At 41.1% G+C, this 72,089-nt stretch overlaps 4 protein-coding genes across 5 annotated transcripts; all 4 read right to left on the bottom strand.

The window, feature by feature from the left end:
• Positions 1-6,030: 6,030 nt before the first annotated feature.
• LOC146714522 (basement membrane-specific heparan sulfate proteoglycan core protein-like) lies at positions 6,031-46,009 on the bottom strand. The gene is made up of 22 exons (XM_085440136.1): positions 45,875-46,009; positions 44,577-44,843; positions 43,815-44,093; positions 43,474-43,705; positions 34,617-34,635; positions 25,806-25,827; positions 22,120-22,386; positions 21,719-21,997; positions 20,222-20,494; positions 18,653-18,919; positions 17,577-17,849; positions 17,207-17,467; positions 15,929-16,201; positions 14,748-15,023; positions 14,246-14,545; positions 13,817-14,074; positions 13,324-13,572; positions 13,038-13,157; positions 6,968-7,030; positions 6,801-6,860; positions 6,409-6,471; positions 6,031-6,194 (listed from the first exon to the last, which is right to left on the bottom strand). The coding sequence occupies exons 1-22, from the start codon at positions 45,999-46,001 to the stop codon at positions 6,070-6,072; spliced, it is 4,353 nt and encodes a 1,450-aa protein (XP_085296262.1). The 5' UTR covers positions 46,002-46,009; the 3' UTR covers positions 6,031-6,069.
• Positions 38,960-43,239, bottom strand: LOC146714523 (uncharacterized). Of its 2 annotated transcripts, none has more exons than XM_085450917.1 (8): positions 42,922-43,239; positions 42,438-42,695; positions 41,950-42,198; positions 41,667-41,786; positions 40,319-40,381; positions 40,153-40,212; positions 39,761-39,823; positions 38,960-39,542 (listed from the first exon to the last, which is right to left on the bottom strand). In XM_085450917.1, exons 2-8 carry the CDS (start codon positions 42,544-42,546, stop codon positions 39,418-39,420), a joined length of 789 nt encoding a protein of 262 aa, XP_085307043.1. In that variant the 5' UTR covers positions 42,547-42,695; positions 42,922-43,239; the 3' UTR covers positions 38,960-39,417. The 2 variants fall into 2 exon arrangements, with proteins under 2 accessions (XP_085307043.1, XP_085307044.1); XM_085450918.1 differs by having other exon boundaries at positions 41,667-41,774; positions 42,922-43,221.
• A 1,123-nt stretch (positions 46,010-47,132) lies between the features above and the next one.
• Positions 47,133-51,207, bottom strand: LOC146714524 (Fc receptor-like protein 5). The gene is made up of 4 exons (XM_085440148.1): positions 51,189-51,207; positions 50,418-50,684; positions 47,560-47,832; positions 47,133-47,425 (listed from the first exon to the last, which is right to left on the bottom strand). The coding sequence occupies exons 1-4, from the start codon at positions 51,205-51,207 to the stop codon at positions 47,133-47,135; spliced, it is 852 nt and encodes a 283-aa protein (XP_085296274.1).
• A 1,457-nt stretch (positions 51,208-52,664) lies between these two features.
• On the bottom strand, positions 52,665-56,251 carry LOC146714525 (putative high affinity immunoglobulin gamma Fc receptor IC). Its single transcript, XM_085440158.1, has 5 exons — positions 56,192-56,251; positions 55,774-55,806; positions 53,717-53,989; positions 53,341-53,601; positions 52,665-52,948 (listed from the first exon to the last, which is right to left on the bottom strand). Exons 1-5 carry the CDS (start codon positions 56,226-56,228, stop codon positions 52,665-52,667), a joined length of 888 nt encoding a protein of 295 aa, XP_085296284.1. The 5' UTR covers positions 56,229-56,251.
• Positions 56,252-72,089: the final 15,838 nt, after the last annotated feature.

Consider the following 72,089-nt stretch of genomic DNA (forward strand, 5'->3'; position numbering starts at 1 on the left):
GGAGAGCCCACGCAAACATGGGGAAAACATGCAAACTCCACACAGAAAGACCCCGGCCTGATGGTGGAATTGAAGTCAGGATCTTCTTACTGTGAGGCAACAGTGCTAACCACCGTGCTGCCATATGCCCACATACATGACATACATAGACATACATAACATATTACATATTTAGCAAGATGCTTTTAACATAACTGAGAGAGGAAAGAGGAAGTGGATAATCAATAAAAATTCATTCCTACAAGAGATGACAACCAGCAAAGACAAAAAACTGAGTTTTTAAAACTTTGCATCTTGCTCTCTCTGCTGCCAGCTGTCAGAGATAAAACATGTTTTCTGGAAGGCAACACACATATTTAGCTTAAATTGTTCTTCCTCATTTTAATTCTGCAGCAGAAGAAAAAGATAGTTAAGTCATCATTGTGTTACTGAAGCGAGCTCGGCAGCTCAGTGCTGACTCACAGTGACAGATATAACACCTCTGTGAAAGCCAGCAGGCAAACATTATTTTACCATCACATTGTATCGAAACAAACAGAGAATCTCTCTCAGCTCTGCCACACATGCTTCACACCACTGATGCTGACAAACATGTTATTTTCATACATGTTTTACAAATAAACTACTGTATTCTGAGTTACCACCTTGTCGGCTCCAGTAATTCCCAAAGTGTGGGCCAGGGCCCCCTCGTGGGCCATGAAGGTAACACAGGTGGGCTGAAATTCAGTTTGAAAATACAAGTATCACAAGTTTGGTGAAACAGAGCTGATTCCACTTTGAAATATTGTGCTTCTAGGACCAGAAGAGAAAACAGAATAAAACAGGAAAGTTTTATCATCTAAAGCTTAAAATGAGACAAACTTCACACTGGTCCAGCCTTCAAAAGTTCAGTCAGAGCAAATATTCATGAAACATTTTTTTAATGAACTTCATGATGATAGAACCCAACCAAGCCCAGGAACCACATAAGCCTCTACGTAGTTGGCAGCAATGGATACTGATCAGTGGCAGAGTTCCCAAAAGGATGTCAACAGGTGGAACTCACAGAGCAGCACATGATTGAATCTCTGCAGTCTCTGCCATCAGCACAGGTGGAACAGGAAAGGTTTTTTTTTTACACATTTCCTGTTTCAAAAAACCATCATTATTTCCACACTGTGGAAATGGGCACATGGACAGCAGAACTGTCATGGTCCCTGTGCCTCACCAGCTGATACGTATTAGGCAACATGTGTTTTTGTTGTTTTGCTCTTTCTCTCGCTCTCTCTCTCCTACCAGAGGGGGTGCACATTACAGGCTCCCGCCCCTGGTCCACGCACCTGCCATTTCCACACCTGCTGCCTATCTTCGTAATCCCGAGTCCTACTTAAATAGGCAGCACTGTGCTACTCGTCGCTGGATCGTTGAGCTATCAGCGTCAGTTGCTCAGTAGGCTGAAAATCTGAATCAGTGAGTTGTTTCTGTCAGTTCATCTCTTACTGAAGATTTTTTGTGCAGCTCTTTCCCGGACCTCTCCCTTCCCTGGTCTGAGCCTGAGTCCGTTAACTAATCGTGACAACAACGTTTAAATCCCTGGAATACGAGACAGCTTTTTAGTCTGGTTGACACATGTGACGTGTTGTAATGTTACCAGATACATCTTTCTTCAGTCAAGGCCAGAGGAAATAGTTCTGAATATAACTGTAAGCCTTATGAACACCCAAATGCTCTGATTGTGGGATGTCTTCAAAACTTTGTGATGAAATCTACTTGGCACAACCACGGTAAGCTGTATCAGAAAGAAAATAAAGCAAAACAAAAATAAATAAATAAATATTGTTTTTTTTAAGTACTTAGATGAGGAAGCCAGTTTTTTGTTGCTAGTTCACTGTGAGAAATGTCTAGAAGCAAGTCAGGTGTAGATACAGCCCTATTCTCTGGTCCACCTCACTCGACTTGAGCTTTAAGTGCCTCCCTTGTGTAATGACACATGGTGGGTTGACTTCAAGAATACATGAAGCTGATGCATCATTACCCCAGAGCTAAACAGGTAACAGCTGACAGCAAAAATCAGCACCAGACCAGTTTTTGCTTTTTGCCACATGTCCATAATGTGAGAATCATCTCACCTTCTGCATCAGCTGAACCTGTGTGATGTTTTGTTATTAGACTAATGTGCTAATCACAGTTTGACCATAATGAACACCAACGTTGAACCTCAGGAGCGCATGTCACCAGGACACCCTAGATCGAAGGATGATCACTTTTGTAATCATATAATCAGATCTGCAGCCCTATGTTCTGGACTCTCAGATGAAGCAAGAAGCTGAGATGATCGCCACCTGGTTGTCAGTTGGATCAGGATTCTGAAGGAGGCTGGGGATCTGACTGCATCGTGTTCTTCTTCTCTATTACTGAGGCAGCTGCACAGAGCTGCTGCTGCAAGGTTGTTGGTGCCTGTCGTGGTGGTATTCCAGATGGTAGACTTGACAGGTAAAGACAGCCATCAAGTTGAAGACGTCAAACTCTCAGGCTTTATTAGCTTGTGGCACCTTGGAGGAGGCTAACAGGTACAGGCAGGCCAAGCATACTGCAACCCTGGCTGCAGCTGAAACTAAAACTCAGTTGTGGTAGGAGAGTAAAAAGTTTATAGTACACCTGGAGCACTGTTGATGTCAACCAAGGATATTGTAAGCAGTAGAAGGAATACTTCAAAGATCTGATTGAAAAGCCTTCCATAGAGGATTCAGAGTCTGGGGATGAGTGGGCTCCATTAATAGGAGTAATGGTGGTGATGTAGTGAACTTATTAACAGTTATTAACATTCACAGGGTAGACGTGATACTTTGAGATGAACCTAAAAATACCAAAAACCTGGAGCAAAAGTTTTGAAACGCCTGTTTTGTGGTGACAGTTGAAGGCAGCTGTATGAAGACAGTGTGAGAAATTTATTTTCATGGTTTCACAGCACGTCATTTTTTCCCTTTAGTTTAGTATGTGTCATCACTGCAGTGACACCATTTTTAATCTGCTGTCACACACTGTCATCCATACTTAAATGTACCAGAGAAAATTATTACTGTTATTCGGGTACAGGGAGCAAATATAAACATGTGTCATGCACACAGAGAACAAAGTGAAATTCCCACTGTGACCTTTGTGTGAATTCCCTGTTAATTCTCTGCTATGAGCTGATAACATAAAACAGCATATCTGTAACACAGAAGACTTCAGGCTGAAACCACAGGCTGCATTTCCCCTTTTCTAGGTGGTCACAAACCACGAGGCCTTTCAGTGGATAAAAAAAAGCCTCTGAGAGGATAGAAAGTAACCACCAACAGTCATTTACACACATGTAGGTGTAAAAAGAGATACAGAAGACTAGAGCAGCTTAAAGGGGTGGCAGTAAAGGCATACAGAGCAGTAGTTAATAAAATTCTATTTATTTACAGTTAATTCCTGTATTTTAAAGCCAACTAAAAGATGAACTCTTCCTAAATAAAACAATAAAAACAAGCCATGCAATGAAAAATAAAATCACACAAAGCAAACTAGCAATGAAAGAGAATACTATGCATGAAGTGACAACAGCCGTAAAATAAATCAGAATAATATGGTAAAGATATACTCTGTCGTCTATCAGTTGTATATCACCTGTTACTGGGTCTGGCTCCTCCTCCAGGTCTGACACTGGTTCCAAAGAAACAGCTCCACGGCCTCCTGCCACGACTTCCTTTATGTCCTCTTTGCTCTAAGTTTAAGTTTACCTCATTGCGTTCAGAGGATGAGGTTAGGAAGTAACAAAACTACTTTTCAAAATAAAAGCATACAAACAAAATACATATGTTGCAAAAGTGTACTAACTAACACAGAGTGTGATACTAAAATCATTTCCACCAAGTGACAAAAGCACTGAAGGCTGCTCAGAAGAAATAATTCATCCTCTTTAACTTTTAAGGCTCATCACACTTTGTTTTTTATAGACACAGAAAACTGTGTGTATTGTATTTATTTATTGCAACATGACATGGCAAATAATAGACTCTGAAGTCAAAGTCTTCAACTTTTATCTTCTAATATTTAACATCCAGCCAAGCAGATGAAGTCATAATAAAATGACTCCCTCTGTTGGCAACCAACTCCAAACACAACCCAGTGATTATATTTTGTACTAAAGTACTACACAAAACGTCCTTAAACGATGACTTAATGTATTTTTGATAATGAATACTTGCAATAAATAACTTAAAATATTGTAGTAACACATCAGGTAGCAAACAAACTGAACACAGAAGCACTAAATGAGCAAATCACAAATCAACAATCAGGAAAACAGCTGCTTATGAAATTCCCACGGTGCTCTTTGAATTCCTTGTTTCCTCTGCTGTGTGAAGTTTGCTGAAAACATCAAACCTGCTGAACAGAAGATTTGTGGCTCAACCCACAGGCACAGCCAGAAATCATGAGATGTTTCAGTTTCCTCTGATAAAAAGACAAACAGCAGAATAAACAGTTTGTTACACACGTGTAAGGACGACAGACCGCTCAGAAGAACAAAGAGGTTGTTCTCTATCGTCATGTTTCCAGTTTTAAAATACACCCATCAAAAAATATACACAATTCTTGTTTTATGACTTCAGACTAAGGCTGCCACAAATGCTTATTTTGATAGTTGACTAATCAGATCATGCATCCATTGGATCGTAAAACGTGCAGCTTATTGCACCAGCAGCATCTGCTCTTATATAACTATCACTAGCTTACAGCATTAAGTGTTTAAGATATGTGCTAACTAAAAATAAAGACTAGATGATAGTTTATTAAACTTTAATGAAATTTGCAGATTGTCTCAGTAAAGTTTAATAATAAACTCAGCCGTCTGCTCCTTGCTATCTAAAATATAACAGGACACTGGAGTAAATTCTACCATCTCACTCTTTTTAATCAGTTTTGTGTGATGTTTATTCAGCTGTGTAAAAACTATAACTTTAATCTCAGCCAAACCGATTTACTCAGGAACAAATAAAACACTGAGAAAAGCCAAAAATATATATATTTTTAAGTCATCTAAGTGACTTAGATCATGTTTAACCTGAGTAGCCAAAGACCGGAGGGATCTGAAAATGATGTGCCGGGGAGTTCAGTGTTCTCGCCGGCTCTTGTGAGCCTTGAAACCCCGGCTAGCTATCGAGCTGGTGGGTAACAAAAAGGAGCACTTTTGCCAATATGTGATGTCTTGATAAACAGAGCAGATATTTGAAGTGCACACAGCTACATTCTCAGCTGAAAATATCTTAAAAGTTTATTTTGTAACCCAGAAAGAGTAATAAGAGTAATATTAAAACTAAGTAGCTGCCGCCATTCTTGGAAACTGGAATTGGCTGGGCCGCGCTATGAATTTTGGGATAGGTTGGGCCACGAAGGATACACCCGACCCATCCTTCAAATCTGTTTTAAATGTTAAAAATATAGTTCAGTTTTAGAAGCTTTTATTCAAGTTGAGCAATTCAGATTCAATCTAACTATAAATGCATGAAAATGAATAAAAATGTTTAAGATAAAGCAAAAACCCCCAAAACAAAACAAAAAAGAAAAGAAATCAAGAAATACATTCATTACATTCAAATTCACACAGTACTGATCAGATCATTTATTTAAATAATGTAGATTTTTAAACAAATACAGTAAAAGTATGTGTTGCTGCCCATAACAGTACTTTTTAATGTAACACTGCTGACTTAAAGTCGTGCTATCAGCTACTAAAGATCACATATTTCACACTTTGTTCTCACTGATGTTGAAACGGGAAACATTCAGTTAAGTTTTATATACAGAAAGCTTTAAGAATATAAAAACAGCTGACTATATAGAACACAGTATGCTTTATGCTATAAGAGAGTACTAACTCTATATGATATTATGATGTAATATTGTAACTGCACATAAAGCTGAGCATGTCTGATATTTGGGCAGCAGAGGAGCAAGAGTGGCTTCATAAAAAGCTTCTTCTTGGCTTTGCTGCTACAGCTCTCCTCACTGACCTGTAAGACAAGCACAAAAAGACAAAGTGATTTCCAACATGTAAAGATATTATGAGCTGAAGACATTTAATAATGTGAAGAATAAATCAGCCTGCATGGCAGCAGAATTACTGAGAGAGCTTCCTGATGTGACTTCAGAATAAACTGCTGCATCAGCTGCAGGACTTGATTTTCCTGTGAATGACGAGAAGATCATTGAAAACAATAATATCATTAACCAGGAGGAAACTGGACGTCTCCACTAATGCAAAGATAAAATAGTAGATTTTTAAAAGCTGATGGATTGTGAATACATAAATATAAATATTAAAATAAACAGATTTACATTGTAAGAGCAGATAAACATGATGAACAATATTCAGTGGAGATGATGGCAGACTTTGCTCACCTTTGTTTTTCTTGGCTTTTTCTTTTTTGGGCTGTTTGACCTCAGCATACATCAGACTGTCCTCTAAAAGAGACGTCAGAGCTCAGGACACATTTGTTCAGCACAGATATGATACAAACATGTTGAATACATATGGACTTTAAACTTTTTACAACTACAGTGAAAGAAATCTAAGTAAAAATCATTTGTTGCCTGTGACACTTCAGCTTTGCATGTGTGTGTTTTGTGATTGAGGTCTGGGTCAGAATCTGTGGATGCTGTGATTCAGTAAAGCTGAAACACTGATTAGTAAGTGAATAACTAAACTCCATGTTGACCTATAATTACCTGCAATATAATGATGTGATGACACGTTCAAGTACAAACACTGAATGAGACTGTTGTGACTGTACCTGCAGCTCCCGTCTTCACCTCAGAGTAAACAGCACTCTGCTCTGGTTTATGATGCTTCCCTGTGAAGATGATCGAATCCACAAAAGAAAAACATTTAATATATTTTTAAACTTTTCAAAAACTTTCCAGGCTTTTCTTCTACATTGTATATGTTTTGTATACTCACACTTATTTCCAAAGTTTTCCAGTTCAATATTAGAGTAAATGACATCTGGGGGTTTATCTGCACCTGAAATGTTCATATTTTAGTTACACAATTGTAAACCAATGACATGGTGCCAGTTTCCTTAAATTAAAAGACTGTTTCATATCTAGCTGCTCTGTGCTTTTCACATGATGTACTGCACCAGTGTTTCAGTGGCTCACACATGAAAACCAACATGACAGATTTTTCAAAGATAAATGAAAAAACAGAAAAACCTTTTACAGAGTTTCATTAGTTGTGTTTAAATCAACAACAGGACTATCAGATATTTTCAGAGCATGAACCCATCATGGTGTTACTGTTTGTGTTGTTCTGATATGAAACAATAACATTTGTGGATTCTTTCAGTCGAGTTAAAGATACAATCAGTTTATAAAATCCTGTTTGTTTCTGATCTTTTGTGCATGTAGTCAGTTGGTTATTTAGATGTTTGTGCAACTAGATTTTAATAAAAACTGAGCACAAACTGAATCTAAGACATGTGAAAGTTAATGGAGATCTGGAAAGACCAGCTGTGGGGAAGACAAGCGTCCTAGGGTCAGCTGCAGGGACAGTAGGGAGACCTCCACCCATTGCTCCACCACCACAAGATGTTCCATGATTAATGGAGCAAAACATCAATGAAGGGTGGCTCCCAGCTGATGACCCTTCAGCTACCATGATGTAACTGTTGGAGGTACACAGTGTTGGGGAGTAATGGAATACATGTACCGCCGTTACGTATTTAAAATACAAAATATGAGTAACTGTATTCCGTTACAGTTACCGTTTAAAAAGGTGGTATTTAGAATACAGTTACTTTGTTGAAATAAATGGATTACACTGCGGTACTTTCCTGTTTCATTTTGTCGCGGGTCAGGACTGATTGGGTTTTGTTTGACAGCTACGTTCTGTTGTTCCAGGCGGCAGCGTTACGGTTGCCATGGTTACAGGGCGACGCTCTCTCTCTCTCTCTCTCTCTGCGACTGTGTGTTTCCTGGGCGATCCCACAACTTAGACATTCACATTACTCACACCCTCATTACACATACATATAGGATCTTGGGGGTGGGCACAATACACGGAGTCCAAGTTACCATCAGGGTGTACACCTCACCCCAAGAATCATTGCCCACCTCTCAATTTTAAATACACGTAGACAGGGCTGGACTGGGACAAAAAATCGGCCCGGGCATTTTGACTAGAGACCGGCCCACCAAAAATGTGACGTCATTCAGAAACCGCAAAGGATTCTGGGAACTTGTGGCAAACAGGTACTAGCGCATGCAGGCTTTCAATTGAACTCAGTTACACAGCTATAAAAAGAAACACAAAAAATGGCAAGAAGCTGTTGTATTATTAACTGCAATAGCCGGTGTTGTGCCAAAAAGTGATTTCCGGTATTTGCCAAAAATTGATTGCTCGTATTTAAATTGCTATGAGTAACTTGTTGGGCTATAATATGTGAAACATATGTCAAATGCATCCCTCATGGATGACATAAAGTCATCTCTCCATCTCTCTCTGCTGCTCTTCTGTCTCCTGTCACGGACTTCTCCACTTTTGATGATAAATCAGCCTGGTGCAACATGTAAGGATTGGCACAATTTGTTAAGATTGTGAGGAGTTTGAGAAACTAACCTTAAGCATAAAATACAATTTACTATCAGTAACTTCATAGCACCCGCCCAGCAGTATATAAACGCCGTCATGCTAGCTAGTACGCAGTACCAGTTATTCTAAGCGACTGTAAAAAGTCAGCACAACGAAAACAAACTCCAACTAAACTTGGTTTATATCTGACACAGATAGACAGCAGGTCATAACCTCTTACCTAAAGTTCAGTTCACTTGCCACTATGACCGGCGGCCACCTCGGTCTCTCTTCCTCCTGCCTCCCCTTTCCCTTATCCACCTGCTGGCCTCCGCCACTTGCTGATGTTGCTAAATCTGTGGAAGCTCTGTCATAGCCACCGCCAAACAATTCAGTTATTTTTACACATTTGGCAGCGTCTGCCTGAAGGGCTTGTTTCTTTTTGGCCCTAATTTTTTCTGCACCTCCTTTCCTTTTTTGTTCTCCATTTTCTTTAGTTCGTCTATAAGATTGCTAAACAAGGGGGCGGGTGCATCCGACCTCCTCGGCTGTAATTGGTCCAGCCCAGAGTCGATCATGACCAATTGGCCAATCCAACACCTTTCATTATTTATACCCTTCCAAAAAAAAAAAATCGATCGGCCCATAAAAACAAAAAATCGCCAGCGGCCCACCGGGCAAATGCCCGGTATGCCCGATGGCCAGTCCAGCTATGCACGTAGACATTGAGGGCTAGCAGGAGGAACTATGCGCTTACCTGCTGCTCCTTGGCAGGTAGCTCCATGCCCTCCTGGGTTTTAATTGCACCTTAGAACACACATGCATCAACACTACTATGAGCGGGTGGAGGGAGGTTTGGAGTCTTCTCTCACCCCCATTCTCTGCGGCCTGCTGGAGCGGGGGGGCTAGGAGGAGTTGGCCGTCCGGCTGCGGTCTGGGGTGTGGGGCCTCCCTGCTGCTGCGGAGTCGGGGCGGTTTGCCTCTCCCCACCGCAGGGAAAAGGGTAACACCACCTGGGTCTGGGTGCGGTTCCCCCCTCCAGGGGCAAGGGTACCTAGACCCGGTTTGTAGAGTACGCTTGGGGAGTGTGATCGTGTATACAGCGTCTCTTTATGTCTGTCTCCACGTCGGTTGAGTGTGAAGTGCATATGAGAGCATGAGGGTGGGAATGGATGTGTGTGCCTGTATGTTTGTGTCTATATGTCAGGTTGGGTATCAGACGCCACCTCTCTGGGGACATCTCGGGCCCTCCAAGGTTTGGAGGCCTATCTCCACCCACCACCACTTCCCCTACCGGTGGCGGACTCCCTCAGGTGTCGGTGCGTTGGTTGTTCTTTGTATCTGGGGGTGGGCGTCCGGGTACACACCGGCTCACTCCTTGGCGGCCGCTTATTGGGGCTCGCTCGGGCCATTTCGGAGGTGGGGTGCCCCCGGCCTCTCGGCCTGGGGCTCGGTCACTCAGGCACAGCTGACTGCCGGCGGAGCTCATGGGCGCGTCACTGCAACTCCCCCTGGCTTCTGCTCCGCGGCTGCTGAATGAGCCCTCATCTGGGACTCTCCTTAGCTCTTACTGGGACAGTGGCGCAGCTGCCCCTCTGTGGGTCTTCCTTGGTCTCTTGTGTTCTGGGGGCCTCTGGATGTCTGGAGTTTTGATCTCCTCCATACCTGCTTGATACCATAAAGGACAGGGCTGTGGATCCCCACACTCCCTAGCAGATCATTACATGGAGAAACCTTTGGAATGCAAGCATGCTGATCCACACAGGTATGCACACAGGTGTACACATGGGTATTCACAGACGCGGACTACAGCTTTCTTGGCTGCTGCCTCAAAGCACACTGTGCGCTGTCTATCTTGCGTGTTGCACAATATCGTTTATTATTTAGTAACTATTGATACCAATGGCTGGCTAGTTTATTGTGATGGTGCTGTTTTTTTTTCTATTATTATGTTGCTCTTTGTTGTTTGCTGTCTCCTCTGTTTTTTTTCTCCATACAGGTGACCCAGGAGTTTTTTTTTTTTTTTTTTTTTTTTGTTTGTTTGTTTTTTTCTCTCTTCCCCCCCTTCTCACCGTCTCTTCTCCCCTTTGGTTTTCTTTCTTTCTCTCCCCCTCTTTCTTTCATTCTTTCCCCCTGTCCTATCCCCCAGTCATGTCTGTCCCGTTTGCAACTAAAAATAAAATAAATTCATAATTATAATAAAGGTCAATCAAATGGACCAATATGGCAAGGCCATGATGATCCACTTGGTAAAATAAATCCGCTTGGCATCTTTCTTGGCCTCAAGATAACAATTCTGATGGCTATAGATCCAAACGGGACAAAAAAAGAAAAGAAAAAAAAAAAAAAGAGAGAGAGAGCGCCTTTTCGTTGTTGTTGTTGTGCTAAGCTAACAGGCAGAATGCTACAAGCATAGCTCTAAAGAATGTAGCATCATGGGCAGTGTAGTCCGTGTTGCAGGGAGAATGGACTGCCATACACGTTATGTGTCTGTGAGCGCGAGGAGGGAGAAAAAGGGGAGTAGAAAGGTACAAGTTGTCATCGAGGAAAAACGGGAGCTGGAAGCATGTAAATATAATAATAACCACTTCAGCCAAGAAGAGTGCCTGACGAGCCCAGTTGTAAGTAAGCTATTAAGACTCGACTGTACACCGTGTTCGTGTTTTCCTCCGAAAACAATAAGTTCCGTTGGAGCAGCCTTTCAACGCCTCTTTCTGTCTCTCGCAAGAAAAGTTGACCCAGACAACAAAGTAAAGCTATTTTTTGGCTACGAGCCGACAGGGACCCCGCCGTATTAGTCAGAGGTCCCTTTACTACAGTTCGGAGTCGCGCACCTTCAGTAATAGTAATAAATCACACAGCAATAGTACATTCACGTTGTTGTAAAAAGCATGATAATATATTAAGTAATCCAAAGTATTCAGAATACGTTACTGTCATTGAGTAACGTAACGGAATACGTTACAGAATACATTTTGGGGCATGTATTCTGTATTCTGTAATGGAATACATTTTAAAAGTAACCTTCCCAACACTGGAGGTGCAACAGGTAACAATGTGTAGCAGGTAACTTCCTGCCTGTGCTTCCTTCAAGGTCCCTGAATGGTTGACCCGGGGTTTGATGTTTTGGTTTCTCTGGTTTTCTATTTTTGATCATTCTTAGTTTCATAGTTCTGTATTTTGTATTGTTGACATTCTCGTTTTCTCGTATGATGTTATGTTTACATTACAGTTATCTGTCTATTTGGTTAATGAGAGGTTGTTTATCCCCTTGTGTTCTCACTCTGTTCTTTCTCTCTGGTCTCCATGTTTTGTTTACTGTCTGCGTCAAGCTCGTGTGTCTTACTCCAGGTCTCAGTGTCACTCATTTCCTGTTTTATTTTGGACTCTGTTCTCGTCTGTATCGTGGGTCTAGTTTTACATCCTCCATAGTCATTCTGTTAACCTCTTTTCCATTAGTAACTACTCAGGTCAGGTCACCATGGTTTTCAGGGTTTTCCATCAGGTCATAGTTCCTGTTACCAGGTACTTTTTCAGTATTTACTCAGCCGGAGTTCCAGGCGATCCGAGGCGATCCCAAAATGTGACGTCATCAGCCTGCATCCCACTGATTGACTGCTCAGTGGCGTCACTCAATGACTTATGAGAGTATTACATTGATGAAAATCAAAACAGCCATTTTTGAAACCCAACAATGAGGAAAACAGCTACAAAAGCAACACCGTGGTCCCAGAGTGTGACGAAAATTCACAGACTGAGCAGCAGGTATATCATCGCCTCAACGTCCACCTTCATTGTAGTGTGTTTGACGCATCCTAATTACGTCACAGGATGCTCAGCCACGTTGCTATTAGGACGACCACACACATTAGGTGGTACTTGACTGTAATAGAAAACCAGTCAATACGATTCGAATAGTTTTGAGTTGATCCAAGTAGGTACTAATGCAGGGGTGGCAATTCCAGGCCCCGAGGGCCGGTGTCCTGCAGGTTTTAGATCTCACCTTGGGTCAACACACCTGAATCACATTATTAGTTTGTTACCTCTGGAGAACTTCAGGACATGTTGAGGACCTAATTTTTAAATCAGCTGTGTTGGTTCAAGGACACATCTAAAACCTGCAGGGACACCGGTCCTCGAAGCCTGGAGTTGTCCACCAATGTACTAATGGAAAAGGGGCATTAGTTATCACTGTGTTCGCACCTGTTTCCCATCATCTCATTATATTGTGTTTTATAGACTGTCTCAATCTTCCTTTACTGTCACATCCTTCATCAAAGTTTGTTTTAATAAGATTTGTAGAAATTTGTTTTCCTAGTTTTTTTTATTTGGATAATTTTCTAAGTTCTGTGATAAAGTTGTGTTTTAGTTTACTAACCGTGACAGATACTCAATGAAATGTCAATATCAATACTAATACTAATAATAACAATAATAATAACAGAAAAGAGGCTCTTACACTTGGACTGTCTGCAGCGATACAACAAGAGCAGGAGAATAATAATGAGAGAGACTCCACAAACCAGTCCAACAATCAACCACACAGGAGACGAAGAGCTGTCAGCTCCTGACACAGTTACTGTAACAACAAATAGCAATTAATTATTAATAAATTAGAATTTTATAAAAAAAAAATACTTTTATAAAATGGAGCCGAGTGACTTTGAGACTTAAATCAGACAATATAACGTTCCTTCTCAGTCATTGGTTTATAAAAATCCATCAGATGTTTTGATCCTGCTCACCTTTAACTGACATCCAGCTCTGTGCTGACTCTCTTCCTGAGTACTGACACTTGTAGAAACCTTCATCAGACTTTGACACTGCAGAGATCTTCAGCTCCCCTCGGGGATCATTTTGAATAAGTTTGTCATTGTGATAGAAAAACACATTGGAAAGTATTTTTTGTGTTCTCAAACTGCAGCTCAGACTAACAGAAGCTCCCTCAGTCACAGGATGAACAGGACTCACCAGGATAGGACCATTACCATCATCTGTGACACAATCACACACAATTGTTTCAGTCACATCAGCTGGTGCACACTTTTAGAAAGAGCTGACAGACAATAATAAGAACAGATTGTACAAATGTTTTTCATCATGAAGATCTGATCTTGTGTATTTAAAAACTGCTATTTTTCTCCAGATAAAATGACTTCACATACAGCAAAGCTGGGACAAAAGTTCATGTGACGTCTAAATCATTCAGATCCAAGAAGTAAATGTATAATAACATACTCTGTACAGTGATGTTGACTGCACTGCTGAACTCTCCTGATCCAGACTCACACCAGTACACTGCAGTATCTGACTTTGATGTGTTGATGTCACATGTGGATCCAGTCATTCTCCTACAGTCAGAGAGTCGGCCGTCCTCAGAGAACTTCCTCACTCTCCACTCAGTGAAGTTTCCCTCACAGGTCAGTGAGACAGAGTCAGAGGTGAAGTGTTGCACTCTGTCAGGACTCACTGTGAGAGACTCTGCTGAATGAACATCTGGAAACAACATGCAGTGAAGACACAAAGCTCACAGATGTTAGGATCAACATATCACAGTGGAAATATACGTTTGACTTTTGTTTGGTTCACAAGAGTCCTGATAGTTATGCAGCCAGATTTACAGACTTTCAAATCATCAGCATGAAGATTAAAAATCCTCAAACTGACCTGCAGACCAAACAAACTTTGGTTGACTGTGATCAGTGTGATACTCTGGGTCTCCTCTTCCAGCTCTGCACACATATCCTGCTGTGTGTGTCTGTCCATGAATGATGTAGGAGTCCTGTGCAGTCCCACTGCCATCAGGTAGCAGCTCATAACTGGAGGATTTCTCTGATAGATCAGGAACAGCTTTATACCAGTAGAAGCTCCATCCTGCAGACGGATGTTCAACCTCACAGTTCAGAGTTACTGAGGCTCCAGGACTCAGCCATGATGGAGACACAGTGAGGACAGGACGGGGTTCATCTGTTCAACAAAGATTTTCTCTCAATCTTTCGTCTCTTAACTCTGAATTCAATGTCACTAAAATGTTGACTCACAAATATTTATGATGAACTTTAAGAGTGAGACTATCTAAACATGTCAAATATCTCAACATGTACTAATAAAAACATATTTTTACAAACTGTTTCTATTTCCAGGTTAAATGAACTATGACTCTACTTACTGTCAGAAACTGTCAGTGTGACTGAATCACTCCACTCTGTTGTTTTATGCTGTGAACTTTTCATTCTGCCCTTACAGCGATAGTTTCCACTGTTGGATGATGAAGCAGATCTAATCCTGTATTCATTTTGATTTGGAGCTTTTATCATGCTGTTTGTTTCCCACTCATAATCCCACTCAGTGTCTCCTCCGTGGATCTCACATCTGACAGTGACTGTCTCACCGCTGTATATCTGAGTCCAGGATGGCTGCAGGGTCACAGTGGGCTTACTGGGAACTGTTCACAGAAAAATATCCAGTTAGAGACAAATAGAAACATAAAAATTCTGATGTTTAAAACATGACAGTAACGTGAGTGAAAAAAATAAACCTCCAACAGGCTACAGGGTTAAACCACACCTCGGGCCAGTCTGACCACTGATAACTGTTTTTGATCACGGCCACATCCCACTTTGTAAAATTGCTACAAACAGCACAAAGACAGTCAAAACCAGGCCACAGGCAGGACTGTTTCATCAGGATGCACTGAGATATTTTCAAACACCCTGACCTGTAGCTGGTTTTTGATAGCATACTGTTCTACATGAAGAACTGTATAGCACAGCTGCACAGTAGCACAGAGGAAATAGCTCCACAGGGTTATACAGGTCACCCAGAGGATAGTCGGCCATCCTTTGCCCTCACTTGAAGACCTGCACAGCTCCCGCAGTCTCAGGAACACGAAGAAAATCCTTCAGGATCCATCTCACCCAGGTCATGCACTGTGTGAACGTCTACCTTCAGGCAGACATTTCAGAGCCATAAAGACAAAAACTAACAAACTAAGGAACAGCTTTGATCCCTCAGCCATCACCATGCTGAACACTGAACAATCAGATCCAACACAACTCTCATATACAGAGTGTAACACAGAAACAATAGTGTTGTTGTTTGTTATTAAAACAAATTCTGAAACTTTTCACTGCACGATCTAATTTTTCTCATCAATTTGAACTTTTGGATCTCACACACCTTTCTTGAAAGGTGTAAATATTTTTTATGTGTTTAATTTATGTTTTTTGGAGAGCACATTCTCTGTAAGGGTGAGTCCTTAATCTAACAATTTTTGACTTGAATCAAAAATTGTGATTCAATTTTTGACTTGAATCAAAAATTGTGATCACATAAAACAACTACACTCACGAGTTTCTCTACCTGTGACATCACTGCTGTCCTCTGTGTAGTAAACTGGATCTCCTCTCCCTCCTCTGCAGTGGTACAGACCTCCTTGTGAGACACTAATAACTCTGTTTGCTTCATTTCCTCTCATGAGCTGAGCTTTAGAAGAGACTGAATCACGTCTGAACCAGTCAAACTTCCAGCCAGCAGAGCCCTCCACAGAGCAGCTCAGTGTCACACTGCCCCCTGCTGGTATGACTGAACTTTGTGCTGTCAGTGTGGCTCTGGGTTTACTTGCTGTTGAAGAAACAAAACCACAAAATTAAATCATCATAAAGAATACATTTCTTACAGCACTAATCACACTTTAAAGATTCACAGAGTAATTTATCTACAAACACAAAGATTAATTAGTTTCCCTGCATGTGACACATTAGACTGTTTAGTCCACTTGCTTATTAATCCTGTTTATTGGTTCTTGCACTCTCGCTACGATCAGCTGATTCCAGTTTGTATCAAAGGAGGAAAATGGTGGTGCAGAAATTACTTTTATTGTTACTGCACAAAGGATGGGAACGATGGTAAAGTGGAGACTGCTGCAGGACAGAAACAACAACGTGATCAACTGTTAACACAACTTCAGCTCTTCACAGTACCTGCACAGACAGTACGCTAACACTAAGCTAGCCAATAACCCAGAGTGATGAATTTCAACAGGTAACAAACTGATGAGCAGTCAGGCTGCAGCTCCGTTTCTACCTGTTCATGCCTCTACAGTAGAATCACCATGACGACCGATTTAAAGTCTCTTTGTGCTGGTTTTGTGTAAGAACTTTTTTGCTTTACTATTTTCGAGTAATGATCCCAACACTGATCCCAACAAAGAGGGGAAATACCTCCAACATGCACAAACATTTGACCTCACAGCCTCTAATTAATCTGCATGAATGTCTTTGATATTCTGCTTAGAGATGTTGGCGACTCTCAAAGTGGAGCCAATGAGAATCAATAAATTCTTATCAATTCCCATCCCTACCTGCATGTGACACATTAGACTGTCTAACAAACTAAAGATTTCACTGATTTATCATTCTCTTATCAAACTGTCATCTCTGTACATTCCTCTTTACATTGCTGATATTTTAAGAGCCTCCATGGTGTCTCTCCTTTCTGTTTGCACAGTGAGAAAAACTGTTGTCCTGAGCTGCCTGCAGACAGCTGGATCATTGTTGGAGTTTTCCTATTAAGACAGATGTAAACATGAAAACATGAAATGTCAGCATGAATCATGGTCCAACTCACATGAAACTGTCAGTCTGAAGGCATCACTCCATCCTGTTAAGAGATAGTCACTGCTACCCCGACATCTGTAGTCTCCACTGTGGGACACTGAAACTCTGCTGATCCTGTATTCACTGGATGTTGGAGGGCTGTTTGTGTTGGGTGCTGTCCATTCATATTTCCACACCTTTCCTTCACCTCCCTGAATCTCACATCTGAGAGTGATTGTCTCACCAGTGAATATCTGAGACCAGCTGTGCTGCAGTTTCACAGCAGCCAAAACTGTTCAACAAACAAACACAAATATTAAAATGAAAAAATCATAAATTAATTGTTACTTCAGTTTAATCATGATGTTTGGTTTTATTTCACAGCAAAATTTCACCCTCACCTTGTTTCTGAATTGTAACTGCAGCACTGTCCTCTGTGGAGAAAACTGGATCTCCTCTCCCTCCTCTGCAGTAATAGATGCCTCCTTCTGAAATACTGATCGCGTGCTCTGATGTTCCAGCTCCTATTTTCTGACCTCCAGAAAACCATGAATCACGTCTGAACCAGTCAAACTTCCAGCCAGCAGAGCCCTCCACAGAGCAGCTCAGTGTCACACTGCCCCCTGCTGGTATGACTGAACTTTGTGCTGTCAGTGTGGCTCTGGGTTTACTTGCTGTTGATGTTACAGGAAAAAGTTTATCAGATTGTCACTTGCTTCAGGAAGAACTTTGTTATATACGAAATGATCAAACTTTACACATTCACTCAGTCATTAAGCTTCTAGCACCAAACAAAAAACATTTACCTGCATGTGACATATTTGAATGAGTGTCTTCGTACAAAACTACACTACAGAGTCCCTCTGATTTATTCTTCATCTATTCAAAGACAAATGCTGCACAAACAAATTACTAATGCTTCGTGTCCTCTCTGCATTTTCCTTCAATAATATTCTAAATTGACACTACACTGAATGGTGTCTATTATTGTTAGAGCAACATGACCATCACTCATCACTGACATGGATCCACATCAAGTTTAGGTAGTTTTCTATCGTTTAAAACATAATTTCCAATACTGTAAACAACTGATTTACATAGAAAACTCAACAATCAGAGAGGCTGACACACTCCAATGAGCTCTACAATAAAATAAGACCACATAGAAGTCTGTTAAGTTTTATTCAGCTAAAAAAAAAAGAAAAAGAGGGAGTCTGTGTTCGTCATGAGACCAAACTAACTAAACACTAAAAATATATGGAGGCTTTTTTTAATTTTATGTTCATATGTGTTAAATTATCTCTTTTTGTAATATGAACACAAACCTTCTGTTATCATGTTTGAAAGTTTACTAGACTAAAAAATGAATTAACATCTGATTTGTGATTTTATTTAATAGGCAGCTGATTAATTTTCCCAATTAAAGGTTAGATTAACACAATAAGTAATTTGAAATAATCTGGATGAAAGATCGTACATGATACAGTCAGTGTGATGATATCACTCCACTCTGAGAAGAAATAGTCCCTCCTGCCCCGGCAGCTGTATCCTCCACTGTCAGACTCAGTAGCTCTGATGATTCTGTATTCATTGGATGTTGGAGGTGTGTTTAACTTGGCTGCTCTCCATTCATACGTCCACTGAGCTCCTTCACCTCCCTGAATCTCACATCTGACAGTGACTGTCTCACCGCTGTATATCTGAGGCCAGGATGGCTGCAGGGTCACAGTGGGCTTACTGGGAACTGTTCACAGAAAAATATCCAGTTAGGAGACAAATAGAAACATGAAGTCATTTTGAAGCCTGATTTTCTTTTTGCTGTTGTTCAGAGGAGAAAGATTTACTGCATCCTGGTGACACTTTGACTTTAACTGAAGTTGGATTTAAAAATCAGTGTTTACATTTATTTACCGTGTGGTACACGTGTGTGGTGGCCCACTGGTGTATCTGACTCACACAGCCTGTTCTCCACACACTCCACATTTATAAAGTGATCTACAAATCCTAACATTACAGCTAACAGCTGCATTTTCCCTTTGAAGAACCACTTACAGCTACAGAGACAGGGAGTGAAGGTGGACAGTATATCCTTGTTTTTATGGCAACAAATTTACCTTGAAAGTGGTACAACTGTGTATAATATGATTCACAAGCAGAAAGTAAGATTTACAGATGTGTGCAGTGATTTGTGTGCAACTTTTCAGGTCTCCAGTTCACACAAACTATTGTACAAATGTGTCGACACAAACCTGAGTAACTGCTGATCATTGAGGCACAAATTTTAACGTCTGGATTGTTTTTCAGATTTCTTTCTTTAAAATTCATCGTCCATAATTCAGAGATGATAATAAATATACTTAATACAATACAAGATGTCTTAACAAGAAGAAGAGCTTTTTTTTACCTTTTAAGAACTTTTAAAACAAAACTTTAAAGAGGAGGAAAAACAGCACAGGCCTGTGAAGGCCTACTTTAAATAAAGCATCATTCTGCAGGTCTGTTTGAGTTCAGAATAAGTAAATAAAATGTAGCTGTGGTCCAATAATTGTAAAATAAGAAGAATAATCATGAAAACTATTTGTATATAATTATGTCTTCAGTCCATTTCAATGAGCGATCATCTTCTGTTGTTTTCATGCAGCCACGGGCAGCCCTGAGTATAAAATACATCAGCTCAGGGTCGAAAACATAAAGATATTTATTGCACAATAACAGCATATCTGGTGATAATACACAGCTCACAACACCTTAAATACATGTGGACGAATCACCTGACACGCACAGATCACGTCTCGTGCCCACGTGGGATTTTGACTCTAATTTATGTCCTGTTTTCATGTCCACTTAAAGTCAGTTTAAGGTGAAAATGCATTTAAAAAGAGAGGCCAAAAATATTTAACAAAACACAATTTAAAGACTAACAGCAACTAATGAGCAATAAATATGCAATTTTTCTAGTCTTTTCTTGAGTGGATGCCACAATGTTTATTTCTACATTTGTATGAAACACATAAAAAACTTAAATAACTGAAGGTTTAAAACTCACAAGTCTCCTGAACTGTGACGTCACTGCTGTCCTCTGTGTAGTAAACTGGATCTCCTCTCCCTCCTCTGCAGTGGTACAGACCTCCTTGTGAGACACTAATAACTCTGTTTGCTTCATTTCCTCTCATGAGCTGAGCTTTAGAAGAGACTGAATCACGTCTGAACCAGTCAAACTTCCAGCCAGCAGAGCCCTCCACAGAGCAGCTCAGTGTCACACTGCCCCCTGCTGGTATGACTGAACTTTGTGCTGTCAGTGTGGCTCTGGGTTTACTTGCTGTTGAAGTTAAAGGAAAGACAAACATCAGACTGTCAGTTGCTTCGGGGGAAAAAACATTGTTATATAACAAATAAAGATTTTAGAATAAAAATGCAATAATCATATTTTTTAAAATTCAGTAAGTGCTTAATAGGTCACGACCCTGGATGATGGGTTAAGAAGATGGATGGAGTTCAATAATAGATCTTAGGTTTCTCAGGTAGGTCGGTCCCTGATCTCAGTGTGATCATCACACTTGATGCAAACAGGCAGAAACAGCACAAGAACAAAAAGTATCTTTAAAACAAATTAGATGAGAATCAACAACTGGCAGCAGCACACATGAGGACAGCACAGGTATCTCAGCTAACTGTTAGCCAGCTAGAGAGCCAGGAGCTAACGCTGGATGTATATAACATGATGAAAACTTTATCAGAGTGAATCAAGAATCAGGTGAGACTGTTTTTCTGCCACCAAACTGTACTCCTAAATGCAGAGACAGGTGAACTATACACTGTTAGCTGATCTGAGGCCAGCTGTTAAACTGGGATATCTGAGCTTCCACTGTTTACCTGAGTTTTCTTTTTAGATAAAGTGAGTGAAAAACAGCTGATTCACAGTAAGAAATTTAGTTTAAAGGAATGAAAATTACACACAAAGTCATATTACAATATAAAGACCTTAAAATATCAGCTTTAAGTAAATTGTTCTAGCATTTCTGTTGTTTATTTATTTGAAATAAAGTGGAATGAGTATGATTTGCTTTCATAAACTGAATTTGAGGCGAACAAGCAAATCAATGAATTTAATAGAAATAAAATCAAAACCTTTAGATTGTAAAAGCTTTTTTTCTTTTTTGTATTAAACCCAGTCATGTGTGTGTTTTAAATCAATTGTAACAAACAGCAGTATTTGATGAGATCATAAGCCAAATTATTTTTATATAAATTGTAGATTTGTTGTTGTTTCTTGAGGATGTTTGAAGAACACAATATTTTTTATACTGTTTATTTCTGTCATTATTGTCCTCAGGTGATGGAGCAGCAGGTCAGCATTGGCGTCTCTATACCAGCTGAAAGTTCATGACACAAAGTGGTGACAAACTGTCTACAATGAGGCTACTATCAGCTGCAGCTCTTTGTCTGACTAACAATGTAACATGCTTTGTAGACCATTGAATTCATCCTGTGCTGACCATTATGACATTTGTCAAATGGAGATCACACAACAAACATGACTTACTTGATGCTGACAATGTGAAGGCTTCACTCCACTCTGTTGAAGAATATGAGTCATCTCTGCGTCGACTCTTACACATGTAGTCTCCACTGCTGGACTCAGAAACTCTGAATGTCACATCATTATTGTGTGTCCACTGTGTGGGTGTCCTGGGTCCTCTCCATTCATACCACCACTCAGTGGTTTCACCTCCTTCCTGCACCTCACATGTCAGAGTGATCGTCTCACCTCTGAATATCTGAGGCCAGTTGGGTCGTTGTTTTACAACAACTTTATTGGAAACTGTTCACACATATTAACAGTTGAGATACAAACAGAAACATGAAATCAACACAGAAAACTTCACATTGTATGTTTGATAATCATGAGTGAATGTATATTTCAAACTAAATGACTGAACTCACAGGTTATCTCAATGGTGACATCATCACTTATATCAGTGTAGTAAACTGGGTTTCCTCTTGTTCCTCTGCAGCGGTAGATTCCTCCTTCAGATACTCTGATATCTCTGTTTTGTTGATCTCTGATTTGAACTTCAGAGGTTGTTTGGGTTCGTCTGAACCACTCATATTTCCATCCATCAGAGCTCTGCACAGAGCAGGTCAATGTCACACTGCCCCCTACTGGTATGATTGTGGTTCCTGCTGCCAATGTGGTCCTGGGTTTATCTGCTGTTATGAAAAACAAGGAAAGAAAATATAAGCCATCTATTCGCTTCCGCTTATCCTTTTCAGGGTCGCGGGGGACGCTGGAGCCTATCCCAGCTATCATAGGGCAAAAGGCGGGGTACACCCCGGACAGGTCGCCAGTCTGTCGCAGGGCTAACACATAGGGACAGACAACCATTCACACCTAGTGGCAATTGGGATTATCTAATTAACCTATCCCCACAAGCTGCATGTCTTTGGACAGTGGGAGGAAGCCAGAGTACCCGGAGAGAACCCACGCAAACACGGGGAGAACATGCAAACTCCACACAGAAAGACCCCGGCCTGATGGTGGAATTGAACTCAGGACCTTCTTGCTGTGCGGCAACAGTGCTAACCACCATGCCACCGTCCTGAATAGAATATAAGCCATATTTGTCTAATCTCTTCTGCTTGATTCTTTTCCTTAGTCGTGGTTTCTTAGCAACTATTTGACCATAAAGGCCAGATTCACACAGGTTCCTCTGAACAGTTGATGTAGAGACGTGTCTGCTACTGAAACTCTGTGTGGCATTTATCTGGGCTCTAATCTGAAGTGCTGTTAACCTGTAATTTCTGAGGCTGTTGACTTGGATGAATCTATCCTCAGCAGCAGAGGTGACTCTTTGTCATGAATCGCTGTGCGGCAGGCAGGAGTCGGACCCAAAATGCAGGACTCACAGACTCAGGGAGGTGAACTCAAAACTCAGCTTTATTTGCTGGCAGGGAAAAAATAAAAAAAATAAAATAAAATAAAAAAAAAAAACATACAAACTAATCTAAACTGGGAACTTCGAAAACTCACAGAGAGACACAGGTAGATCCACACAGCATGAGGGACGACACGACACTGACTCAGAGAAACACAGGGTTTAAATACACTGGGAAGTAACGAGGGGAATGAGACACAGAAGGAGGGCACAGGCTGGAGCTGCAGCAGGCGAAACAGAAGCCAAAGTCGAAGCTGGGCCAGACGAGGACGCAGAGGCTGAGGCCGGACCAGGCGGAGCACAGGCCGGACCAGGCGGAGCACAGGCCGGACCAGGCGGAGCACAGGCTGAGGCCGAAGCTGGACCAGGCATAGCAGAAGCAGAGGCAGAGGCTGGACCAGGCGTAGCAGAAGCAGAGGCTGAGACCAGACGAGGATGAAGACTCAGATGAAGCCGGACCAGGTGATGACGAGGCGGCCGCAGGTGGCGGCTGGACAGGCTCCTCGGGCCCTCCAGCGGAGACGGGAGGCTGAACGGGCCCCTCGGACCCCCCAGCGGAGAAGGGAGGCTGAACGGGCCCCTCGGACCCCCCAGCGGAGACGGGCAGCTGAACGGGCCCCTCGGACCCCCCAGCGGAGACAGGAGACAAAGGCCGGAGCGGTCCCTCGGACCCTCCAGCGGAGGCCAAAACAAAGCCAACAGGCATGAAGTCCTTTGGCTGACATGAGGACAACTGGCGCTGCACTGAGCACTGACTCTGCCCAGGCAATGCAAACATGGTGCAGTTCTTAGGGGGCTGCTTAAACTTCAGGGGTCCAGAATCAGCTGGGGACTGAGACCTAGCCTCTGGGGAAGCCCTGGAGTGGCAAACTGTGCCAACGGCGGCTAAACCATGAAAAGTACCCTGAGTAGAAATCAAGTTACCTCTCTGCATGGAGTGAATGAGCAAAACTGGCAACACAGGAGACTGAGCAGAGAGTGGCTGCTGGGCAGCTAACTGAGCTACTGGCGACACGGGTGAGAGTGGGAGCTGAGCTACTGGCGACACGGGTGAGAGTGGGAGCTGAGCTACTGGCGACACGGGTGAGAGTGGGAGCTGAGCTACTGATGGTGGTGAAGTAGATAACTGCACGGGAGACTGAACTGAGGGCGTCTGCACTGGCACAGGGGACTGAAATGATGTATTTTATTTAGTATTTATTTATTTATTGTCATTGTCTGTTGTAACGGAGGTGGTGAGAGTGGAGTAGGCAGGGGAGTTGATGACTTCACAGGAGAATGAACCAGAGGTGAGTGCACAGGAGACTGAGCTAGAGGTGGTAGTGATAGTTGAGGGGAAAGTGGAGCTGGTGATTGAGTGGATGACTGTGCTAAGGGATGCTGCACTGGGGACACTGGAGACTGCACTGGGGACACTGGAGACTGCACTGGGGACACTGGAGACTGCACTGGGGACACTGGAGACTGCACTGGGGAAAGCAGAGCTGCAGGAGACTGCGCTAGAGACTGCAGTGATGGTTGTAGTGGAGGTGTAACGGGTGGAGGAGTGGCTGAAGTGGCTGCGGGTCGGGCGGCTAGTGGCTCAGCTACAGAGTATATTAACGGCAGGGCTATGGGTTGAATGTCTGACTGAGTAGCAGCCTGAATGGCTGGGTGTAGTGATGGTGGTGGTGGAAGGGAAACAGGTGGTAGTGTGGATGACGGAACTAAGGGCGACTGAGTGGCAGACCGAACTGATGACTGAAGCGATGGTAGAGGTGAAAATGGAGCGTGTGGTGGAGTTAATGGCTGTGCTAGCGGGGACACAGGAGACGCAGCTTGTAGCTGGGCAGCTAAGAGAGCTTCAGGAGGCTGGGCAGCTGATAAACTGTTCACATTACCATCCGTAGCACAAAACACAGCCCCTGAACGAATAGTCCCACGGTTCGACACAGAAAAAGAGTCCTTACTCACCACAGCCGGTGATGTACAAGTCTGAATGTCCGGCTGTGGGGTGGCGCGCTGGCGGCGTGATCGTCGTTTCTTTTTTGATGATGGCTCTGACGGGCTGAGCGGCTCCACATCCGGCCCTTCAGGCAGGTGGGTAGTAGCAGCTGGGGGATGAAGGTGGAGCTCGTTGTGGATTAAATCCTGTTCGAGTGGGTGGAGCGCACTGAGTAGCCAGGGAAGACCAGAGATTAAACGCTGTAGTTTGGTTTCCACAGCACGGCGAAATTCCTTCCCCTCATGTTCGAGCCACAGATGCAGGAGTCTTTCCACGGAGTAGATAATGTCCAGACGCAGTTCTTCTGGTGGGTTGAGTGCTGCTGGGTCCATATCTGGTCACGTCGTACTGTCATGAATCGCTGTGCGGCAGCTGGGAGAAATCAGGACTGACGAGACAAGCAAAGCAGGACGCATTCACATGAGACACGGACCATCAAAGTAAAACAGGAAGTATCACACAGAGACGCGAACTTGACACCGTGGAGACAGCAACTAAGAAACACAGAGACATAAACCATAAGGCAGAGGACTCTAAGAACAGAGGGGACACAGAGGGGAACTCAAACATGCAGACACAGACTTACACAGAACAGAGGGGACACAGAGCAACATGAAGGGCAAGGGATCGAAACTAGAAACCATAGAATAACTCACACAAGTACAATAATACAAACATCACAAAGAACTAAAAACGCTGGGTCAGGAGACCCAGGACCGTGACACTCTTGGTCTTCCTTTCCTGGGGTGGTCCTCATGTGAGCCAGTTTCATCGTAGCATTTGATGGTTTTTGTGACACATTAAAAGTTTTAGCAGTTTTCCAGACTGACCAACTTTCAGCTCTTAAAGTAATGATGGACTGTTTTTTTCTGTTTGCTTAGCTAATAAGATAAGATAAGATAAGATAAGATAAGATAAGATAAGATAAGATAGAACTTTATTAATCCCTCGGGTGGGTTCCTCTGGGAAATTCGATTTCCAAAAAGCACAGCACCAACAGAAGTTACAGTTACAGAATATTATATATATACACACACACACATACACACACACATATATAAATACAGAGACAAATATAAATAAAATATACGAAGGGGATAAATAGAATAAATAGGGATAAAAATAAAAATACAAGTGAATTGCACATTTCAAGTATTGAGGTCTATTGCACTGTTGACTATTAACAAAAGTATTGCACAAAAGGTATTGCACAGTGAGGTGAAGAGGCACTACAGCTTAGTTGTTCCCTCCTTTGTCCACCTGTCTCCCCTCCCTCTCCCCTCCAGAGAGGAGTTAAACAGTCTGATGGCGTGTGGGACAAAGGAGTTTTTAAGTCCGTTAGTTCTTGTCTTGGGGAGAAGCAACCTGTCACTGAACAGACTCTTCTGGTTGTTAATGGTCGTGTGCAGAGGATGCCCAGCATTGTTCATAATGTCCAGCAGCTTTTTTAGTGTCCTTTTCTCTGCCACTGTCACCAGAGTGTCCAGCTTCATGCCGACCACAGAGCCAGCCTTCCTGATCAGTTTCTCCAGCCTGGATGAGTCCTTCTTTGCTGTGCTGCTCCCCCAGCACACCACAGCATAGAAAAGTACTCCAGCAACCACCGACTGGTAAAACATCCTCAGGAGCTTCCTGCAGATGTTAAAAGACCTCAGCCTCCTGAGGAAGTACAGTCGGCTTTGGGCTTTTTTATACAGGTGCTCTGTGTTGTATGACCAGTCCAGTTTATTGTCCACCCACAGCCCGAGGTACTTGTACTTGTTGACAACCTCCACCTCCTCCCCCTCTATCGGAACCGGCAGTGGACCTTCTCTGGACCTCCCGAAGTCCACAACCAGTTCCTTAGTCTTTGAGGTGTTGAGTTGCAGGTGGTTTGTGTGACTCCATGCGACAAAGTTCCTCACCAAACTTCTGTACTCCTCTTCCTGATCATCCCAGATACACCCCATGATGGCCGTGTCATCTGCAAACTTCTGAATATGGCATAATTCAGAGTTGTAGCAGAAGTCAGAGGTGTACAGGGTGAAGAGAAGAGGGGACAGCACAGTTCCCTGTGGTGCTCCTGTGCTGCTGACCACTGTGTCAGACGTGATGTCCTTCAGCCTGACGTACTGTGGTCTGTCGGTGAGGTAGTCGGAGATCCAAGCCACCAGGCAGGGGTCCACCTCCATCCTGTTCAGTTTTTCCTGAAGTATACAGGGCCGGATGGTATTAAAGGCACTGGAAAAGTCAAGAAACAGGATCCTGACCGTGCCTTTTCCCCCATCCAGGTGTGAGTGGGCTCTGTGTAGGAGGTACAGGATGGCATCCTCCACTCCAACACCCGCCTTGTATGCAAAGTGTAGTGGGTCCTGGGCATTTTGTACGTGTGGTCGGAGGAGGTTGAGGAAGAGCCGCTCTAGAGTCTTCATAAGATGTGACGTCAGTGCCACCGGTCGGAAGTCATTCAGCTCATTAGGCCGGTTCCTTTTGGGGACCGGGATGATGCAGGATGTCTTCCATAGGGCGGGCACTCTCCCCAGTCGCAGACTGACATTGAAGACTCGTTGTAGCAGCTCCCCAAGTTCAGCAGCACACGCCTTTAGCATCCTAGGACACACCTTGTCTGGGCCTGCTGCCTTTCTGGGGCGAAGCTTCCTCAGTTGTCTCCTGACCTGATCCACTGTGACACTGGGAGATGTTTGGGAGGAGGGGAGGGGGGGAGATGTCTTGCTGCTGAGAGAGGGATTGGAGGAGGGGGGTGTCATGGTGTCAGGAAGCGGGGGAAGCGAGGGAGGTAGGAGAGTGGGGAGAGGACTCTGTAGTGAAGGTGAGGGTGAGGGTGGGGGGGTTGTGGGCTGGTCAAACCTGTTGAAGAAGTTGTTGAGTTCGTTTGCCATTGGTTCAAACAGTTGTCAAATCGGGCTGTCAGCTGTGAACCAACCTGATTTCTGCACAACACAAAATGACAAAAAGCAGGTAAAAACTCCAAAACACAACGGAAGTGCTCCAGGACGCTAGGGGCAGTGTTGAGCTTTTCTCTGAGCAAAGCACACTGACTGTTCGCTAACATCTGATTAAAAACAAACAAACAAAAAAAAACAACAGTTTGCACATTACCTTTAATATAAAGTGTGGTTGTTCTATCCTTGCAGGTGTTTTCTGGCTGCAACACGTTGTCACTCCCAAACAGAGATGGGCAGTAACGTGTAATTCGATTACTTTTTTCAAGTAATGAGTAAAGTAAGGGATTACTATTGCAAAAAAGGTAATTAGATTACTGTTACTTTCCCGTAAGCATGCTGCGTTACTGCGTTACTAAAACTGTGATTTTTTGCGAGAATGTCTCATGACAATGACGAAGCGAGTGCGACGTTCGTGACAACAGCTGTGTGCAGATCAACAATGGATAATATATCGAGTGCGGGAGAGAGTATGAGCGTGCAGCATGTAAAGCGTGGAAGTACTGACCTTATTTTGAGTTTGATTCCATGAAAAGTGACAAAAACATTAGCGTCCGTTGTGCGTGGGAAGAAAACTTCTTTTTACAGCAAAAAAAGGTAAATGGCCTGTATTTGTATAGCACCCTAAGGACCCCAAAGCGCTTTACACATTCAGTCATCCACCCATTCACACACACTGGTGATGGCAAGCTGCATTGTAGCCACAGCCACTCTGGGGCACACTGACAGAGGCGAGGCTGCCGGACACTGGCGCCACCGAGCCCTCTGACCACCACCAGTAGGCAACGGGTGAAGTGTCTTGCCCAAGGACACAACAACCGGGACTGACCGAGCCGGGGCTCAAACCGGCAACCTTCCGATTACAAGGCGAACTCCCAACTCTTGAGCCACGATCGCCCCCTAAAACCCCTAAGCTTCCAAGCAAGCACCGAGTGCACTACGACGTAATGGGAAATTCACCGAGAAACTCGCAGATTCTTCCACCGACTGCTGCGGCACACCTGCACCACGGCAAACCTCCGTCTACCCCACTCCTGCTATACAGGTGAAAATAGAGCAACAGGACCGCGAGTCTTTGATTTTATTTATTTTCTGCTGTGTTTTACTTGCATCTATTTGAAAGAGTGAGTGTAAAAACAAAAAAATATATTTTATGTGCTGGAATGTGCAGAAAATAGGTTTAAATGTTAAACAAATTTCTTCCAGTCAGAGAATGTTGCATATAATTTAATGTTTGCTTGATGCATAAAGTTACAAGATTAAAACTAGTAAAACAAGTTAAAAAAAGAGACTTTTCCATTTGATTACATTTTGTATGATGGATTATGCAGAAAAAGTAGAATTGGGCTGAAAGATCTATCGCTTTATCACCTATTCAGGTTGTAAATCGTGTTTTTAAAAAGTAACTAAGTAACTAAGCACTTCTGTTGTGTTTTGGAGTTTGTACGCGTTTTGGAGTTTGCACGTGCTTTGTCTCTAGGGACCACTGTAGAATACCTACATGAGGCCCTAGATAATATAAATATAGACACACACACACACCTAACTAACCACTCACTCTTAGATTGATTTAAGACTCATGTTATTATTGGGCAATAGCATGTCACTAAGCTCCCTAACTACTAATACATTTTTTTCTTTTTTGGTGGCTTCATAATGTGCTAATAATCTCCTTGCAAGCTGTGATCATCCTCAGAATCAGCTCAGATCCAGTTCATGTAAAAAACTTAATGTCTGCGTATTTTCAACTGCTCGAATAACATAACAAGGTAGTGACATGATTTCAGAGAAACGAGGCGTCGTTCACGTGATATTCTGAAAAACTGACAGGCTGCAGGCCTCCACACAGGCTTCATTTGGACACGCCCACTTTACTCCACACAGACCTCGGGGCTTCAGTGTCAGACGTAACATCACTAATTTCAGGTGATACATCATGAAGCTCACTGAGAGAAGGCCAAGGGTTCACAGCACTGTCAATAAGCAAAGGCTTCTTTCAGGAATCTAAAGTATCAAACTTTTTTAGACTTATTTTTTCTTTGCTACATAATTGTATATATCTGACTTCATATATTTGATGTCTTCAGTTTGAATCTACGATGTAGAAAGTAGTAAAAATAAAGAAAAACCATGAAATGAGAAGGTGTGTCCAAACTTTTGACTTGTAGTTTATGTTATAAAGTTGTGGTTTTTTTATTCCAGATTTTTCACTGTGGTGATTACTGTGTATTTGGATCACCACGTTTAATCTTTCTCACTGATTTTGTTACAAAACTTAAACAGAGAACAATATTACTGAATGAAATGTGTCCAACTTACATGATACAGTCAGTGTGATGATGTCACTGCAGACTGAAAGACTCACGGTGCAGCAGCTGTATCCTCCACTGTCAGACTCAGTAGCTCTGCTGATATTGTGTTCAGATGTTGGCGGTAGGATTAACTTGTCTTCTCTCCATACAAACAACTGACTTCCTTCACATCTGACAGTGACTGTCTCACTGATGTAGATCTGAGGCCAGGATGGTTGGAGGATCACAGTGGGCTTATTGGGAACTGTTCACATAAACACATCAAGTTAGAGATTGATGGAAGCATAAAGTCATTTTGAAGCTGAACTGATTTTTATTGCTGCTGTTAAGAGTCAAAAGATTTACTGCATCCTGGTGACATTTGGACTTGAAAACAATAAGATGTGTTTTTATGAAACAAATTAAAGCAAAACCACAGAGTGACTGCACAGACCTGCAGGATTTAACTGACTCATTGTTTATAAACTGATTTTATATCTTAAATAAAACGATGCACAAACAGAGAGACGGGATGTGATTTAAAATGGTGCATGAAATATGAAATATCAGAGCAAAATTATACATATTATGTAAATGTGAAGATAAGAAAAAGAAATATTTCTCACCTTCAGCATTAATGTAGAAGAGAGTATTGAGGACTGCAGTAAAGATTAAACATCATCAGGATCAAACTGACAGAAAATCAAACTCAAAATGAACTAAAGTATTTTTTTAAGAAAATTTTTTCACATGACACAGTTACTGCTCATCAGAAGGTTTCTGTGCACATAAACTATAATTTAGTAACAAGTTGGAAACAAAAAAACAGTTTTCAAATTATTAGTAGCATAAAATACTATGAATATATGAACTTGTACACAACAGTGAGTCAAGTGCAACAAGCAGCGATGTATCCAACACGATACTCCAGACTAAACTGAACCAAGGAACCAGCCAACATTTGTCTGTAACTATCATAAACATCACAAATATGCTTTGTTCAAACTCTCACATAAACACTTCAAACCAGTGATACACTCTAATTCTCACACATGAGAAACACTTTCATTAATCAGTGCCATTCAAACAATGTCACAAATGTACTTACACAATAACCCCGTCATGCAGAGCAAAGAGTGCCCCATCCTCACATCCAGCCCTGCTGCACTCTGATCCTCAGCTGATCTCAAACACTTTGACTTTACATCAATAATAAAAAGAGAAGCTGCATTTAATACAGATAAGACCAGAGTGTTTCTTCTGACTGTGGCCTCTCTGTGCTTCCTTTCCTTTTATACAAACCTCAAACAGCTCCTGTAGCTTTGACCACAGCAGTTGTGTGACGTGTTCACATTTCCTGTCCACTGCAAACATGCAGGCTTGCTTCTTGTGTTTGCTTCTTACCTTCTGTTGTTTCAGGTCAGGTGACATATTTTACCAGCTCATAATTATGTTTTATTCTCAGAGACTTTTATGTGATTTGTGCAGTGTGCTGTGGATCATCATAATGTTGGAATATTTTATCTTGAGTCATCTTATCAACCAGTGTTTCTGAACATCCACAGACATTTATTGTGCGATACATGAATGCTGTCTTCCCAAAATGTGTTGTTCTCAGTTTCAGGCCACCACACTCACTCACTCTCCAGGATTATGCACAGACAATGATCTTAAAATATTTAATTTGGTTTTATCTGCTTTCAATATCATATGAAATATCACTCATTTGAAGGTACCAGTGTTCACATTTTGAAGTGACAAGACCAATAGTTTGAAAGAGGAGTGAAAGAGGCCGTCTATGCCCACTGTGAATGACGATCATTGACCAGAAGTGGTGGATTATGGCATCAGCTGTCAGTCACCTTCTTTCCTCAGGTGACCATAAAATTTCACATGATAGGGTGAGGCAAGCTCTCACCCTGATCTCACCCAAAATCTCCAGTGGTAATCTCTGAATAAGTCAAAAAAATTTAAATTCTGAGTTCCCAGATGTCGGATGCTTTTTCAGTGAATGCCCCCTCAGCTCGGATTTTCCACTCGGAAAGTCTGAGCAGACAAACATACAGTGAGTTAGTCCAAAAACGTTTAGGTCCATAATGACGCACATCTTTTTTCACACATTGGCTCATGGGATAACACACATGATTAAAAATGGGTGTATAAGGGACAATCTCCCACTAAGATTAAACACTCGGGACTCTCCACCCTTTGCTTTTAGAAGTGAAGAAGCCTCTTAGATGAGAGGTGAGACGTCTTCAAGAAACCTAAGGAAGTTTAGTGACTTTCTTTCCAAACTCCTTAGACAACCATGACCTGGATGACTGAGAACCTACACAGATATTAAACAATAAGACAAATGGGTGGCACAGAGGTACAGTGGTTCGTACTGTTACCTCACAGGAAGAAGTTTGTGGGTTTGAATCCACCAGCTGGGCTTTTTGTGTGGAGATTGCATGTTCTCCCTCCACCTGTCTGGGTTCTCTCCAGCTACTCTGGCTACTCTGTTAGTCTCCTCTATATGAGCCTACAGTGTACCTCAGGTTTCACTCGATCAAAACACATGGCAATGGCCATTGTCAATATACAGTCTGTAGTATCAATCACAGGAAAAGCACACAAACACAGCCTCCATCCTTCATTCTCAAAAAGTTGATTCTGATCATCTGGATGTAGTTTTCAGTGAGAAATACTTTTCTTCACTCATCCAAGTGACTCCTTCAGTCTCAGCTGACTGCAGGTTTCCCAACATTATAAACAGTGCTGTTTATAATGCTTCACATAAAAGTACTGACCCTTGTATGTGAAGTAGGTGGAATGAAGACACAATTCCAACAGCAAACACACTTGGTCGGTGCTGAGAGTGGTCCTGTTGCTGAGGTTGGGGTCATCTTGTAATCTCTTACAAACTACCTCCACTGCTCCAGTGACTGGAACACAAGTCCATTGTGTTATCTACCTTCATAATAACATCTCGTACCCTCTTAACAAAATCCAAGGTGTTCTGGATGTGGTGTTTAGACTGCCTATCAACGGGTTGAGGATTAAAGCCAGCTATAACTTTGAGATGTTATAGGTGACCAATTGGATCATACAGACAATTGGTCTTAAAGGCGCAGCGTTCATTAAAACATACAGACTTGGTGTGGCTTCCCCTGGGTATAGACTGTGGAATGAGGTCAGGTCAATAGCTTTGTGCTCTTATAACTGCTTCAGACAATCAATCAGCCTCTTTGCTTAACCACAACCTGGGTCTCGTTTCAGGGCCTCATAAGTATTTTGTCACTGACTAGTGCCAAACTCCATCCTACATCCTGTCACTTTCTTACAAAGGTTATGATTAAGGTTTGTTGCAGTATCATCTACACTTACTCACAAACATGTTGATATCCAAGTGTTTTATATTGTTTAACAGCATGTGTGTTTCTCCATCCCTCCACTTTTCTGTGGGAAAGGAAAAATACATTAAGACTTAATGTCCTGTTTTTCGCTTATTTGTAGCTTATACGTTGAAGTAAGTGCAGTGTTTCAGTACATATCAATATTTTAAGAGTTTATAATGCTTCAAGATATAACGTCTAATAAAGCCTAAAAACTTGGGGACTCTGTGATACTGCAGATTCCAGCAGGATAGGGCTGTTCAATATAACGATATGTATCGGATGACGATATAAAAACGTCTATCGTTTCATATTACAGCAATATTTTTTTCATCGTTTTAATGGCCACTATAGTGGCTTTATTCATTTCTTAAAGTTCTCTCTTTCTCTTATATTTAATATAACCACACTACGGACGGACAAGCGCCTGTTTTTAAGTGTTGTTGTTACCAAAACTGCGTGGCTCCGCTCTCCGCCAGTTTGTTTTCCACGCGAACCTTTCACAATAAAGCTCAAGACTTTTCAAAATAAACTGATTCACGTGGAAAAAGTATGCAGAGAGTTTACGGATGAGAAGCAAAAAAGATCCGTCAGGTGCTAAAAAATAAACCTTGGCCGTTACAACTTATGTCTAAAAATGTATGGTTTCATGCATCGGTTAAAACACTCATTCCAGGTAAAGGACGCCCAGCTGGAAACACTTCATGCAAGTTGAGTTGCCTGAGATTCATAGAATTTACAGAAAATGTTAAATTTTTGGGATTTATATCGTCGTCAGGATGATAAATGTCTAATATCAGGATATGAGATTTTGGTCAAATAGCACAGCCCAGCAGACAGTTTGGAGTCAAACACTGACGTCATCATCACAGGTGTAGGAACCATTTCTGTAACAGCAGCCAAACAGACACATTAGTATCAGTAGGTTTACTGGCTCCTCTGCTGGTTACAAAGCAGTGATTATACTTTGGAGTTTTGTGTTATACTGTGAGGAACTGACCTGTTTGGAAGTTGCAGTAAGAAGAAAAACATGTCTGTATATGATGTTGTGGACAGAGAGAGTGATGGATGATTTTATTTATCTCAGAGATAAATGAACATTTACAGCACGTCCATGCAGAGACTCTTAAAGACATGAGCGTGAGAAACAAGCTTTTCACCGTTTCTCTTGATGCCCACATGCTTTATTTATTCTTTAGTCCAGCATGTGTCATCACCACAATAAAGCTACTTTTAACCTGTTTTCACACATTGTCATACCTGCACATTTCCACTCTGCTGTGTTGAAAGATGAACGTTAGATTCAGGCTGAAACCACAGGCTGCATTTCCTCTTTTCTTGGAGGCCCAGACAGAAATTTTGTGGTGTCTGATTTTCAGCAGATAAAAATAAACCAAAAACAGTCTTTTACACACATGCAGTCATCACAGTCTGTTCGGAGGGGGGTGGGGGATATTAAAGGGTGACCTGAACCACTAGACATGTCATATGTAGCCATTTGTCAATTACTATTATTCTGAAACATCATCACTCCCCTCTTTCTTCTTTGTGTGTGTGTGTGTGTGTGTGTGTGTGTGTGTGTGTGTGTGTGTGTGTGTGTGTGTGTGTGTGTGTGTGTGTGTGTGTGTGTGTATGAAGATTTGTGAAGTTGTGCCTTTAATCTTCATAATATCAAAACCCCTGAAACACCAGCAAAGTGCACCATGGTGAGACTCAGAATCGAAACATTACAGCAAAGCTGAATACACTAGTGTAGATAACACCTGTCAGTGTGGTAAATTGTGCTTAGAGAGCATCTGCATCCCATAAGACCAAGAAGCCAAGAGCAGGGCTGTGCAGAGAGGTTTAAAGGGGCGGGTGCTCAAAGTTAAAAAGGGGCACATTGAACCAGGCTGAATAACAACAACACACATTCATCAAGAATCTAATATGGGCAACAAGGCAAAGCAAACGTAGCCGATGCTTTACCTGATGGGTACAATGTTGCTGTTGAGGGGTTGCTGTGGATAGTGCTGGAGGGCAGGGCTGTGTTGATCTGAGACTGTAGACATTCAAAACTCCACAGGAGAGATGGTAGCTGATTAAACAAGTGTCATGAGATAATAACTAAATGCAAAGATTGGTGACAGCGCTTGAAACCATGAGGACACAAAAAACTGTGAGAAATAATTTAGGCTCTGCCTGTGAATCACTCTTTGCTTCTCTTCTTCCTTCCATCCCATCATTTCATATATCACTCTCCACTTGCTATGTGAGAACAAGGCACAACTTGCTATTGCAATAAACTATAATCTAATTATCCACACCTAACAACTCTTGCACTTAATCTATAATAAAATGATGACAGAAAAATGTTATAGCCCTGCCTTTAGTAGCCTCACACAGCTCCTGCTGTTTCCTCCTCATGTCCTTACCAGGCATGTCTGGACAATGTTATATCATGAGTAATATTTTTTTTTTTAAATCCATCTAAATAAAACACACACATGCACGCACACACAGGGACATTTTAGACCTTCTTCAGAATACTGTATATACTATGGGCATCATGGTGCTGATCCAGAATCCTTACATTATTATTTATTACTAGAGCTACAATAATAAAGCAATGAGGAGGGGGAAGTAATAAATATGAAATAATGTCATTAATATTATCATTATTTAAGCAGCGGAGGCATGTGTTCCATTTGTTTCACTATCCACTCTGTGCAGGGCAAAGCTTATTTTTACTGCTGTAAAATCCAAATTTTGTCTTATTTAAAATATAAATCTAATATAATCTGCTTCTTAATGTATGTTCTTTAAAATACAGCGTGTATTTTTAATATATTATAATTATAATAATGCATAATTATGTGGACATGCATATTAGATCGTTTTTTAGTGAAATATAATCCCCCCAGAAAGGCAGGAAAAGCCCGGAAACTTACTTTAAAACTAAATATGTTTCTAAATACTTTAAAACTAAATATGTTCCCTAAAACGGTGACAGAGCTACAGACCCATGACAGCCTTACACAGGTAGCCAGCAGCTATGACCAGCACTACTTGTGCAGTTAATAAAAGGACAGGTAATGTTTGTCACGCTGTTGCACACACAGCACGCTCGTTTGTTTCAGTTCGTCAGTTACAACAAGACATCTTACCAACGTGTACGTAATAAGCTAATACTCCTGGGTGCTACACACTACAGTGTGCGCTGTACACCTACTTACTGGGTTTGTCGCATCAGTCTGTGTCTCTGAGTTAACTTGTGTTTCTCCTACAGCTCCGGACCGGAAAAAATGCGCGTGCTCTTTGTGAGCTCGTTCCCGGCTCGTGACTGATGAAAGCCAGATCCTTTTATTTAGCAAAACTGTGATCAATAGTTAAATATTATTGTTGAGGGGCACAGACAGGACTCCGCACGCACACACACATAAAAAAAAAATATATATATATTTTTTTTAAAAAGCTGCCTCAACAAAAGGGCACTTTGGGCACCCATCAGGAACGGGGCGGGTGCTCAAGCCCCTCTACCACCCCCCCTCTGCACGTGCCTGGCCAAGAGCACCAGCATGCTGTGTGAGAAACATGGATGAAAGTCAGAACACCTCTGGCGTCTTGCCCACAGTCTTGTGGGTTCATGTGGCTAGTGGGTCCTCTCTGTGGCTGACTGGCTGTTAACCCAGTGAGTGAGATTCTCCTGCTGCTCCGACCATATCGCTTTGCTGTACTGAAGGACAGTGCTGCAGCCATGTAGCTCTGCTCATCTCACATGTGGCCTTCTCAGGACTATGGAGGTTGTGGCGGGGCGTGGCTTGCAGTGCCGTGCAGGGAAGGCGGATGCACCTACACGGCATCCACAATCATGCCCCGCTGACTGAAGTATTGCACTGGGTCCTGTGATTGGGGTTGTTGTTGATATGTGTGCTAAATTTGTCCACCCCTACAAACAGTCGCGTGTTAGAGAGCACAGCTCATGCAGTGAAAACCTTGTGTGCTGTCCATGGTGCTGAAATAATAACAGTATAATGAATTTAACATCACTATTTGTTAGTCGTGTTCAATAATACAAGATTTGGTATCAATCTGATACCAAGTAAATACAGGGCCTGTATCGCTGATACTTATATTAGTACCAATACTTTTTAATAATTAAGGTACATGATCATTGTCACTAGTTCTGAGTCTGACATGGGAAATATGGGACAAGGAACTATATCTGTATATCCACACTGACACTTAACTTTATTTACCATGAGCCCACCCGCTGGTGGGCTCATGGTAAATAAAGTTAAAGTTTTTTTTTTCTTCAAACCTCTTCCACCCACTTGATTAGCAGTGGTTGATGAAAGCTGCAAATTTATGGAGCCCCGCAAGGGACAAAAAGAGAAAAAAAATTAAGATGAACTAAGATTAACTTTTGTGAGATCTTACTAACTAACATCACACTTATTCATAGCATGCATAGATGGTTCAGAGAGCAACTTAGGGGTTAGTATCTTACCCAAGGATACTTGGCATGCAGACTGGGGGAGCCAAGGATCGAACTGATCAGTAGATGACCTGCTCTTCCTCCTGAGCTACAGCCACCCCCTGTTCTTCTGAGGAAAGAAATGCTGGCAGCTCTGCTCTGTGTGGCAGGTTAAATATATTGGCAATGTTGAGGTCTTATTGAGTCAGTAGAGGGCGCTCTGGTGCCGTTGTGAATTCAACAGACAGCCTGCAGCAGACTGTGCATGTGCAGCACAGCAGTAAATAAAAAAGCTTCCCAGATTTGGCTACATCTGTGACTTCAGTAACACTTTAAATACCAGTGAGCATTAGTGATGTATAAGCAAATATTTCCTTAATCTCTCATAAAGCTTTTCTCCTCCATTACTACACTTTAGTGTGTAATTTATAAACACGGGCAACCACATTGTTCTTTATTAAAAATATGTATGTTATATGCTTAAGTAATGTCTGATGTTATAAATGATGATGTAATGATTTTTAAATAAAGTATTACATGAAGTACAAACCTATTACTATGGTTCATGGGGTCATTTTGAATTAACATTTGGACAACAGAAAATGTTATAGACTAAATTTAACATTACAGTCTCCTGTAGTGGAAGCTGCTGTTAACCTCTTGTTGTTAGTTTGGGATGAATCTTACACACTGAACCAAAATCAACATAAAACATTCAAATGTAAAAAGAATTTACTCTCTACCTTCTAACTATACACGTAGAAAATTATAAATTAGGAAAAAAAAAACAGAAAAAAATACATGAAACATATTTATTGCATTTAAATTCATACAGTACCAATCATATCATTTGTATCAATTTAGACCAATAAAGATATTTGTTGTTGCCCATACCAGCACGTCCTAATGTGAGTCGTCCTATCAGATACTAAAGATCACGTTTCAAACTTTCTTCTTACTGCTCTTGAAAAAGTCTTTAACAAAAGTTTTAAGAATGAATATAAGAAATACCTGACTATAACGTACAAAACTCAAATATGAATATACCTCCATTTACTTTTTGCTATAAGTAAGTATATGATATTATGATGTAATATTGTAACTGTACATAAAGCTGAGCATGTCTGATATTTGGGCAGCAGAGGAGCAAGAGTGGCTTCATAAAAAGCTTCTTCTTGGCTTTGCTGCTACAGCTCTCCTCACTGACCTGTAAGACAAGCACAAAGAGACAAAGTGATTTCCAACATGTAAAGATATTATGAGCTGAAGACATTTAATAATGTGAAGAATAAATCAGCCTGCATGGCAGCAGAATTACTGAGAGAGCTTCCTGATGTGACTTCAGAATAAACTGCTGCATCAGCTGCAGGACTTGATGTTCCTGTGAATGAAGAGAAGATCATTGAAAACAATAATATCATTAACCAGGAGGAAACTGGATGTCTCCACTGATGCAAAGATAAAACTAGATTTTATTAACCAAGTAATTAGTACGCATGAAAACCTAAATACAAATATTAATATAAACAGATTTACATTTTAGGAGCAGATAAACATGTTGAACAATATTCAGTGGAGATGATGGCAGACTTTGCTCACCTTTGTTTTTCTTGGCTTTTTCTTTTTTGGGCTGTTTGACCTCAGCATACATCAGACTGTCCTCTAAAAGAGACGTCAGAGCTCAGGACACATTTGTTCAGCACAGATATGATACAAACATGTTGAATACATATGGACTTTAAACTTTTTACAACTACAGGGAAAGAAATCTAAGTAAAAATCATTTGTTGCCTGTGACACTTCAGCTTTGCATGTGTGTGTTTTGTGATTGAGGTCTGGGTCAGAATCTGTGGATGCTGTGATTCAGTAAAGCTGAAACACTGATCAGTAAGTGAATAACTAAACTCCATGTTGACCTATAATTACCTGCAATATAATGATGTGATGACACGTTCAAGTACAAACACTGAATGAGACTGTTGTGACTGTACCTGCAGCTCCTGTCTTCACATTAGTGTAAACAGCACTCTGCTCTGGTTTATGATGCTTCCCTGTGAAGATGATCGAATCCACAAAGAAATTTAATTAATACATTTTTAAACATTTCAAAAACTTTCCAGGCTTTTCTTCTACATTCTATATGTTTTGTGTACTCACACTTATTTCCAAAGTTTTCCAGTTCAATATTAGAGTAAATGACATCTGGGGGTTTATCTGCACCTGAAATGTTCATATTTTAGTTACACAATTGTAAACCAATGACATGGTGCCAGTTACCTTAAATTAAAAGACTGTTTCATCTCTAGCTGCTCTGTGCTTTTCACATGATGTCCTGCACCAGTGTTTCAGTGGCTCACACATGAAAACCAACATGACAGATTTTTCAAAGATAAATGAAAAAACAGAAAAACCTTTTACAGAGTTTCATTAGTTGTGTTTAAATCAACAACAGGACTATCAGATATTTTCAGAGCATGAACCCATCATGGTGTTACTGTTTGTGTTGTTCTGATATGAAACAACAACATTTGTGGATTCTTTCAGTCGAGTTAAAGATACAATCAGGTTGTAAAATCCTGTTTGTTTCTGATCTTTTGTGCATGTAGTCAGTTGGTTATTTGGATGAAACTGAACCTAAGAAATGTTCCTGTCAATGGAGACTGAATGAAGAGTCAATATTAATAATGATAATAAAGATCGGTTTAAGTGCTGACCACTTACTCGAGGTCTCAGTGTCAGTCATTTCCTGTTTTATTCTCCCCTGTATCTTGTGTCATTCTGTTAACATGTTTTCCATTAGTAACTAAAACACAGTTTTCAGGGTTTTCCATCAGATCCAGTAGTACCATTTTAGTATTTACTCAGCCGGAGTTCCAAGTGATCCGAGGTGATCCCAAAATGTGACGTCAATAGAGTACATGCCACCAACTGACTGGTCAGTGGCATCACTTGATGAGTTACGAGAGCGTCTTGTTGATAAAATAAAAAAGCCATTTTTGAAACCCGGCAACCCAGAAATGGCTACACAAGCAACACCGTGGCCCCGAGTCTATAGAAAGCCACAGACCGAGCAGCAGGTATATCATCGCCGTGATGTTCACCTTTGTTGAATCATTTGTGACAAATACTAATTAAGTCATGGGGTGCTCGACCACGTCACTATGACGATGACCACACACATTAGGTGGTACTTGAGCGTGATGGAAAACCAGTCGATCTGAGTAATTACTAATGGAAAAGAGGCGTTAGTTAGTTAGTTAACACCTGTTACTCATCATCTCATTATCATGTGTTTTATAAACTGCCTCAGTTTTCCTTTGCTTTGTCACATCTTTCCTCATAGTTTGTTTTCCTAAGAATTGTAGAAATGTGGTTTCCAACTTTTATTTAAATTTGGATTTGTACTGAGTTTAATTTCTACAATAAAGTCATCATTTAGTTTAGTAACCCTGAAAGATTCCTAATGTAATATGAATAATAATAAAAACAGAAAAGAGGCTCTTACACTTGGACTGTCTGCAGCGATACAACAAGAGCAGGAGAATAATAATGAGAGAGACTCCACAAACCAGTCCAACAATCAACCACACAGGAGATGAAGAGCTGTCAGCTCCTGACATGGTTACTGTAACACAAAACAGAAATTAATTATTAATAAATTATAATCTTATAAACAAATGCATTTATAAAATAGAGCCAAGTGACTTTGAGACTTAAATCAGACAATCTAATGTTCCTTCTCAGTCATTGGTTTATAAAACTCCATCAGATGTTTTGATCCTGCTCACCTTTAACTGACATCCAGCTCTGTGCTGACTCTCTTCCTGAGTACTGACACTTGTAGAAACCTTCATCAGACTTTGACACTGCAGAGATCTTCAGCTCCCCTCGGGGATCATTTTGAATAAGTTTGTCATTGTGATAGAAAAACACATTGGAAAGTATTTTTTGTGTTCTCAAACTGCAGCTCAGACTAACAGAAGCTCCCTCAGTCACAGGATGAACAGGACTCACCAGGATAGGACCATTACCATCATCTGTGACACAATCACACACAATTGTTTCAGTCAAATCAGCTGGTGCACACTTTGAGAAAAAGCTGACAAACAATAAAAAGAACAGATTGTACAAATGTTCATCATGAAGATCTGATCTTGTGTATTTAAAAACTGCTATTTCTCCAGATAAAATGACTTCACATACAGCAAAGCTGGGACAAATGTTCATGTCACGTCTAAATCATTCAAATCCAAGTAGTAAATGTATAATAACATACTCTGTACAGTGATGTTGACTGCACTGCTGAACTCTCCTGATCCAGACTCACACCAGTACACTGCAGTATCTGACTTTGATGTGTTGATGTCACATGTGGATCCAGTCATTCTCCTACAGTCAGAGAGTCGGCCGTCCTCAGAGAACTTCCTCACTCTCCACTCAGTGAAGTTTCCCTCACAGGTCAGTGAGACAGAGTCAGAGGTGAAGTGTTGCACTCTGTCAGGACTCACTGTGAGAGACGCTGCTGAATGAACATCTGGAAACAACATGCAGTGAAGACACAAAGCTCACAGATGTTAGGATCAACATATCACAGTGGAAATATTCTTTTACTTTAATGTTTAAAGGGCAGTGCTAAAAGACGCAGTGTTCGTATAATTTTCACCTTCAATGCTACCCCCCCCCCAAAAAAAAAACCCCCATCAATTTACATTTTTTTGCTGTTGCATTACTTGAAAAAAGATAAACAGAATCAAACTGACCTGCAGACCAGACAAACTTTGGTTGACTGTGATCAGTGTGATACTCTGGGTCTCCTCTTCCAGCTCTGCACACATATCCTGCTGTGTGTGTCTGTCCATGAATGATGTAGGAGTCCTGTGCAGTCCCACTGCCATCAGGTAGCAGCTCATAACTGGAGGATTTCTCTGATAGATCAGGAACAGCTTTATACCAGTAGAAGCTCCATCCTGCAGACGGATGTTCAACCTCACAGTTCAGAGTTACTGAGGCTCCAGGACTCAGCCATGATGGAGACACAGTGAGGACAGGACGGGGTTCATCTGTTCAACAAAGATTTGCTCTCAATCTTTCATCTCTTAACTCTGAATTCAATGTCACTAAAATGTTGACTCACAAATATTTATGATGAACTTTAAGAGTGAGACTATCTAAACATGTCAAATATCTCAACATGTACTAATAAAAACACATTTTTACAAACTGTTTCTATTTCCAGGTTAAATGAACTATGACTCTACTTACTGTCAGAAACTGTCAGTGTGACTGAATCACTCCACTCTGTTGTTTCATGCTGTGAACTTTTCATTCTGCCCTTACAGCGATAGTTTCCACTGTTGGATGATGAAGCAGATCTAATCCTGTATTCATTTTGATTTGGAGCTTTTATCATGCTGTTTGTTTCCCACTCATAATCCCACTCAGTGTCTCCTCCATGGATCTCACATCTGACAGTGATCGTCTCTCCTCTGTATATCTCAGACCAGTTTGGATACAGAGTCACAACAGGCCTGTTTGAGGCTGTTACTGTTCAAGAAAGTACAATAAAAACACATGAATGTCAAAAATGTTAATGCCTTTTGTTCTTCATCTTCCTCCTTAATCAGGAATTTATCTGACCTCATGTTAAACTGACCAGTTTTCCCAATCCTGACTGACTGGCTGTCCTCTGTGTAGTAAACTGGGTTTCCTCTTCCTCCTCTGCACCTGTAGAGTCCTTCCTGTGAGACACTGATTTGTCCATTTGAGTGGAAAACTGCATCTTGTGTGGTCAGGGCTTCAGAGGATTTCTCATCTCTGTACCAGTAGTATTTCCATCCAGATGATGATGATGGGCTCACAGAGCAGGTCAGGGTCACACTGCCCCCTACTGGAACAGCTGTGTTATCAGCTCTCAGTTTGGCCTTTGGTTTATCTGCAGTTCAGTTTAGACAAAGAACAAAAGTCAATGACTGAATCAAACCAGTTGAAATAACTTGGTGGAAATATGGAAATAATAAATATCACATAACTTTAATGGTGAAGCTGCAACAAACTGTACAACTATCACACAAACACAACACTAATCTTTCATATTTAATTTGCTGCATTTCTAAGTTAAAAACACACATGAGGAACAATCAGTGGATTTAATGTTTCTTAGTGGATGTGGTGGAGCAGCTGAGACAGATTCAGCATTTGTTCTGCATTTCATCTTTCATGTATTAGAGCGGCACAGCAGAGAAGTTACTCTCATATGTTTTGTTCTCTTCACTGTGAATAAAAAGCTGCTGTTCAGGTTTTTGTTGTTGGAATAAAAACTAAACATTTTACTGACCAACATGAAAGACAGTTATAAAGCTGTAAGAAAGAAGAAGTGCTTTTTCCTTATTTAGATACTCTGGATGAAAGATCTTACATGATACAGTCAGTGTGATGATATCACTCCACTCTGAGAAGAAATAGTCCCTTCTGCCCCGGCAGCTGTATCCTCCACTGTCAGACTCAGTAGCTCTGATGATTCTGTATTCATTGGATGTTGGAGGTGTGTTTAACTTGGCTGCTCTCCATTCATACGTCCACTGAGCTCCTTCACCTCCCTGAATCTCACATCTGACAGTGACTGTCTCACCGCTGTATATCTGAGTCCAGGATGGCTGCAGGGTCACAGTGGGCTTACTGGGAACTGTTCACAGGAAAATATCCAGTTAGAGACAAATAGAAACATAAAAATTCTGATGTTTAAAACATGAGAGTAACGTGAGTGAAAAAAATAAACCTCCAACAGGCTACAGGGTTAAACCACACCTCGGGCTAGTCTGACCACTGATAACTGTTTTGATCACGGCCACATCCCACTTAGTAAAATTGCTACAATCAGCACAAAGACAGTCAAAACCAGGCCACAGGCAGGACGGCTTCATCAGGATGCACTGAGATATTTTCAAACACCCTGACCTGTAGCTGGTTTTTGATAGCATACTGTGCTACATGAAGAACTGTATAGCACAGCTGCACAGTAGCACAGAGGAAATAGCTCCACAGGGTTATACAGGTCACCCAGAGGATAGTCGGCCATCCTTTGCCCTCACTTGAAGACCTGCACAGCTCCCGCAGTCTCAGGAACACGAAGAAAATCCTTCAGGATCCATCTCACCCAGGTCATGCACTGTTTGAACGTCTACCTTCAGGCAGACATTTCAGAGCCATAAAGACAAAAACTAACAAACTAAGGAACAGCTTTGATCCCTCAGCCATCACCATGCTGAACGCTGAACAATCAGATCCAACACAACTCTCATATACAGTGTTTACATTGTTACAGCACAGTCTCATGTTTACACCTGCAGGTACGGCTGGTGTTTACATCAACACTGTAACAAAGAAACATTTGTTTTGTTGTCTGTTATTAAAACAAAATCTGAAACTTTTCACTGCAAGGTCTCATTTTTCTTTGGAATTTGAACTTGTGTAGCTAAAACACATTTTTTAAAGGTCTGAATCGTTTTGTTGATGTTTTTTTGGAGAACACATTCTCTGTGAGGGCGAGTCCTTAATCTCACAATTTTGGACTTAAATCAAGAACAAAACTAAATAAATGTTTCTATTTTCCCACATTTCCAAGTAATCTTAATGAACAGAAAACTCATCTAAGGGTTAATAAACTCACAGCTATATGATCTCTTAGTCTGGTAGAAATAAAATAATTAAACTCACGAGTTTCTGTAACTGTGACGTCACTGCTGTCCTCTGTGTAGTAAACTGGATCTCCTCTCCCTCCTCTGCAGTGGTACAGACCTCCTTGTGAGACACTAATAACTCTGTTTGCTTCATTTCCTCTCATGAGCTGAGCTTCAGAAGAGACTGAATCACGTCTGAACCAGTCAAACTTCCAGCCAGCAGAGCCCTCCACAGAGCAGCTCAGTGTCACACTGCCCCCTGCTGGTATGACTGAACTTTGTGCTGTCAGTGTGGCTCTGGGTTTACTTGCTGTTGAAGAAACAAAACCACAAAATTAAATCATCATAAAGAATACATTTCTTACAGCACTAATCACACTTTAAAGATTCACAGAGTAATTTATCTACAAACACAAAGATTAATTAGTTTCCCTGCATGTGACACATTAGACTGTTTAGTCCACTTGCTTATTAATCCTGTTTATTGGTTCTTGCACTCTCGCTACGATCAGCTGATTCCTGTTTGTATCAAAGGAGGAAAATGGTGGTTCAGAAATTACTTTTATTGTTACTGCACAAAGGATGGGAACGATGGTAAAGTGGAGACTGCTGCAGGACAGAAACAACTGCATTAACGTGATCAACTGTTAACACAACTTCAGCTCTTCAAAGTACCTGCACAGACAGTACGCTAACACTAAGCTAGCCAATAACCCAGAGTGATGAATTTCAACAGGTAAGAAACTGATGAGCAGTCAGGCTGCAGCTCCGTTTCTACCTGTTCATGCCTCTACAGTAGAATCACCATGACGACCAATTTAAAGTCTCTTTGTGCTGGTTTTGTGTAAGAACTTTTTTGCTTTACTTTTTTTGAGAAATGATCCCAACACTGATTCCAACAAAGAGGGGAAATACCTCCAACATGCACAAACATTTGACCTCACAGCCTCTAATTAATCTGCATGAATGTCTTTGATATTCTGCTTAGAGATGGTGGCGACTCTCAAAGTGGAGCCAATGAGAATCAATAAATTCTTATCCATTCCCATCCCTACCTGCATGTGACACATTAGACTGTTTAACAAACTAAAGATTTCACTGATTTATCATTCTCTTATCAAACTGTCATCTCTGTACATTCCTCTTTACATTGCTGATATTTTAAGAGCCTCCATGGTGTCTCTCCTTTCTGTTTGCACAGTGAGAAAAACTGTTGTCCTGAGCTGCCTGCAGACAGCTGGATCATTGTTGGAGTTTTCCTATTAAGACAGATGTAAACATGAAAACATGAAATGTCAGCATGAATCATGGTCCAACTCACATGAAACTGTCAGTCTGAAGGCATCACTCCATCCTGTTAAGAGATAGTCACTGCTACCCCGACATCTGTAGTCTCCACTGTGGGACACTGAAACTCTGCTGATCCTGTATTCACTGGATGTTGGAGGGCTGTTTGTGTTGGGTGCTGTCCATTCATATTTCCACACCTTTCCTTCACCTCCCTGAATCTCACATCTGAGAGTGACTGTGTCACCAGTGAATATCTGAGACCAGCTGTGCTGCAGTTTCACAGCAGCCCAAACTTTCCCTAACAAACAAATAAACACAAATATTAAACTGAAAAAAAAATCAACAAGGAATAAAAACAAAATCATATTTATAATGTGTTACTTTCATATAATCATTAATTTGTGTTATCTCACAACAAAATTTCACCCTCACCTTGTTTCTGAATTGTAACTGCAGCACTGTCCTCTGTGGAGAAAACTGGATCTCCTCTCCCTCCTCTGCAGTAATAGATGCCTCCTTCTGAAATACTGATCGTGTGCTCTGATGTTCCAGCTCCTATTTTCTGAGCTCCAGAAAACTCTGAATCACGTCTGAACCAGTCAAACTTCCAGCCAGCAGAGCCCTCCACAGAGCAGCTCAGTGTCACACTGCCCCCTGCTGGTATGACTGAACTTTGTGCTGTCAGTGTGGCTCTGGGTTTACTTGCTGTTGCGTTTACAGGAAAAAGTTTATCAGATTGTCACTTGCTTCAGGAAGAACTTTGTTATAGAAATGATCAGACTTTACACATTCACTCAGTCATTTAGCTTCTAGCACCAAACAAAAAGTATTTGCCTGCATGTGACACATTAGACCAGGGGTCGGCAACATGCGCCTCTTTAGTCTTACAGTGCGGCTCCGCGTGGTTTGGGAAAATAAATTAGAAGTATTTAGCTGAAGTGTAATTTATTTATTTAGTTCTTTTTTAACTTGTAGTTCTAAATTGGAAGATTATTGTGATCTTGAAATATAAAAATACAATTCTATTCTATTATTTTTTCATCGCTCAAAATAAGCGTCATACCCGCTGAAACGACATGCATTTATCGAGACTTTCAACCCCAGGTAGGCCAATTATGGATCTTCGGATCCACATTATGTCAGCAGCTATTCTCCTCCGTGAACTATGTTAAAAACAAACACCGCTCACGCCTCACAGATGACAGCTTACAGTCCTGCGTAAAGATGAAAGTGACTTCGTACAGCCCCGATCTGCAGACGCTGTGCGCAGAGGTTCAGGAGCAGAAGTCCCATTGTAAACATACCACGGCAGACCCGACGATGTTTCCATGAACACACTTTACAGCTTCTCTTTATTGACCACTTTTCACACACGGTTGCTGTACACATACAGCCGGCTGTAGCTTTTCAGCTCACAGCCCGACACACACCAACAACAGCATAGAGAGCACAGACGTTAAGACGGCGAGGCGTGATTGCGGGTGCCGCTCAGGTGCGTCCGCCTCCCCTGCAGCAGCGCTTCAGACCACGCCCCGTCACACAGATTAACCAGGTAAAATACATATTTAGGCAGAATTTTGCAAATATCTATTTTCTTTTTTTTTTTTGCAGCATAGTGCTTTTTTTCCAATTATTTTTTAAAAGTCAGGTCAAGGCTCCAAAAGCCCAAAGGTGATATAAGGCTGGAGGCTCACAACAGTTTTTGTTTGCTACACGGATCATTTTAGTTCAGCTGGGTGTCTTTCCTTTTGTTATATTTCTTTAAGAGTTCAAAATGTGTTCATTACATAAATAAAATGTAAGTTTCTCTGTAGCATGGATTTCATAAGCAACACACCTTAGTTGTTCACACAAAGCATAAAGGTAAAAAATCAATATATACAGTGTTATCTTCATTTTAGATGTCAAAAAGTATTTGCGGCTCCCAGTGTTTTCTTTTGCGTGGAAATTGCGTCCAAATGGCTCTTTGGGTGTAAAAGGTTGCTGACCCTGCATTAGACTGAGTGTCTTCATACAAAACTGCACTACAGCTTCACTATTCAAAGACGAATGCTGCACAAACAAATTACTTTTAGATGTTTTTTGTGCTCTCTGCATTTTCCTTTAATAACAGTCAAAAGTGACACTAAACTGAATGGTGTCTGTTATTGTGAGAGCACCGTGACCATCAGTCATCACTGACATGGTTCAAGTTTAGGTAGTTTTCTATAATCCTATAATTTAATTTCCAATGATGTAAACAACTGATCGACATAGAAAAACGAAAAAATCAGAGAGGCTGACAGACTCCAATAAAGCCTCCAATAAAATGAGACCACGTGGGAGTCTGTTGAGTTTTATTCAACTAAAAAAAAAGTTGGAGGCCAAATGTCAGTTTTGGAGGATCTCGTTTAGCGCTGCCTCTTGTCTAACATCTGATTGGTTACCATGCACAGTAAGTCAGGACAGATCGATATTAGAAAATCGCTGCTATGAACTGATGGTACTGTGGACGTGGGGCAGCCAGGTATCCCAGCATGAATTTCAACTCACAAGCAGCAATGTTAGTGCTCTACACTGTAAGTAAAGTTTTAAAATACCGTGTTTTTCTGTCTCCAAGTACGGAATTTTTTGGACTGTAAGGCACACTTAAAATCCTTTAATTTTCTCAAAAATCGACAGTGCACTTTATAATCCGGTGCGCTTTATTTATGAATTGTAGTTGTGCTTACTGACCTCGAACCGATTTTATGTGGTACGTGGTGCTCAAAAATCAGTCCAAAAATGTTTTAGTACAACTTTGGTAAAAGCTACACCGCTTGAAGGATTGTCGGAGCATCACGGCTACCACAGTCAGAATCCTCAGTAATCTGGATTAAAACTCAGCTTCAGGTCCCAAAGTCAAAAGAACACATGTGGCATCACTGAGAGTTAAAAATGGTCTAAATTCTTTCATCCTTAATAAAATGATCAGTGTTGATGCTTTGCTTGCTGTTGCTGGCCAGCTAGCTTTGCTAATTGTTAGCGGAAGGAATGTTCTGAGCTCACGATGCTACAAAGTATCCAGTCAGACAGTTAAACATGCTGTTCGTGGACACTGAAGACTGCAGCCTGTCCACAAATGGTTAAATGATCAGTTTTGAAATATAAACACAAACTGTCTGTTATCATGTTTGAAAGTTTACTAGAATAAAAAAAATAATTAACATCTGATTTGTGATTTTATTTATTAAGCAGATGACTGATTTTCCCAATTAAAGGTTAGATTAACACAATAAGTAATTTGAAATAATCTGGATGAAAGATCTTACATGATACAGTCAGTGTGATGATATCACTCCACTCTGAGAAGAAATAGTCCCTTCTGCCCCGGCAGCTGTATCCTCCACTGTCAGACTCAGTAGCTCTGATGATTCTGTATTCATTGGATGTTGGAGGTGTGTTTAACTTGACTGCTCTCCATTCATACGTCCACTGAGCTCCTTCACCTCCCTGAATCTCACATCTGACAGTGACTGTCTCACTGCTGTATATCTGAGTCCAGGATGGCTGCAGGGTCACAGTGGGCTTACTGGGAACTGTTCACAGAAAAATATCCAGTTAGAGACAAATAGAAACATGAAGTCATTTTGAAGCCTGATTTTCTTTTTGCTGTTGTTCAGAGGAGAAAGATTTACTACATCCTGGTGACATTTTGACTGTAAATGAAGTTGGATTTAAAAATCAGTGTTTACATTTATTTACCGTGTGGTACACGTGTGTGGTGGCCCACTGGTGTATCTGACTCACACAGCCTGTTCTCCACACACTCCACATTTATAAAGTGATCTACAAATCCTAACATTACAGCTAACAGCTGCATTTTCCCTTTGAAGAACCACTTACAGCTACAGAGACAGGGAGTGAAGGTGGACAGTATATCCTTGTTTTTATGGCAACAAATTTACCTTGAAAGTGGTACAACTGTGTATAATATGATTCACAAGCAGAAAGTAAGATTTACAGATGTGTGCAGTGATTTGTGTGCAACTTTTCAGGTCTCCAGTTCACACAAACTATTGTACAAATGTGTCGACACAAACCTGAGTAACTGCTGATCATTGAGGCACAAATTTTAACGTCTGGATTGTTTTTCAGATTTCTTTCTTTAAAATTCATCGTCCATAATTCAGAGATGATAATAAATATACTTAATACAATACAAGATGTCTTAATAATAAGAAGAGCTTTTTTACCTTTTAAGAACTTTTTAACAAAAACTTTAAAGAGGAGAAAAACAGCACAGGCCTGTGCAGGCCTACTTTAAATAAAGCATCATTCTGCAGGTCTGTTTGAGTTCAGAATAAGTAAATAAAATGTAGCTGTGGTCCAATAATTGTAAAATAAGAAGAATAATCATGAAAACTATTTGTATATAATTATGTCTTCAGTCCATTTCAATGAGCGATCATCTTCTGTTGTTTTCATGCAGCCACGGGCAGCCCTGAGTATAAAATACATCAGCTCAGGGTCGAAAACATAAAGATATTTATTGCACAATAACAGCATATCTGGTGATAATACACAGCTCACAACACCTTAAATACATGTGGACGAATCACCTGACACGCACAGATCACGTCTCGTGCCCACGTGGGGTTTTGAGTCTAATTTAACTGCCAGCTTCACACAGATCCACAAATGTGAGCTGCTTTCAAGTCCCAGTGTGAAACAAATGCGTACAAATCATTGCTTGTTCATAATATTGTGCACATTTGTAACACTTTCAACACAAATTTGTCTCCTTATGGAAAGCAGACTTTGTCATGTTGACATGAGTGTCAGAACGGCAGGTTTATCTCCAGATCCACGGCTCTGACCCACGGAGACCTCTGGCTGATGCTCAGTGTTCTGAGTTTGCCTCGTAGCTGCTAACTAGCTTTCTGCTCTGGGTCAACTTATGGCAAAGTGCAGAGATGGAGAGAGGCGAGGGAAGGTTACAGCAGCACACTTTCTTCCTCTGGAGGCGGTGAACACAGTGAACAGCTGGATACTAACATGTGGCTCACAGCTGGGCCTGTCAGACTCTCTCTGGCTGCAGTAGCTGCTGCTATAAACACACTTTTCTTTTTCTCACTCTGTAAACTTCCTCCTGCAGATGTTGGGGATGTTGTGTGGGACTTTTATTTTTCATTTTTTCACCCAAAGCTTGCGGGAGCCACAGCTGAGGGGCGGAAGAGCCGCGGGTTACCGACCCTGATCTGACCTGATGTTAGCTGAGCTGTTGATGACCTCGGATGACAACATGTTCAGGATTAACCTTTATTTTTGTTTGTTTGTTTGTTTGTTTGTTTTTATGGCTCTGTGGCTTCATACATGTAGTCTTTCATGTCCACTTAAAGTCAGTTTAGGATAAAGAAGCATTTAGAAAGAGAGGCCAAAAATATTTAATAAAACACAATTTAAAGACTAACAGCAGCTAATGAGCGATAAATATGCAGGTTTTTTCTGGAGTTGATGCCACAATGTTTATTTTTACATTTGTATGAAACACATGAGAAACTTAAATAACAGAAAGTTTAAAACTCACAAATCTCCACAACTGTGACGTCACTGCTGTCCTCTGTGTAGTAAACTGGATCTCCTCTCCCTCCTCTGCAGTGGTACAGACCTCCTTGTGAGACACTAATAACTCTGTTTGCTTCATTTCCACTCATGAGCTGAGCTTTAGAAGACACTGAATCACGTCTGAACCAGTCAAACTTCCAGCCAGCAGAGCCCTCCACAGAGCAGCTCAGTGTCACACTGCCCCCTGCTGGTATGACTGAACTTTGTACTGTCAGTGTGGCTCTGGGTTTACTTGCTGTTGAAGAAACAAAACCATTAAACAAATTAAATCATCAACATGAATACATTTCTTACAAAAATAATCACACTTTAAACATTCACAGAGTAATTTATCTACAAACACAAAAATTAATTAGTTTCCCTGCATGTGACACATTAGACTGTCTAACAAACTAAAGATTTCACTTATTTATCATTCTCTTATCAAACTGTCATCTCTGTACATTCCTCTTTAAACTGCTGATATTTTAAGAGCCTCCATGGTGTCTCTCCTTTCTGTTTGCACAGTGAGAAAAACTGTTGTCCTGAGCTGCCTGCAGACAGCTGGATCATCGTTGGAGTTTTCCTGTTAAGACAGATGTAAACATGAAAACATGAAATGTCAGCATGAATCATGGTCCAACTCACATGAAACTGTCAGTGTGAAGGCATCACTCCATCCTGTTAAGAGATAGTCACTGCTACCCCGACATCTGTAGTCTCCACTGTGGGACACTGAAACTCTGCTGATCCTGTATTCACTGGATGTTGGAGGGCTGTTTGTGTTGGGTGCTGTCCATTCATATTTCCACACCTTTCCTTCACCTCCCTGAATCTCACATCTGAGAGTGATTGTCTCACCAGTGAATATCTGAGACCAGCTGTGATGCAGTTTCACAGCAGCCCAAACTTTCCCTAACAAACAAATAAACACAAATATTAAACTGAAAAAATCATAAATTAATTGTTACTTCAGTTTAATCATGATGTTTCGTTTTATTTCACAACAAAATTTCACCCTCACCTTGTTTCTGAATTGTAACTGCAGCACTGTCCTCTGTGGAGAAAACTGGATCTCCTCTCCCTCCTCTGCAGTAATAGATGCCTCCTTCTGAAATACTGATCGTGTGCTCTGATCTTCCAGCTCCTATTTTCTGAGCTCCAGAAAACTCTGAATCACGTCTGAACCAGTCAAACTTCCAGCCAGCAGAGCCCTCCACAGAGCAGCTCAGTGCCACACTGCCCCCTGCTGGTATGACTGAACTTTGTGCTGTCAGCGTGGCTCTGGGTTTACTTGCTGTTGATGTTACAGGAAAGACAAACATCAGACTGTCAGTTGCTTTAGGAAAAACTTTGTTATATAACAAATAAAGATTTCAACATAAAAACTCAATAGTAATTAAAAAAAAAAATCCAATTTATTTTTATTAATTTACAATTTATGTATTTTTTTAATTCAGTAAGTGCTTAATAGGTCACGACCCTGGATGATGGGTTAAGAAGATGGATGGAGTTCAATAATAGATCTCAGGTTTCTCAGGTAGGTCGGTCCCTGATCTCAGTGTGATCATCACACTTGATGCAAACAGGCACCAACAGCACAAGAAAAAAAAGTGACATCAAAGAAAATTTGATGAGAATCAACAACTGGCAGCAGCACACATGAGGACAGCACAGGTATCTCAGCTAACTGTTAGCCAGCCAGAGAGCCAGGAGCTAACGCTGGATGTATATAACATGATGAAAACTTTATCAGAGTGAATCAAGAATCAGGTGAGACTGTTTTTATGCTCTGTCACCAAACTGTACTCCTAAATGCAGAGACAGGTGAACTATACACTGTTAGCTGATCTGAGGCCAGTTGATTGTGGTCGCTCTTATTATCAGATTTTTTGTTAATCTGTTTTTTATTTAAATGTTTGTTTTAAGGATCATGATCACATAAATATATATGCATAAAGATGCATAACCAGTGCACAGTCAGCAGCATTTATCAGTCATAATTCACACAGATGTTTTTCATACTGTATGCTATCCCCGACCCCAACCAGGGCTGTGATGTGATAACAGAACTCTTCTCTGTTGATGATCAGCCTTTTCTTTTTTCAGCATCTGTATTTTCCATCGTCAGACAGCAGCTCTGCTCATTCTGTGTTTATTGATCATGTTTGATCCACAACTTCAAATAAATTATAAAAACAAAATAATTGTGTCATAATTCTGAGCTGCAGTGGTGGAAACTACACATGTGCAGGTACTGAAGAAACTGAGATCATCACATCTGTGTTTAATGTTTGTTACGATTTTCTCTGATTTTGTTACTAAACTAAAACAAAGAACAATATGACTCAATGAAATGTGTCCAACTTACATGATACAGTCAGTGTGATGGTGTCACTGCAGACTGAAAGACTCATGGTGCAGCAGCTGTATCCTCCACTGTCAGACTCAGTAGCTCTGCTGATTCTGTATTCAGATGTTCGAGGTCTGATTAATGTGCCATCTCTCCATACAAACAGCGACTGACTTCCTTCACATCTGACAGTGACTGTCTCACTGCTGTGTATCTGAGGCCAGGATGGTTGGAGGATCACGGTGGGCTTATTGGGAACTGTTCACATAAACACATCAAGTTAGAGATTGATGGAAGCATAAAGTCATTTTGAAGCTGAACTGATTTTTATTGCTGCTGTTAAGAGTCAAAAGATTTACTGCATCCTGGTGACATTTGGACTTGAAAACAATAAGATGTGTTTTTATGAAACAAATTAAAGCAGTTAATTAATATTCTGAGTAAAACCACAGAGTGACTGCACAGATCTGAACTGTCAGTATGACCTTGTTACTTCCTGTGTGTTTAAAAAAAACATTAAAACAAGAAAAAATCTGATAGAAATTCAAATTTGTAATCAGACAAATTGAAACTGCAGGATTTAACCATTAATAAACTGATTTAAATCTTAAATAAAACGATGCACAAACAGAGAGACAGGGTGCGATTTAAAACAGTGCATGAAAATATCAGAGCAAAATTATTCATATTTGATAAATATGAAGAAAGGAAAATGAACCATTTCTCACCTTCAGCATTAACGTAGAAGAGAGAACCGAGCACTAAAGTAAAGATTAAACACCATCAGGATCAAACTGACAGAAAATCAAACTCAAAATGAACAAAAGTGTTTTTTAAAGATAAGTTTTCACATGACACAGTTACTGTTCATCAAAATATTTCTGTGCATAAAACACTATTAATATATGAACTTGTACACAACAATGAGTCAAGTGCAACAAGCAGCAATGTATCCAACACGATACTCAGACTAAACTGAACCAAGGAACCAGCCAACATTTGTCTGTAACTTTCATAAACATCACAAATATGCTTTGTTCAAACTCTCAGATAAACACTTCAAACCAGTGATACACTCTAATTCTCACACATGAGAAACACTTTCATTAATCAGTGCCATTCAAACAATGTCACAAATGTACTTACACAATAACCCCGTCATGCAGAGCAAAGAGTGCCCCATCCTCACATCCAGCCCTGCTGCACTCTGATCCTCAGCTGATCTCAAACACTTTGACTTTATATCAATAATAAAAAGAGAAGCTGCATTTAATACAGATAAGAGCAGAGTGTTTCTTCTGACTGTGGCCTCTCTGTGCTTCCTTTCCTTTTATACAAACCTCAAACAGCTCCTGTAGCTTTGACCACAGCAGTTGTGTGACGTGTTCACATTTCCTGTCCACTGCAAACATGCAGGCTTGCTTCTTGTGTTTGCTTCTTACCTTCTGTTGTTTCAGGTCAGGTGACATATTTTACCAGCTCATAGTCATGTTTTATTATTTTATTTGTGCAGTGTCCTGTGTGGTCATCATAAAGCTGAAATATTTTATCTTGAGTCATCTTATCAGCAAATGTTTCTGAACATCCACAGACATTTATGACATTTATGAATGCTGTCTTCCCAAAATGTGTTGTTTTCAGTCTCTGGCCACCACACTCACTCACTCTCCAGGATTATCGATAGACAATGATCTCAAAATATTTATTTGGTTTCATCTGCTTCCAATATCATATCAAATATCACTCATACGAAGGTGCCAGTGTTCACATTTTGAACAGAAAATACTGACGGTTTGAAAGAGGAGTGAGAAAGTACATCTACAGGGAGTGCAGAATTATTAGGCAAGTTGCATTTTTGAGGAATAATTTTATTATTGAACAACAACCATGTTCTCAATGAACCCAAAAAACTCATTAATATCAAAGCTGAATGTTTCTGGAAGTAGTTTTTAGTTTGTTTTTAGTTTTAGCTATTTTAGCAGGATATCTGTGTGTGCAGGTGACTATTACTGTGCATAATTATTAGGCAACTTAACAAAAAACAAATATATACCCATTTCAATTATTTATTTTTACCAGTGAAACCAATATAACATCTCCACATTCACAAATATACATTTCTGACATTCAAAAACAAAACAAAAACAAATCAGCGACCAATATAGCCACCTTTCTTTGCAAGGACACTCAAAAGCCTGCCATCCATGGATTCTGTCAGTGTTTTGATCTGTTCACCATCAACATTGCGTGCAGCAGCAACCACAGCCTCCCAGACACTGTTCAGAGAGGTGTACTGTTTTCCCTCCTTGTAAATCTCACATTTGATGATGGACCACAGGTTCTCAATGGGGTTCAGATCAGGTGAACAAGGAGGCCATGTCATTAGTTTTTCTTCTTTTATACCCTTTCTTGCCAGCCACGCTGTGGAGTACTTGGACGTGTGTGATGGAGCATTGTCCTGTATGAAAATCATGTTTTTCTTGAAGGATGCAGACTTCTTCCTGTACCACTGCTTGAAGAAGGTGTCTTCCAGAAACTGGCAGTAGGACTGGGAGTTGAGCTTGACTCCATCCTCAACCCGAAAAGGCCCCACAAGCTCATCTTTGATGATACCAGCCCAAACCAGTACTCCACCTCCACCTTGCTGGCGTCTGAGTCGGACTGGAGCTCTCTGCCCTTTACCAATCCAGCCACGGGCCCATCCATCTGGTCCATCAAGACTCACTCTCATTTCATCAGTCCATAAAACCTTAGAAAAACCAGTCTTGAGATATTTCTTGGCCCAGTCTTGACGTTTCAGCTTGTGTGTCTTGTTCAGTGGTGGTCGTCTTTCAGCCTTTCTTACCTTGGCCATGTCTCTGAGTATTGCACACCTTGTGCTTTTGGGCACTCCAGTGATGTTGCAGCTCTGAAATATGGCCAAACTGGTGGCAAGTGGCATCTTGGCAGCTGCACGCTTGACTTTTCTCAGTTCATGGGCAGTTATTTTGCGCCTTGGTTTTTCCACACGCTTCTTGCGACCCTGTTGACTATTTTGAATGAAACGCTTGATTGTTCGATGATCACGCTTCAGAAGCTTTGCAATTTTGAGACTGCTGCATCCCTCTGCAAGATATCTCACTATTTTTGACTTTTCTGAGCCTGTCAAGTCCTTCTTTTGACCCATTTTGCCAAAGGAAAGGACGTTGCCTAATAATTATGCACACCTGATATAGGGTGTTGATGTCATTAGACCACACCCCTTCTCATTACAGAGATGCACATCACCTAATATGCTTAATTGGTAGTAGGCTTTCGAGCCTATACAGCTTGGAGTAAGACAACATGCATGAAGAGGATGATGTGGACAAAATACTCATTTGCCTAATAATTCTGCACTCCCTGTATGTCCACTGTGAATGACCAGAGGTGGTGCCTTATGGCATCAGCTGTCAGTCACCTACAATGTAGTTTTGAGATCCCTTCCTTGTGCCACAACCCCTCCATGGTACTTTCCTCAGGTGACCTCAGTAGGTTACATGATGGGGGGAGGAAAGGTCTCACAGTGTTCTTACCCCAAATCTCTGGTGATAATTTTTGAATAAGACAGAAGTTGGAAATTCTGAGTTACCAGTCGAAAAGTTTTTTTGTGGAACTAAACTCACATTTACCGCTTGGAAAGTCTGAGCAGACACACAGACTGTGAGTTAGCAATCCAAGATGGCAGCACTGAACCTAAAACAACAGTCAAACTGTAAACTTTTATTTGTACTGCCACTCTTTTGTATTTTTGAATCTCTAAATAAGCCAAACACAGAGCACTGATTAGGTTTGATTCATGAATGTGTTTTTTAACTCCAAAAACTTATAGGTCCATAATGACCCACACCTTTTTTCACAGCTTGGCTCATGTGATGTTGTGATTAATTGTGGGTCTTTGACCCACTTGAAGTAAAACCCTCACTGAGGTTAAAATACCTGAGACTCTTTACTGTTTTATTTTTAGAAGTCAAAGAGCCTCTTAGATGAGAGGTGACACGTCTTCCAGAAATGTAAAAAAGTTTAGTCACTTTCCTTCCAAACTTCTTAGACCACCATGAGCTGGATGACTGAGAACCTACACAGACATTAAACCAGAAATAGAAAGGTGGCACATAGATACAGTAGTTCATACTGTTGCCTCACAGGAAGAAAGTTGTTGGCTTGAATCCACCAGCTGGACTGTTTGTGTGAAGTTTGCATGTTCTCCCTCTACCTATCTGACTTCTCCCCAGAGTCCAAAGTCATATATTATTATGTTAACTGGTGATTCCAATGATTGCCTGCAGGTGTGAATGTGAACATGAATGGTTGTCTGTCTCTCCATAACCTGTCTAGGTGATCTTTTACACAATGAAAGCTACTATAGGCTCCGCCCACATTAGAGTCCAAAAGGACAACACAGCAGTGAATGCTTTAAGGTGTGGTAACTTTGTGATTGGCTAATCCCCTCCATATAAGAATGCGATGTACCTCAGTTTCTCACTTCTCATTCTCAATATACAGTCTATAATATTAGTAATAGTTAAAACCTGCAAACACAGCATCTATCCTTATTCTGTCAAACACTTTCTTACAAAGGTTACAGTTAAGGTTTGCTGCAGTATCATCTACACACACTCAGATACATGTTGATATCGAAGTGTTTTAGATTGTTGAACAGCAGGTGTGTTTCTCCTTCCCTCCACTTTTCCGTGGGTAAGGTAAAATACATTAAGATGTTACTTCATGTTTTTATGTTATTTGCAGTTTATATGTTAACATAAGTGCAAAAGTTTCAGTACATATCAATATGTTATGAGGCTTGAAGACAGCAAGTCTCTGTGATACTGCAGAGTCCAGCAGACAGTTTGGAGTCAAACACTGACGTCATCATCACAGGTGTAGGAACCATTTCTGTAACAGCAGCCAAACAGACACATTAGTATCAGTAGGTTTAGATGATTTACTGGCTCCTCTGCTGGTTACAAAGCAGTGATTATACTTTGGAGTTTTGTGTTATACTGTGAGGAACTGGCCTGTTTGGAAGTTGCAGTAAGAAGAAAACATGTCTGTATATGATGTTGTGGACAGAGAGTGATGGATGATTTCAGAGATAAATGAACATTTACAGCACGTCCATGCAGAGACTCTTAAAGACATGAGCGTGAGAAACAAGCTTTTCACCGTTTCTCTTGATGCCCACATGCTTTATTTATCCTTTAGTCCAGCATGTGTCATCACCACAATAAAGCTACTTTTAACCTCTTTTCACACATTGTCATACCTGCACATTTCCACTGTGCTGTGTTGACTTTAAATAAAACAAACGTTAGACTTCAGGCTGAAACCACAGGCTGCATTTCCTCTTTTCTTGGAGGCCCAGACAGAAATTTTGTGGTATCAGATTTTCAGCAGATAAAAATAAACCTACAACAGTCTTTTCCACACATGCAGTCATCACAGTCTGCTCAGAGAAACAAAGGGGGGTCAGAAAAGAATTAAAGGGTGACCTGAACCACTAGACTCACATGTCATATGTGCTCTTGTCTACACGCTGAGGCATCTGTCAATTAATATTAATCTGAAACATCATCACCCTCCTTTTTTCTTCTTTGTGTGTGTGTTTGTATTCAGATTTGTGAAGTTGTGCCCTTAATCTTCATAACATCAAAATCAATAATCAAAAACACCAGCAAAGTGCATCATGATGAGACCCAGAATCAAAACATTACAGCAAAGCTGAATACACTAGTGTATATAACACCCAGCAGTGTGGTAAACTGTGCTGAGAGAGCATCTGCACCCCATAAGACCAAGAAGCCAAGAGCACCAGCATGCTGTGTGAGAAACATGCATGAAAGTCAGAACACCTCTGTCAGTGCGTTCACGTGGCTAGTGGGTCCTCTCTGTGGCTGACTGGCTGTTAACCCAGTGAGTGAGAGTTTCTCCCACTGCATTGGGCCGTATCCTTCTGCTGCACTAAAGGACAGTTTTGCAGCCATGTAGCTCTGCTCATGTCATGTGCAGCCTTCCCACATCACATAATTTCTGGGCATGACTGTGGAGTCCAACAGAGCCTCCATGTCCCTCACCGTGAATTGACAGCAGACCTTCGGGGTGTGCCTAGCCCCATTTGGGCTTCACTCGTGGGGTCAGCTCCTGAGGCTGAGGGCTCTACAGTCTACAGCTGTTATATCAGTCATTGGGCATCTCTGACATAAATATGCTGGAGCTGCAAGCTGTCATCCTGGCACTCAAGCAGTTTCTGTTGTGACTGTTAGGGTACCATGTTATCATCAAGACAGAAAGCATGGTCACAGTAGCCTACATCAACAGGTAAGGGGGACAAGGGTCTCCCCTCCTCTGCATGATAGCTACCAGACTGTGGCAGTGGGATCACCCCGTTCTACTCACTGAAAGCAGTTTATGTGCCAGGACCATTGAACGTGACAGTGGACATTACAATATGTTGAGGGGGAGCCCGATCCAAGAGGAGTGGAGACTCCATCCAGAGGTGGTCCACCAGATCTGGAGTCGCTTCAGAGGGGCAGAAGATTTTTTCCCCCAGAGAATCGACACATTGCCATCTGTTCTTCTCCCTGCAGACAACTTGGTGCACTCCTCACCACAGGCTCTTGTCTGTGCCTTCCCTCCATACCCCTCCTCCAGTTATTCCTTCACCAGGTCCAGACCGAGGAGTTGATCCTGGTGACCCCTCTTTGGCCACACATGCTAGTTTTCAGTTATCCTGCCAGTCATGACCAGGACACCCCCGGAGCTCCCTGTTCTGAGGGACCTCCTGTTCCAGGTGAGGGGGTCACTGTTCCATCTTTTCCCAGTAGGGCTCAGGGTGACAGCCTGTACCCTGAGAGGGAGAGGCTCCATGCCTGGCCTGATCTAAAAGTGAGAATGCTGCAGGAGTTTTGTGCGCCATCCACCAGGACTGCCTACTGCTTCCTTCGGGGGCTGTTTGCCTCCTGGTGTGCGGCCCACCAGCTGGACCCCCACCAGACCACAGTTAACATGATTCTTTGTGAGCTGCACACTCTGTCGGTCCAAAGGCAATGATGAAGGTGACACAGGGGTTATCCTCCGGCCTAACCCTGGGTTGCTGCTGACGACCCCATCTGAATTTCACCTGTCCAAGTCAGTGGAGTTATGAATATTCCTCACAGGGGACCTGCACAAGGAGGCAGCTGGGAGCCAGGTTGCCCTGTGCCATCTCTGTGCTTTGGCACAGAACTTCTTGCTTATCCGGCCGTTCAGGAAGTCAGACCAGCCGTTTGTGAGCTTCCACTATGGAATTCTGGTCAGGCCCTTGTCTAAGTCTCGATTGTCCCACAGGGTTGTGGAGGCCATTCAGCAGGCGTATGCCTCTTCGGATGTTCCCCTCCCTTCCAGAGTGCGGACCCACTGTGTCACAATATTAAAAATTTTAATCACTTTCAGCCAATAATCAATATACATATATTTTTTAATTAAAATTATTAACCTATCACAGAGAGAGCTATGTGTGCATGCAGCTAAATTTGTCCACCACTACAAACAGTCACGTGTTAGAGAGCACAGCTCATGCAGTGAAAACCTTGTGTGCTGTCCATGGTGCTGAAATTATATCAGTTTAATGAATTTAATATCACTACTTATTAGTCGTGTGCAATACTGCAAGATTTGGTATCAATCTGATACCAAGTAAATACCAGGCCTATATCGCTGATACTGATACCAGTACCAATACTTTTTAATAATTACCATCATCAGTGTTGCTAATTCTGAATGAATTTTCATGACCTTTAAGACAGCCAGGTTGCTTCTTAGATGAAACTGCAGCAGTGCGTACAGGAAAGAAACAGAAAGTAAAGTATCGAGTTCATTACACTCGTAAGGAAAAAGAACGTGTTGGTTGACCAGGAGGACTGGGAGACTATGACAGATACAATAAATTATAAATGGATTATGTCTCCCTCTATTGGCAACCAGCTGTAAACACAGTCAAGTGATTGTACTTGGAAGCTGTGTTCAGAGTCTGACATGAGAAATATGGGAGAGGAACTATATCTGTATGTCCACACTGACACTTACTCTTATTTACCATGGGCCCACCAGCGGAGAATGCGCTTTAGAAAAGAAGAGAAGCTGAGATTTACAGGGATATTTGGTGTATTACGGTACAATCACAATAGTGTAAGTATAGTTTGATTTCCAAAAATGATAACACTTCGCCCAGTCATGAAGAATTTTCTTAATACTGTTTGTTTAAAGAAAATTTTAACATATTTAAATGATGCCTTCTCTGTGCGATTAATGAATGGTGAAATAAAAAATGTGATATAGGCTTTTAGGCAAGAAGTGCAAAACAAAAAATAACTTAAAAACCTCTGGAATTAAAAAAAATGGTATACTGGTACTGGTACTGGTAATTTTTCTGTATAAGAAAAATTACCTGTACCGCGATGGTATGAGGTAAATTTCTTTTGCAGTTCGTCTGAAACGCTGCACTTGCCTGGTTTTACCAGGGTGACTCGCACTACTGTATCTCTCGACCAGTTGGGCTAGAGAGAAACGGTTACTGAAAGATGAGAAGAAAAACATTACAAAACTTTACGGTGCATCATTAGAATGCACGGTCCAATCACAGGTAAGTAATGATGACACGTGGAGCACTTGGCTCTCCACAATAGAGAGAGATTTGCAATATAAAAAGAAGGATACACAAAAAATTGAGTGGGCTAGGCTCAAATACTTTTTTGTACTAGTATAGTTCATATTTAAAGTTGATGTTGTATTACATTTCATTTATGTTAAATCTGTTTCCACTTCACTATAAATCTGAAAAAACAGAGTCTGTTTTTTCCCCACTGTTGTTCCACTGTCATACGAATACAAGAAAGTATAACGACTGCCAGGTATTGAAAGCTGAGGATTTTCTGGGGAAAAAAGGCCAAAAGCTGTCACTTACAGTATGATTTCTGACACTTTTACAGCCAAGATTATGACACCTGGTAAAGGGTCTTTTAAAGGACCTTTGAACAATGATATCTGCTGTTTTCTGTCTGTACCGTTCGGCACTGTATTTTTGTCTGATATTTTTCTAAATAAGAGTTTTCATCAGTTGTCACAGTGTGGTATTTTTCCTAGTACAGGTAGATCATATAAAATGTGCAGTCCACACAGAGAACAAGTGCAGTGCTACAGGGGCACACCTGACACTTTTATCCCTTCAACTAAGGAAATACTTTATATTTATATCTGACAATATCAGCATGTAGCTGTCAAGAGAACAACACTGTGCTGTTATTGTCTGCATTTCTTGTTGCCTGTTTGCTAAAACAAGTCATTTACTTTTTCTCTTCAACCACAGGCTGCTTTTCCTCTTTTCTGGGGGCTCAGGCAGAAATCATGAGTCATTTTCAGCAGATTAATAAATAGGATATAACAGACAGTTATAAAAGACATTTTTATCCACATATAAGCATCACGGGTCACTCAGAAGAACAAAGTCGTTTTGTCGTGATATTATTTGATTATTTTTAAAAGCACCACAATTATTTTACACACATCAAACTGTAAACAGCATAAAAGACACAAACATCACCTACAGAAAACAATTTGATCACACACAAAATGTTCTCTGTCATGGCCTCAGTGATGAATAACATTGTAAAATCTGAACATTGACAATAAGTTTTTGTGCATCACAATTTGGAAACATGTATATTAACATAATTCTTATTATTTATTGTTACTTATATGAAAAATATGCAATAAACATCTCCATACAGCAAGCTTTTGTTAAATTCCCCAATTCTTTGATCTTTGCGCTGAAGGAAGAACAACACGCGGTGTATAAATGCTCAATCAACAATCTCTTTAATCGATACAATTCTCTTTATTCCATACAACACTTTGAGCATTACAAACGGCCAGACGGGAGATGTGGACAGGAGGGTATCTGGCAAAATCTCGAAGTGTCTGACCGTTTCTCACACTCTTGTAGCTTCAGCCTCCCTCCAAACTAAGCATTTACATTTTTTCTCTCTCTCAGTAAGTGTAAGTTATGACCTTGGCTTCCTGTGCAGTATGTTTTGTTCTTTCTAATCAGACAAATAAGGCTATGATTCTCTGCAAACAGCATTTCTTATAAATCAGCACTATAATGCATCATAAGACAGTGTAATATTTCATTCCTGTTTTTTCTCAGAACAAATAATCAACTAATTTTATTACATGTACATGGGGATTTTCACAGTTCAGCATCAATCATCAAAATCTGCTGGGGCAGTCCCAACAGCACACAGAGGTCAACAACCTTTGTCTTCTCAAAACTAGGCGCCTGCTAATGTCTCTCTATCTGCTGTCTCCCTTTCTCGTGTCCTTGCTGCCCATTTCTTCGCACACTGTGTTCTCCTTTCTGTCGCCTCTGCTTCTCACATACACCTCTGACTTATTCTCCCAATTCTGTGTGTCTGCTCTATGTGTGAGTGTTTAGCAGCTTGACCTATGGCCTACTTAAATGAATAACGGATATAATGCTTTACTATCGTTAATACAACTAAATCCCTAATACTAAAATAATCTATTCTTACACTTTAAAGATAACATGTAAAATTCAGCAGGAAGTGAGTGAACATCTTATAGAAATAAAACAAAGAGACTGAAACAAACTCACAGAACCAAATCATGAAATTGTGTCTTGATGGAAACAATGTCCCACACCATCCACCCTCCACTTATTACAACAGAAATAAACACAATAGGATTTTAATACAAAGATGAACCATATAATCAGTCTTCCAGTGTTGATATTAAACCAAGAGCATGTCATTGTTTACACTGACGTTGTTGACGTTGTTCGTGAGTCTTGAGTTTTGTTGAAATAATCTTTTTATGGACCTGAAACAAAATCAGAACAAATACGAGTTTGAAAGTGAAAAACAAAGAAATGATGTTGCCAAAGATGTGATGATGCTTTCTGACCTTTTACACGTTCATGCTTTAATCACACAGAACTGATCTCATCTATTTTATTCAGACATCACAACAGCAGCAGAACACAACTAAAGCCAATCGTATAAAAAGTGATTCAGCTCATCAGCTCCACAAACTTTAGCAATGATGTCACACATTTAACTGCACATGTAATCTGATTACTAATGATTCAGTGTGTGTAGAGTTCACATTTGTACCTGAGGCTGATTCAGGATTCACATTATTGTAGTCAGAGCTCTCCTCTGTGCCATCATGTCTGCCTGTTGTGATGATGGATTATTGTGTTTAATAACATGGAGACTGTCTTCCTCTAAAATTACACCAGTTACAAAAACAATCGACCAATTATTACATTTCATGTTTCTTGTACTCACTCCTTTTATCAAGACCTTCAAGCTGAAATCCAGATGTGACGTTGTTGTATTCATCTGCTGAAATATTAATGAAGTTTGATCAGTCAGAATAAATATTTACATTTCTTACAGCTCTGCTATTATCAAAGTTTATACTGTTTGTACCACTTCCAGTGTTTCCAGAGCCTCTGATTGATTCATAGACTGAAAGATCACCTACATGTCATTGAAAATAAGAAAGAAGGAAGAAAAATATTATTTCTTTTTGTTTTTGTCACTGTTTGCTGGAAAACTGAGTGTTGAAAACTGTATTAAAGAGAAAAGTAATAATTTCTGGTCTCACCATGAAGAAGAGAGGAGTAAACCTGAGCTTCATTCTGGTTGGCTGTTTGTTGTGAAGCAGAGCTTTGATTGGTGCTCTGAGACTGAGTGAGACTGAAACAAATAATGAAAATTTAATGAGGAATAATTCAAAGTTAGCTTCATTTGCAGTTATATAAATGAAACTAAACTGCTGCACCAACCTGTTACAACAGGGATCTGTAAAAAGCACAAAGATTATTACATCAGTTTGTTTAAAAGTGTCACAGCATTAAAATAAATTATTTTTCCTTTAAAAAGTCAATCAGAAAGTCTCTCACCCTTTATCTGTTTATAGCAACACATCAGCAGCAGCACGACAATAATTCCACTAACAAGTCCGATGATGAACGGAACGATAAATGAACTTCTTTCACATCCAAAAGCTGAAACTAGAAAATGTCAGATTTTGGATCTGAAATCTTAATATAAAGAAACAAAAACTGATGTTTACATTGAGATTTTCTGTTTCCTGTCAGAAACTGTCAGCATGACTCTGCTCTGTGGTTTCATGTTGTGACTCCTGCTCTACACTACTTGCAGTCTTACTTGTAGAGTTGCTACAGAACTAATTGTGAATTTATGTTGATTTGGAGATTTGCTGAAAATGATTGTTTCACATTCATAATCCCACCTAGTCTCCCCTCCTTGGATCACATTCCTGACACTGATTCTCTAGACTCCACATTTTACATGACTACTCATATTCAACCATTTCCAATAAGAACATTTTTACAATGCCAAAGAGGTTACCATGAGATATAATGCTGTTTGACCTTCATAGTAATCTAGTGTTCTTGCTTTAGTATGAACCACTGCATGTCAATTTTACAGTCAATCTAATGTCCATCACTGGTTCCTCACCATTCTCGTTGGAGAGCCGTGAGCCTCTCCACGATGTTATCAAGCTACACCGAGATGTTATCCAGTTTGCTCATAGAGCATAAGTGTTCACGACAGCTGTGAGCCTCTCCAAGATGTTGTCAGATGTTGTCAGAGTCTCAGCACTCACAGCAGCTGCAAGCTTCTCCAAGATGTCATCCGTGCTGCGTCTAATGAGCCCATTCTCGCTCCATCATTCCAATCAACATATCGGGCAGCCTTGTTGGGATTTGAACAGCTGTTCCCGCTTTCTTTATTCTTCGATAAGCCAGGGCCAAGCCAGCGCCGATCAGCAAGAAGCCTGTTATCATGGTTCCAAAAAGATAGATGTCTTCAATGGGCTTCTCGTCGAGAAGAGGGTGTCAATTGCATTCAGGGACCAGTTGATCAAATCCATAGTTCCTCTTTTAGGTTTTAGAGAACAGACTGTGAGCAGGTCAGTGTCACACTGCCCCCTACTGGTATGATTGTTGTTCCTGCTGTCAGTGTGGCCCTGGGTTTATCTGATGTTATAAAAAAGGAGGAAAATTAAATAAATATGCAGATCATTCATTAAAAATGCATAAAAACAATCAATCATACCTAAACAGATCTGAAGATTTTCAGTCAGTGACTCTGGGTAAATGGATTTGCTCTACTTATATTATTGTATTTAGCCACTTAGAGCCTGTTTGTCTGAGGTATCAAACTGTGGCATTGTTTAGACACAACAGTGAAGGATGGACCAAACACTGAAGACTGGAGAATGTGATTCATTAGACTCAACATAAAATATTTGTTTTCCGTCCGCCTGAGTGCTTCCTGAGAGGAAAACTTTGTAATGAGAAAGATTACTGTGGTAATGTGTCTGTAATGAACTGAGGCCATTTTCTGCTCTTTGGTTCGGCTTCTATGACCTGCATCCACATGTAAGACGTGCAGAAGACATTTATTTATATTTCACAGAGAATCCATCCTCTGCTATTTGGTTTTGTCATTATTTTTCATACCCAAGTCATACATATGTATCTAGTTATTTATGTATTTATTCATTTATTTTATATTTGAAAGCTTTAATTTTCTTTGTGACCTTCCCACACGTGTCACTTCCTGTAGTTTTGAAGGAGGCCCTGCTGGGGAGAGATGAGATTATGCTAATGATCCTGTTACAGAGGTTAAGCACAGTAAAAGTGCTAAAATGGTTCAAATCTTGGTTGCTGTATTCAAAGACACTGTTTCTTTTAAAGCTGTGCATGTAGAAGCCCAATCACATGAAGTTGCTGAACTGAATTTATTTTTATTTAAACAGTGTTGGAGAATAAACTCAGCAGGCAAAGCAACAGCTGACTCATCTCCTCGTTGACACAACACAGTTTGCAGCAACAGTGTGAGGCCAGACCGGCTACACACAGTGAAATGAAACGGCTTCTTTCTTTGGCCTTGATCCCCCAAATTTCATAAACTGTGTCCTGGTGCTTTTAATGTGACCTCACTGAAAGACAAACAGACTGAAGAACTGCTGGTATCACTGCTGTGATTGTGCTTTCTGCTCTCAGTGTGACTCTGACTCTGACTGGCACCAAACACAAGGTTATAATCTCACACAGGCGATCTGTCTTAGCTCAAAACTACACAACAGACGCACCTGATTTGTTATTTTTTCCTTAAAACTTTCCTCTCTTTACATTCCCCTTTAAATGAATCATTGTCACAGTGGACTCAGCTGTGTGTCTGTTTGCACAGTGAGTTTCTTGGAGGGTCTGAATTATTTCTTGATGTTGAGTTTAAAACACAAAACAGGAAACTTCAGTTTGACTCGTAAACCAACTCACATGAACCTGTCAGTCTGAAGGCATCACTCCATCCTGTTAAGAGATAGTCACTGCTACCCCGACATCTGTAGTCTCCACTGTGGGACACTGAAACTCTGCTGATCCTGTATTCACTGGATGTTGGAGGGCTGTTTGTGTTGGGTGCTGTCCATTCATATTTCCACACCTTTCCTTCACCTCCCTGAATCTCACATCTGAGAGTGATTGTCTCACCAGTGAATATCTGAGACCAGCTGTGCTGCAGCGTCACATCAGTCCTGTTGGAAACTTTCCACAGCAAAATTCCTCAGTTAGGACACAAAAGGAATGAATAAACATTTTATAACCCCTGTGGCTGAAACTCCTCCTGCTGGCTGATCTAAGAAAAGGTTGATTAACCAGAGTGAGAAGTTTGCAGTTTGAAATCCTAACAGAATAAAATCAGATGCAGAAATCTGGAATGAATGTTTTATGTTCACTTTTCTGTTCAGATCAACAATTTTAAAACAGCTGAAGTCATTTCAAACATTTATCCTCTGATTCATATATACACTCAACAAAAATATAAACGCAACACCTTTGTTACTGCTCCCATTCCCCATGGGATGGACGTAGAGACCTAAAATTCAGTCCAGATACACAATATAACCATCCCTCCCAAACAGTGGTCACAAATCAGTCCAAATGTGTGGTAGTGGGCACATCTGCCATATTGAGATAATCCATCCCACCTCACAGGTGTGCCACATCAGGATGCTGATCTGACATCATGAGTAGTGCACAGGTGTACCTCAGACTGCCCACAACAAAAGGCCACCCTGGAATGTGCAGTTTTTTGCGCTATTGGGGGTCTGGGGACCCAGAACCGGTCAGTATCTGGTGTGACCACCATTTGCCTCATGCAGTGCAACACATCGTCGCATGGAGTCTATCAGATTGTCAATTGTGGCCTGTGGAATGTTGGTCCACTCCACTTCAATGGCTGTGCGAGGTTGTTGGATATTCGTGGGAACTGGTACACGCTGTCGTATACGCCGGTCAAGCACATCCCGAACATGCTCAATGGGTGACATGTCCGGTGAGTATGCTGGCCATGCAAGAACTGGGACATTCTCAGCTGCCATCTGCCCTGAACAATGTGAACCATGATTCATCCGTGAAGCGCACACCTCTCCAACGTGCCAGACGCCATCGAATGTGAGCATTTGCCCACACAAGTCTGTTACGGCGACGAGCTGGAGTCAGGTCAAGACCCCGATGAGGACGACGGGCATGCAGTTGAGCGTCCCTGAGACGGTTTCTGACAGTTTGTGCAGAAATTGTTTGGTTGTGCAAACCAATTGTTCCAGCAGCTGTCTGGGTGGCTGGTCTCAGACGATCTTGGAGGTGAACCTGCTGGATGTGGAGGTCCTGGGCTGGTGTGGTTACACGAGGTCTGCGGTTGTGAGGCCGGTTGGATGTGCTGCCATATTCTCTGAAACGCCTGTGGAGACGGCTTATGGTTGAGAAATGAACATTCAATGCACGGGCGACAGATTTGGTTGACATTCCTGCTGTCAGCATGCCAATTGCACGCTCCCTCATTGCTTGTGGCATCTGTGGCATTTTGCTGTGAGACAAAACTGCACATTCCAGGGTGGCCTTTTGTTGTGGGCAGTCTGAGGTACACCTGTGCACTACTCATGATGTCAGATCAGCATCCTGATGTGGCACACCTGTGAGGTGGGATGGATTATCTCAATATGGCAGATGTGCCCACTACCACACATTTGGACTGATTTGTGACCACTGTTTGGGAGGGATGGTTATATTGTGTATCTGGAATGAATTTTAGGTCTCTACGTCCATCCCATGGGGAATGGGAGCAGTAACAAAGGTGTTGTGTTTATATTTTTGTTGAGTGTATATAAAAGGATGGAGTGGTTTCCAGTAAAAAGGAAAAGTGAGCAAACACTGCATCATCAAAAACATCATTCACTGTTATTTCCATCTACATATAAAATAATGTTGAGCTGTGTGTGCGCGTGTGGTTTGTGGATCGGCTGGGAGAGAGGAGTCTGGAGGACTGAGGATGTCACAAATTGAATGTTTGGGTCAATTATGAACACTTTTTTTTAATGTGTGTGTGTGTGTGTGTGCCTGTGTGTGTGTGTGTGTGCGTGTTCATATTTAGTATGTTAATCAGAATTTAACACCAAAGGGCCGTAGTCCGTGACAAACATAACAAAACTCTGTTTGTATTTTTATTCCAGAACCAGTATATCATTAATAATTCAAAAACATTGGTACCAGTTCAGCTCAGTAGGTGAGCAGTCTGGCCAGGTTCGAGTCCCAGCACGCACCCCTTTCTTCATTTCTATCCTCTCACTCGGCTTTCCTGTCTATCTACATTGTCTCTATCCAATAAAAGCTAAAAGGCCAGAAAAGATCATCTTTAAAAAAGTTAGGAGCATTGATGGTTCACACATTTCATGTGTAATTAATGCTTCACAGGTCATGATGATGTCGATGACTGTAGCCGTGCTTCTAGGTCACACGTATGTCTACAGAGCCACAATGGGAGGTGTTTGGACGCTGCATGCGTGCATCATCCGATATTATAGCTTTGATTTGCACAGAGGAGGAGCTCCAGGTCACTGAAAGTCGAGCAGGTGAGAATTTCTGTTCACT

The sequence above is a fragment of the Copadichromis virginalis genome, linkage group LG3 (assembly GCF_057382275.1).
Source record: "Copadichromis virginalis isolate Kocher_CV1m ecotype Utaka linkage group LG3, C_Virginalis_male_GT1.1, whole genome shotgun sequence".
Lineage (NCBI taxonomy): Eukaryota > Metazoa > Chordata > Actinopteri > Cichliformes > Cichlidae > Copadichromis > Copadichromis virginalis.

Coding starts and splice junctions, on each gene's coding strand:
- LOC146714523 (XM_085450917.1), bottom strand. CDS start 42,546: ATGACTGGATCCACATGTGACATCAACACATCAAAGTCAGATACTGCA. Junction 40,382..41,666: donor TCGCTGCAGACAGTCCAAGT/GTAAGAGCCTCT, acceptor TGAACATTTCAG/GTGCAGATAAACCCCCAGAT. Junction 39,824..40,152: donor TGTGAAGACAGGAGCTGCAG/GTACAGTCACAA, acceptor CGTCTCTTTTAG/AGGACAGTCTGATGTATGCT.
- LOC146714522 (XM_085440136.1), bottom strand. CDS start 46,001: ATGAGAGGAAATGAAGCAAACAGAGTTATTAGTGTCTCACAAGGAGGT. Junction 14,075..14,245: donor AAAGTTTGTTTGGTCTGCAG/GTCAGTTTGAGG, acceptor TGTTGTTTCCAG/ATGTTCATTCAGCAGAGTCT. Junction 13,158..13,323: donor GAGCTGGATGTCAGTTAAAG/GTGAGCAGGATC, acceptor TTGTTGTTACAG/TAACTGTGTCAGGAGCTGAC.
- LOC146714524 (XM_085440148.1), bottom strand. Junction 47,833..50,417: donor CATCACACTGACTGTATCAT/GTAAGATCTTTC, acceptor TAAACGCAACAG/CAAGTAAACCCAGAGCCACA. Junction 47,426..47,559: donor AGTTACAATTCAGAAACAAG/GTGAGGGTGAAA, acceptor TTTGTTTGTTAG/GGAAAGTTTGGGCTGCTGTG.
- LOC146714525 (XM_085440158.1), bottom strand. CDS start 56,228: ATGGGGCACTCTTTGCTCTGCATGACGGGGTTATTGT. Junction 55,807..56,191: donor CTGCATGACGGGGTTATTGT/GTAAGTACATTT, acceptor TCTTTACTTTAG/TGCTCGGTTCTCTCTTCTAC. Junction 53,990..55,773: donor CTTCTACGTTAATGCTGAAG/GTGAGAAATGGT, acceptor TAACATCAACAG/CAAGTAAACCCAGAGCCACG.